The sequence below is a fragment of the Narcine bancroftii genome, chromosome 7 (genome assembly GCF_036971445.1).
Source record: "Narcine bancroftii isolate sNarBan1 chromosome 7, sNarBan1.hap1, whole genome shotgun sequence".
Classification (NCBI taxonomy): Eukaryota; Metazoa; Chordata; class Chondrichthyes; order Torpediniformes; family Narcinidae; genus Narcine; species Narcine bancroftii.
In genome coordinates, this window is record NC_091475.1 from 165,658,311 (window position 1) to 165,730,399 (window position 72,089).

General features: G+C 38.2%; 1 protein-coding gene across 1 annotated transcript; it reads right to left on the reverse strand.

Annotated features, from left to right (window-relative positions):
- Positions 1-6,425: 6,425 nt before the first annotated feature.
- st6gal2a (ST6 beta-galactosamide alpha-2,6-sialyltranferase 2a) lies at positions 6,426-41,454 on the reverse strand. Its single transcript, XM_069891133.1, has 5 exons — positions 40,487-41,454; positions 26,861-26,958; positions 23,437-23,538; positions 13,051-13,225; positions 6,426-6,756 (listed from the first exon to the last, which is right to left on the reverse strand). The coding sequence occupies exons 1-5, from the start codon at positions 41,412-41,414 to the stop codon at positions 6,503-6,505; spliced, it is 1,557 nt and encodes a 518-aa protein (XP_069747234.1). The 5' UTR covers positions 41,415-41,454; the 3' UTR covers positions 6,426-6,502.
- Between the last annotated feature and the right edge of the window lie 30,635 nt (positions 41,455-72,089).

Genomic DNA, 72,089 nt, shown 5'->3' on the forward strand with positions numbered 1-72,089 from the left:
CTCCTCTATCAGAATATGGATGGTCAGGTAAGCCAACAATATCTCTGACGACTTCATCTGTGAGAAGTGCATCCAAACTGTTAGGGAATGGAGCTGGAGTTGGATGAATCCCGAATCATTTGGGAGGCTCAGGTGGTGGATAAACAAGATTTACAGGGATGCAATCACTCCTAAAAGCAGGAGGAAGGTAGCTAGATGACAATCAGAAAACAGAGAGAAAGGGTACAGGCAGGTAGTGCAGGGTACTCCTGTGGATGTTCCCCTCAATTATATTCATAATTATTGGATACTGTTGAAAGAAATGACCTACCTGGGACAAGCTGTGGCAGTTAGATCTATGACACAGAGTCTGGCCCTGTGGCAAACAAAGGGAGGGAGAAGAGGCAAGATGCAGTGATAGAGAATTTGATAATATGGGGAACAGATAAGAAATTCTGTGGAAGAGATTGAGAATCCTAGATGGTATGTAGCCTCCCAGATGCCAAAGACCAGGATATCTCAGATCAGGTTCCAAGCTTCCCAAAAAGGAGGGTGAGCAGCCAGTGGTCCTGGTCCATGTGGGGACCAATGATGTGGGTAGGAAGGGTGATGAGGTCCTGCAAAGAGAGTTTAGGAAGTTAGGGGTGAAGTTCAAGGACAGGACCTCCAGGGTTATGATCTCAGGATTGCTACCCATGCCTCAAGCTACTGAGGTTAGAAATAGGAGGATAAAGCAGCATGTGGCTAAAGAGATCATTCAAGAGGGGAAAGCTTCAGATTTCTGGATCATTAGGCTCTCTTCCAGGGAAAGTGGGACTTGCACCTGAGGGACAGTTTGCATTTTAGGCTACAGGTGGATTAATATTCTTGCGAAAAGGTTTGGTAGTGCTGCTGGGGGGGGATTAAGATAGATTTGTAGGGAGATGGTAACCAGAGTACCAGAGAAGATGGTGGAGTGAGGGTGGAAAAAGATGACGTTAAAACTGCATATAAAGGCAGAAATCAAAGGGTTGGGCAAGGTGGAAATAATGTTCTCGGGTGTATCAATTTCCATGTATTGTAGGGAAGGCAGATGAGCTTAGAACGTGGATTGGCACATGGAATTATACAGTGTGCCATGAGTGAAACGATTTCAGGATGGGTAGGACTGGCATCTTAATGTTCCAGATGCGATAGACTTGGGTGGTGAGGAAATGAAAGGTGGAAGAGTGGCATTACTTTTCAGGGAAATATCACAGTTGGTCTCAGACAGGATAGTCCAGAGGGCTCTTCTACTGAGGCTATATGTGTGGAGCTGAGAAATAGGAAAGATGTGATCATATTAATTGGGTTGTACTATCGACTGCCCAATGGCGAGTATTAGAAGAACAAATATGCAGGGAGGAAGCAGACAGCTGGAGCAAAGTTGTTAGAGAAGGAGATTTTAAACTTTTATTGACTGGGTCCCCCATACTTAAAAGAACTGGATGGTTTAGAGTTTGTCAAATGTGTTCAGGAAAGTTTTGTAAATCAATTTATCAAGGTACCAACCAAAGAGAGTGCAATACTAGATCTCCTATTAGGGAAAGAGACAGATCAGGTGACAGAAATATGTGTAGGGGAACACTTTGGGTTCTGGGAGCATAATGTCATTAGTTTCAAGATAATTATGGATAAGAATAGGTCTGGTCCTCGGGTTGAGATTCTAAAATGGAGAAAAGTCCATTTTGAAGAAATTAGAAAGGATTGAGAATGCATAAATTGGGCTAGGTTGTTTTTTTGGCAAGGATGTGCTCAGTAAGTGGAAGGTCTTCAATGGTGGAATTTTGAGAGTTCAGAGTTTGTACAAACCAAGCTAGAAAATACACAGTAAATGGTGGGGCACTAAGGAGAAGAGGGATCTGGAATACATATACATAATTTCCTGTAAGTGGCATCACAGGTCAATAGAGTCATAAAGAAAGCTTTTGACACATTGGCCTTCATAAATCAAAGTATTGAGTATACCAAAACTGTAAAGCCATATTTGGAGTATTATGTACAGTTTTGGTCACTTAACTACAGGAAAGATGTCAATACAATTGAAAAAGTGGAGAGAAAATTTACTTGGATGTTGCTGATGTTTATGTAAGGTGTTACAGAGTAAGATTAAACAGGTTAGGACTATTCCTGGAGTATGGAGAAATGAAGGGATATTTGATAGAGATATGCAAAATAATGATAGGTATAGATGGAGTAAATGCAAGTAGGTTTTTTTTAAACTGAGGTTGGATGAAATAAATTAAGGTTAAGGGTGAAAGGAGAGGTTTGGGGGATTACTAGGGTGAATTTCTTCCCACAGAGAGTGATGGGAGTATGGAACGAGCTGCCAGCTGAGGTAATGAATGCAGGCTTAATTTTAACATTTAAGAAAAATTTTGACGGAACATGGATGGGAGAGATATTGATTAGAATCAGAATTTATTGTCATGGAATGTGTGCAGGTCAGTGGGACTAGGCAGAATGATAGTTTGGCACAGAAGGGTCGAAGGGGCTATTGTCTGTGGTTCTATCCTTCCAATTTGACAGGCTGGCACTTACACACAAGAGCTTTATCTTTGACGGTCAGGTAAATTAAGGAACCCAAGCTGATATTGGGCTTAAGTAGAAGTTATAGATATGATGACAAAATCCTGCCAAATAGGAATTGCCTTGTATTAATGGCTATTGGCACTGTTAGGGGGGGAAAATGCTTTATCCTCAGTGGTTCACTTCGAAGAAATGTTACTCCATTCAAAATAAAGGATACTGCAGAGGGATTTTGCATGTATTTGTGTAGACTTGGTCCACTGATAATCCAGATACATTCTTATTCTTTCAATACAAAATAATTTTTTTTAAAAAGTGAATATTCTGCAAGACAAATCATAAATAAATAAATATGAATCTTGAATGGCTTTTACAAATATTGGCAGGAGTACCACATTTTGGAAGCATATGGCAGGGAAAGAAAAGGATGGATGCATGGTTAAATTTAAGTAGATTGATTGTGGTCAGAAAGCCAGCTCCAATCTGCTGATTGGCAATGATAGATATTTTTGAAAAAAAAAATTAGAGGCTGGAAGTCTCTTATTATATCTACTTCTTGAGGCATGCAAAACCTGAAGATGGCCAGGTTTTGCATGCCTGAAGAAACCCTACAGCTGCAGCAATGCAAGAATATCTTCAAGAAAACTGTAAACTCCTTGGAGGGGAAGAGTGGCTGGTGTGCTGTCTGCGACCTCCCATTGACCCCTTCCCCCACTCCGCTGCTTCCCTCTTAAATTCCTTAGCTGGTGTAGTCACCCCTTTGTGATTTAATAATGAGATCATTTCTAACATCCTTATGGGTTTGAGATCCTGTCCCTTCTCCTTTCCACTACACCCCTTCTCAACAGAGATCAGAACCACCAGTTTTGGCATGCTCCCCATCTCAGAGAAGCCAAGTATGTCAAATAGGCTGACTTTTGGGTACAGGATCTGTGGGTCCAAATGCCACTCTATTCCAAGAGAATAATGGTATTCTGATAAACCTGGTGTTCTGAGCATTCTTTCTCAATCAGTTGCTGCTCAGTCCACTTCTCTGCCTACATAATCATTAAATCACCCTGAAGAGAAAGATGGACATCCTATGGGCTATACAGGAAAAATACTGTATTTCTTATGTTAGCAACATTTGATATTATTAATAACAAACTTTTCATTATTTGGTTGAATGCAAGCACAATTTTTAAAATATAATTTGTAAGTTTTAAGTTTGTCTAAAACCTATTTTTTCACTTCATTAGGCACTGATTTCTTTCCTTCTATTTTCTTCTACATAATAGTGATTAACAATTTGACTGTACAATTTGACTGTAAATTGGGCTGTACTGGATCATTTTATTGGAATTTCTGTAAAAAGAAAGTAATTTACAATAATACTATTTAAGATAATACCATATTGCCTTTGGCACTCTAAGCTTTCCCCATGTTTACCTCCAAATGTGACCTAATGTATTGTCTAGCTTCTTTTTGCACCCTTGCTGTGATGAAATCAAGACTCATTGGATTATAATTCAACGTTTGAAGGCCATACAACTCCCTTTTAAATTGAGACTCCCTTCTCTGTCTGAGAAAAGGTTAGGGAAAAAAGACGTTAACTTTCCATTTATCTTCAAACTTTTCAACTTTGACAAGTTCTTCAGGATTTCTCAAAAATATTAATTATGCTACTTTTTTCATGCTGCACTGAATCGAAGGACCAGGATACAATTTGTACAACTTTTCTTCACATTAATGTTGCATATTAATATCTTATTAAACAGCTTTTGATTCCAATACAAGAGGTGTCTTGCATGTTCATTTATAATTGCACCAAATGTGGAATTGATCTTGAGTGTGTGAAATCTGCTATGAAATTGGACCAAATGTAATGTTGATTGTATATCACAATTTTGAAATTGAATTATTTTAATAAATTGTGAGGATGAGATGTAACTTTACTTAAATAATAAGTATTTAAAATGGCTTATTATAATAAGCCTAGAAACATTCATTCATGTGTGCCTCTATTCCCACCATTTGGCCAACTTGTATTTTCTGTTATTTTTGTGGAAGCAACTAATGACTTGCATAGATTGGGTTCACTAGTTAGAGACCAGTCCTCAAATGTTAAGCAATGAGGTCCAAGGGCAGGGCCCAGTGTGGCTGGGGAAGTTGCCATTTGGACCCTCTACGATTCAAGACCCCATTTATTTCACTGTTGATCATTGCACAAAGCACTAGGAGATGGAAAATTTGCTTGTTAAAAATTGCATCACATTCTCTTTTTCATTTTTTAAAAAATCTTTGAAAATCAAGCTGTCAAAAATCTTTCAAATGTTCAAAAAAATCTTTCATCTGTTGAAATAGAGAATGTCACTAGGTGACAATAATACAATTTTCTCGGACACTCTGGCTATTCCTGGCTCATTAAAAAAATTACATAATTATTTTTAACCTTTTTGATTGAAATGATTGTTAAAATAGAGAAAGCGACTAGGTGACAATAATACAATTTTCTTGGGCACTCTAGCTATTCCTGGATTTTACTGTAAACCTTTTTGATTGAAATGATGGCTTAACTGATTGGAGAATGGATTGCATGTGGTCTTTCCAGCTGCCCTTCAAACTTGTGGTTAGGCATTTGCACATCATAAGATTCTGTTCTGCTCACAATCTAAAAAAGGTGATGCATCAACTACCCAGTGGAAAGTCTTTTGAGGCAAGGCATTGCCCAGTAGGATGGATGTTAACTTGGACGTGTTGTTAAAAACAAATGATAATCTCTCCCGTTTTGCCCTATGGTTTATGAACATGTCAAGAATACATTATTGGATCGGTCCCCAGTGAATTAAATTAGTATTATTAAAACTTACTGAAATAGATGGTTTGAATTAAGAATCTCGATATTTACTGTTGGATTTTAACAGGAAACATTAAGCTAAGTACTACTAATAAATGTAAAGTAAATTACTGTAATTTCTAATCATGGAAAAATACATTTGAAATGTTTATGTCTTTATTTCAGTAACATGATGTGATTGTCTAATTGTGTAATATTACAAATTTTACCAACTGTGGGAGCCCTGATTATTTCTGATCTATCAGTAAATGTCGGTATCAGAACTGTGATCTTTATAGCAATTTTCTAGTGATAAATCATAGTTCATGTTTCACATTATCCATTTAATGTCATGCAATATACAAAATTAAATATCAGCAATATCTGATCAATCTGAAGGTTAGATTTTTTTCCACCTTTTGCCATTACATGGAAAATTAGGCAAAGTTCGAGAGAGATAGCTGGATAATCAGATCCCACCTATTTCACCATCCAATTGAAAGGCCATCCTTAACATTTGGAAAATACATTGAATTTTCATGAACTTGACTTCAGAACAACTTTTTAAGAGGTTGAAATACATTCAACTAGTTGTGCAAATCAGCATTCCAATTTACACTGCTTATTTTCTTTTATATTTCACTGAGGAAATTGCTACAAAAATATTACTTTCTGTAACAACATCATTCTTTCATCCAGGAATTGTTAGCGCCTAGAAATCAGCTCATTTTCAAATTTTCCTTATGTAATATTGAATGATAAGAAGTTATGTTTGAAAAATTGTTGAAATTTACCTCCATGTATTTCACTATGGCAAACTTAACTTCTGGAAATGATTATCATAAAAGTTAAATGGTTCAATAAGAGTTCCATCTGTTACATCACTATGCCTGTGTTTTGAGAATAAAATTAACAATGTTTTGTACAAATGAGCTCTTGCCAAAATTATGGTGGTACAAAAGAAAGGGAATTAATTTTCAATCTATGCATTAAATCTTTATCGAAGTTTGACTTTATTTTAGATGGTCATTTTGTGAAAGACCATCTCACAAAAAATTGCCAAAATTATTCCTAATTCCTCATTTCAAGTATTTTATTTAAGCTAATTTAAGAAGTATCTACGTCATGTACAAAAGCAATGATCTTTCTGCAGGCCAAGATTCAATATTCACTAGAACACTTCATAGTACTAAAACCAGGTAGAATAACCTTGCCTTTTGTATATAAATCTGCTTCCATCCCTTTGTTCATCCGTTGGACCAACAATTTCTCATAGAGCAAGGGGTGGTAGGCACCGAAGGTACAGGCTGCATCATAATATCGCTCATGGTAATGACAGAGATCAGTCTGTCTGATGGAAGGAATATATTCATAGATATTGACATTATCACACAAAGTCATCATTATGAGAATTCCTGGGAAAAAAATAAAAATACACGATTATCTTCAGTATTTGCATCAAAAAAATGCTTTTAAAAACAGAATCTATCCACATTATCAAAATATTTCATGGAAATAGGACAAAAGTTGCATATCAGCCCCAAGAGAAATGTTAGTATAAATTGTTTTGGGACATGTTGACACTTGCAGATCATTTTTACACAGTGCAGAGAGAGGTGCAGGTTTTGAAGCTTGCTGATCAGTTCTGTAGGGATGATGGTGTTGGAAGTTGAGCTGTAATTGATGAAAAGCAGCCTGATGTAAGTGTTGCTGTTGTCTAGATGATCTAGGTCTGAGGGGAGAACCAGTAAGATTGCACCTGCTGCAAAGTGATTGTGGCAGAAAGCAAATTGCACTGTTTCCAGATCTTTGCTTGAGTACAAGTTAATTCTAGCCAATCTTTTAAAGCATTTCATCACAGTAGATACAAGTGTCGCTGGGCGATAGGTCCCTTGGAGGATGAGAAGTGGGAAATGGTTTCGGGTAATGAAAAAATGGCTGAGGCTTTGAATTAATATTTTGTGTCAGTATTCATGGTGAAGGACACGTCTACCACGTCAAAGATAGATGTTATGGATATGATGGGAGGTGAGGACCTGGATACAATAGCCATCACTAAAGAGGTAGTGCTGAGTAAACTTGTGGGCCTAAAGATGGAGAAGTCCCCTGATCCCGATGGAATGCATCCCAGGATACTGAAAGAAATGGCAGAAGTTATAGTAGAGGCATTGGTGATAATTTACTAAAATTCTCTGGCCTCTGGGCAAGTCCCAACAGATTGGATGATAGCAACTGTCACACCACTGTTCAAAAAAAGCAGGTAGGCAAAATGCAAGTAATAGTCCAGGTGGTTTAACATCTGTAGTTGGGAAAATGCTTGAACCTATCATTAAAGAAGAAATCGCGAGGCATCTGGAGCAAATTGGATCCATCAGGCAGATGCAGCATTGATTCACCAAAGGAAGGCCTATTTGACAAACTTCCTGGAGCTTTTTTTTGAGGATAACCAACCGACATTAAGTAGTACGGGCTCATGGCCCGGAAGGGCCTGTTATCATGCTGTGCATCAAATTTAAAAATATAATGAGTGCATAGATAAGGGGATCAGATGGACATGGTTTACTTGAATTTCCAGGCATTCAAGAAGGTGCCATATAAGACTTATCAATAAGATAAGGATGCATCGAGTTGGGGTGATGTATTAGCATGGATAGAGATTACTTAACCATTAGAAAGCAGAGGGTAGGGATACATGGATATTTATCTTGTTAGCAATCAGTGGTCAGCAGTCCGCAGGAGTTGATACTGGGTCAGTAACTGTTAATAATGTACATTAACCACCTGGAAAGGGGACAGAGTGTAATGTGTCCAAGTTTGCTGATGACACTAAATTAAGTGGAAAAGCAAATTGTGCAGAGGATAATGGAGAGTCAGCAGAAAAATAAAGGTAGGTTAAGTGAGTGAGCAAGAGTCTGGCAGATGGTGTACGATGTTTATAAATGTGAGGTTATCCACTTTGGAAGGAAAAAAATGAAGATCAGATTATCATTTAAATGGGAAGTGGTTGCAGCATACTGCCATGCAGAAGGACTTGGGAGTGCTTGTGCATGAATCATAATATGTTGGTTTGCCGATATCAAGAAGGCAAATGGATTGAGTTGTGTGGAGAAAGTATAAAAAGCACAATTAATGTGAGGTATAGGTTGGTACAATATAATTTTATTCATCAGATATACTTGACACCACAAAAGCTAAATAAATTAAACCAGACCTTTTCCAATTTATGCTTTAGATGTGGACAGGAAATTGGGTATGAGCCTATCATCAGATCAGCCAATATCTTATTGAATGGCAGAGCAGAGTCAAAGGGCCAGATGGCCTACACCTGCTCCTATTTCTTATGTTCTATGGTTCACCTTCTTGAAAGATGGTCTGACATTAGCCTCAGAGACAGATATCATAGGTTTGCCAGCTTCTGCACGGTTTCTCTTTGGTACCATTGAATTTACCTTTTCAAATCAAGCAAAAAAGCTGTTCAGCTCATCGGATAGTGTAGCATCACAGCCATTTATTATGTTAGCCTTTGTCTTGTAGGATATAATGGCCTGCAAGTCTTGCCATAGCAGGCAAGAATATGACATGGTTTCTCGCTACCTCAGAGTTATCTCTTTATTAGTAAGATAGCCTTCTGTAAGTCGTACCTAGAAATCTGGGTCATCAGAATTGAACGCCATCGGCCTAGCCATCAGCAGGTTGAAAATCCTTTAATTCATCCATAGCTTTTGGTTTGGGTACTCACAGTATGTACATGTGGGCACACACTCATCCACAGGTTCTAATGAAGTCAGTGACAGCTGTGGCATATTCATTCAAGTTTGAGGACAAGTTCTCAAATATGATCCAGTCAACTGATTCAAAGCAGTCCTGCAGGTGTTCCTCCACCTCCCTTGACCAAACTTGCACAGTCTTCACCACTGGTACTGTTGTCCTCCATCCCTGCTTGTATGCTGGGAGTAGAAGAATAGCCAGGTGATCTGACGCTAAAGTGCAGGCGTGGGATGGCTCAGTAGGCATTCTTGATGGTGGTGTAGTAGTGGTCCAGTAATGTTGGCTCCTCTGGTTGAGGAGGTAAGAGGTTGGTGATAGTTTATCAGAGATTTCTTCAGGTCCTCTACAATGATTGGAAAGGCATCAGTCTCGTGGCTGCTGATTACAGTACTTAGCCCCTCCAGTTTCAGCCTAATGTTAGCCTGGGGTGAAATGTACACAGCAACCAAGATGATGGTAGAAAACTCCCTGGGCAGATAGAATGGATAACACTTGATTACCAGGTGTTCCAGACTGGTGGAGCAGGACTGACATTGCATCACAATGAATTGATGATGGTGATGCAAACACCTCTGACTCTGCCTTTACTTGAAGCTGGTGTCTAGTCCTCGCAGTGGAAGGGGAAACACTTGGGCTGTAATGCTGTAACTGGAATGCCCCAAGTTCAGCCATGTTGAAAGACATCACACAGCAATTCCTGATATCCCTCTGCTGCTGTGGTCTGTCTTTGAGTTCATCCAGTTTATTTTCTAAAGATTGTACATTGGCCAGGAAGATGGAAGGGAGCAGAGGCCTCAAGGCCTGGTGTCATAGTTTAAACTGTAGCCAACTCCCTCTGCATCTGCGTGGTCAGGTCTTCCTTAAAGGGCCCAAACGCTGGCTTCTTGAATCGCCCACAGTCTGTCGGAGTTTATGTCACTCCTGACCATCGCTTAGTTTTCCAAAATATTTAATTCAACGTTACAAGTATGTCAGTTTCTGTGGCTGTGTGTTTGAGCTGTAATAGTTCTAAATTAGAATATCTGATGATTCCGGTCGGAGCTGCACGCAATGAGTCCCTGCTGTAAGGTTCCATCTTTTTTTTCTATCACTACAGATTTTGCATTGAAATTAATAAAAATAATTTATCATTTCAAAGCAAAAATATAAAATTTAAAGTACAAATTTTGTGCAGGAAAAGAAATTACAATGAGCTTCATAACAGTGACTACATTTCAAAACATAATTTGGATGCGGGTGTTCAAAAACTGTTAAAGGTGCAGTATAAACTTTAAGGTTCTTGTTCTCCCTCACAACAGGATCTTTCTATTAAACATACTGAGGAAAGGAGCTGGCTCAATGAAGCAGTAACTAATTGTAACTAATCTGTTTTAAATTAACACTTCAACACAGAATGTTAACAGTCCTCTTCAGACAACCCTGGGACCTTCGAAATTTGATATTACTTTTAAATAGACCTCCTTAAAAATGTGTTAAGTTTGATGAATTGCAACAGAACTATATCATACATGGATATCTTCAAAAATTAATATCTAACAAAATAAAAGTCTTGCAGAATATTTAACATCCTGTCCATTCTCTGCTCTTTCTGGTTGTTGGTGTTCACTTTCAAATTATCCATCCCTCACTCCTCCCCTTAGAAATTAGTTATTTCCCTTACTCGGAGGGCACTGCTCATTCTTAGAAATTAGTTATTTCCCTTACTCGGAGGGCACTCCTCCCCTTAGAAATTAGTTATTTCCCTTACTCAGAGGGCACTGCTCATTCTTGATGCTTAATTTTTTTTATTTTTCACACTATGAACCATATCAACCAAAAATACACACAAACATTTCCTTCTTAAATATACACAGCGTCATTTTCTCCCCTTTTATCCCCTCCCTTCCCTCTCTTCTTCCCACCCCCTCCCCACCCGCTAAACATTCAATATACAATACAATAAACCCATTAAACAATGTCATCACGCAATGAAAATACACAAGAAAATTGTGTCATCTACTTTTACATACTGGGTCAGTTCTGTCATCTTAGGGGGTGTAGGTCCAAGGCAAGACCTTTCTATTGTGTTCCGTGTACGGTTCCCAAATTTGTTCGAATACTGTGACTTTATTTTTTAAATTATATGTTATTTTTTTCCAATGGAATACATTTATTCATTTCCATGTACCATTGCTGTACTCTCAGGCTCTCTTCTGATTTCCAGGTTGACATTATACATTTTTTTGCTACAGCTAAGGCTATCATAATAAATATTTTTTGTGCTTCATCCAGTTTAAGGCCTAATTCTTTACTTCTTATATTACTTAGAAGAAAGATCTCTGGATTTTTTGGTATGTTGCTTTTTGTGATTTTATTTAATACCTGATTTAGATCTTCCCAAAACTTTTCCACTTTCTCACATGCCCAAATTGCATGTACTGTTGTTCCAGTTTCCTTCTTACAGTGAAAACATCTATCTGATACTGTTGGGTCCCATTTATTTAACTTTTGGGGCATGATGTATAGCTTGTGTAACCAATTATATTGTATCATGCATAACCTCGTGTTTATTGTATTTCTCATAGTTCCGGAGCATAGCTTTTCCCATTTTTCATTTTTTATCTTTATGTTTAGATCTTGTTCCCACTTTTGTTTGGGATTACAGCTTATTTCATCTTTCTCTTTCTCTTGCAGCTTGATGTACATGTTTGTTATAAATCTTTTAATTATCATCGTGTCTGTAATCACATATTCAAAGCTGCTTCCCAATTTGTCCTTTAAGTAGGTTTTCAGTTGGTGGTAATGCAAACATTGTACTGTGAGTTATACCATATTTGTACTTCATTTGTTCAAAAGATAATAAATTATTTCCCAAAAAACAATTTTCTATTCTTTTGATCCCTTTTCTCTCCCATTCTCTAAAGGAAAGGTTATCTATTGTGAAAGGGATTAGTTGATTTTGCGTCAATAATAATTTTGGTAGTTGGTAATTTGTTTTTTTCCTTTCTACGTGAATTTTCTTCCAAATGTTGTTCTAATTCTTGATGCTTAAATGCAAGCAAGTCAAGCAAGCTAATGCACTTCTCTGTTCTAACCAGGAGTTATGCATTAAGGCTTGTTGACAATTCCATAAATATTTTTAAACTGGCAAAAGTTAACTGTCATGTATTCCTGATGGAATATTTCATTATTTCTTGCATGTGTTTATCATTTGAGCTAAGACCTTTACAAGTAATTTAACTTTAATTTAATAAAATCTCTAATTGTTCTCAAAATTGCATGCAAAATGCCTTTTCTTTTGTTGGACTCTAAAATAGTAATTGTTTATTGCTAATTTTTAACAATACATAGGCATATGGGGTTTATGTAGCACATTTCATATCATAGAAGACTACAGCGATGAAATAGGCACTTTGGCCCATCTAGTCTATGCTGAACTATTATCTGCCTAGACCCATTGACCAGCACGCAGACTATAGCCCTCCATACCCCTCCCATCCATGTACCTATCCAAATTTTTCTTAAATGTCTCACATTCACCATTTCAGCTGGCAGTTCATTCCAAACTCCCATCACTCTCTGCGCAAAAAAATTCCCCCTGAAATTCCCTTTAAATATTTCTTCTTTTACCCTTAACCCACATCCATTTTTCACTTCCAATATCATTTAAAAAAATTTAAATATCTATAGGTTCAGTTTTCCAGTATATCATTTGAAAGTTAAAAATTGTAGCATGACAAATCAGAAAGTCTGAAGATAAGACTGAAAATGCTGGAGATACTCAGCAGGGTGGTCAACAACTTTTAACATTTTGGGTTGATTACCTTTCAGTGGACATCCAGTTCTGAAATAACATCACCAACAAAAAAAAACTGTTGCACATTTCCAGCATTTTGTGTTGAATTTCAGAATTCCAGCCCCTGCAGTATTTGACTTTGGGAAAGGAAGTAAGCAGAACTTACCAATGAAGCCAGATGAGGGGGGATTTGGCTGTATCTTTTCCTGAGTATTTTCCTGGATTATATCCCAAATCTGCCAGACAAAATTTGGATGAAGAATGTAGAAGGGCTGGTCAGGGTTCTTTCTTCTGTATCGCAAATAGGGCGTGAATAGGTTGTAATCTGGCTTCTTGTACCACTGTTGAGCATAGGGTGCGAGTTAAAAGGGATCAAAACTCTCTCTTTCAATGATGCAGCTCAAAGCAGAAAGAAAATATATTATTTCCTTCTACTCTCATTGTTTACAGAACTGTGAAACAAAACTAGTATTTTTGTATAAATGTAACATTCAGATAAAACCAGCAACTGTTAGCCTTATGACCCTGATGACCATAACCAATTTGATCAAATATTGTAAGTTAAGTTAGTCATGAACTGTAAAGAGTACAACTACAATTCTGTGAATAAACTGATACATGTACAGGTCCTGTGCCAATTTGTACAATTTACCCTCTATTGTAGAATCTTAGACAAAGATGGGAGTCCATCACTTCTGTCAAGAGACACAGTTTTGATAGGATGAACTGGAGGTCCACTGAAAGGTAATAAACCCAAAATGTTAAAAGCACCCAGGGGAAATCTATGCAGACATAGGGAGAATGTACAAACTCATTGTGGACAGCACTGGATTTGAACCCAAGTTGCTGGCACCTTAATAGCATTGCACTAATGGCTACACTAACAGTGCTGCCCCTACACTATCATTGCCGCTACTTGTAGTATATCTACATGGTCAACATGGAGAGACAAAGACCCTTTTTCTAAGTCCCTTGATTCCATAACCAAATGCATCCGTCATTTGAAGAGTCAAAAGCCTGGAATTCTCGGCAGAAAATATTTTCCCTTATGTCCTTACAGCAAACTAGTCTAGGTGGCCCAAGCAACAAATATTTTTCAGAACTAAGGAATTTTCAGAAAACCTTCCTCAATTTTAAAATCCACAGAAAAAAATGGGCACAAGATTTGTTTAGAGAAAATATGACACATTCATTAGAATTTGGCAATCTTACTTGCAGTACATTGGTACTCAGATAGGTTGATTTTTCCCCCTTTTAAATAGGGATAAGGTTAAATTATCCCAGTATGGCCAGAGGTGTGATTATGGAAATAGGACTTGGCCCAGATGATGTACCAGCCCTTTTCTTTTTCAGTTTCTTCATTTTCTTTTTCTTTTTTTTTAAACTTTATTTATTCACTCAAGATATAGGTAATAAGTAACATATCATTAATATTACATTTTATATTCTATATAAAAGAAAAAAGAGAGAAAAAAGAGAACCCCCCCCCCTTCAGCCAACTCTCCTAAGGAGAGCCATGAAAAAAAGAGAAAAAAAAAGAAAAATGAAGCATACATATTAAAATCTAATCAATGTAAATCAAAATGTAAATATTCTGAATATAACAACCACTTATGAAGAAAAAAATTATAATGCTTTTTTTTCTAATTTTTTCTTTTTTTTAATTTGTTATTTATTTATTTTATTTTTTTCTTCTTTTTTTAATTATTTTGGAGGGCCTATATACGTTGATTTGATTCTTTTTCTTGAGTGTCTTTCTTTGAATGGCATTGCCTTGGTTTTTTTTCATTACAGGTCTTGATAGAGGTCGTGAAGCCCCATGATAAGTGGGATCGAGATAAGTTTCTGGAATGTATTCACTATGGCGGGTGCAGTGGGGGGTTAGACAAATAGAGACTTTGGGCATGCATATGTACATGAAATGGCTTTGTTTATTGGATTTTGTACGTCTGTGAAAACTAAAATAAAATATTAAAAAATAAAAAGGATTTGTTTAGAGAAATTAACTTATAAAGTTCAAAATGTGGTTGTAATGTATTGTAGGTTTAGAAGTGCACTGTAAATAGATATATGATGCTTCATTCATTGTTTAATACAAATCTAAAATAGTTCCCAGCAGCACACAGTATATATGAGTGATGACGTCATTACACCTGCAGGCATATATACACAGCAGTGGTTAAATATTTGGTTGAGAAAGCCTGATTAATACATTATCCATTTACCCCAAATTACTGTTTACCATTAGAGTAACATAACTTTAAACAGAAGCTTGGTACCATAATTATCTTTGCTTTTTGGGACACATCTTTAAGGAGGGAACATTTTAATCTGCCTCAATTTCAACCTGAACCCAACCTTTTGGAACTGCTGTAAAATGGCAAATAGAATTTAATGCAAACAAGTGTGAAGTGTTGCATTTTGGAAGGACAAACCTCGGTAGAACATACACTGTAAATGTTAGGGCACTGAAGAGCATGGAGGAAAAGAAGGATCTGGAAATTCAAATACAAAATTCCTGATAGTGGTGTCGTAAAGAGAGCTTTTGGCATATTGGCCTACATAAATCAAAGCAATGAGTGTAGGAATTGGAACGTTTTGGTGAGGTTGTATAACAGATTGGTGAGGCCATATTTGGAATGTTGTGTGCAGTTTTGGTCACCAGACTACAGGAAGGATATTAATAGAATTGAAAGAATGCAGATGAGATTAATAAGGATGTTGCCAGATCTTGAAGAACGGAAAAGGTTACAGATCAGGACAGAAAAATGGGAGATTTGCTAGAGATATACAAAATTATGATGGGTATAGATAGGGAGAATACACGCAGATTTTTTTTTCCACTGAAGTTAGGGGAGATAAAATCTAGAGAACATGGGTTAAAGGTGAAAGATGAAAAGTTTAAAGGGAATATCTTCATGCAGAGAATGGTGCAACTATGGAACAAGCTGCCAAATGAATTGGTAATGCAGGCTTTATTTGGAAATTTAAGATAATGTACAAGGATGGGAGGGATATGGTACAGTTGCAGGTCAGTGGGACTAGGCAGGAAAATAATTTGGCAGACTGGTAGCACCAAAGGGCCCATTTCTGTTGTTACGAGCCTAGAGGACCCCAAAACCCAGCAATAGAAATTCACCAAGACAAATGTTACTTAAAACAAAAGTTACTTTTAATTTTCTTTAAACATAAAAACAGGATCAAACTTTAACTTATTACTGTTAACAACCTAACCTAACTTAGCCCCCTTCTAATTCTAAGTGCACATGTAAGTAATATGTACAAGTTCAGAAAAGTTCTTTGATTCACAGTCCAATCTCACTTCTCACTCCTCCAAGTTCACCGGTATCAGGCAATTCTTATACTGTGCACAGAATTTAATATTTATGAATTTCACCAGGCTTTGGTGCTTGAAAGGTAAATGGTTACCACTCAGGAAGGTTCTTGTCAATTTTCAAAGAGAGATTTGTTTTTCGCTGGACACCCACAACTGATTCCTTGTAACCAGCCACTTCAGTGTCTTGCTGAAGAAACTTGTCCCATCAGGGTTTTCTAGATGATTATCTCTTTCTTTCAGGTCACCACAGAGTTCCTTTTCTGTTTCCCTTATTTCAGGTGAAACACTCTAGCCAGTCATTTCCTCTCATATGGACCACAAGGGTTTTCAACAGGCTGAACCTCATGATCCTCTTAGAACAGCAAACTGGAACCAGACAGATTGCAGCACTGGACCCAATCTTCCAAGCCTGTTTAACTATTGCTTTCAAAACAATAATCCATTTACACCTGCTTTTGAAGTTCTTTAGCAAAGCAGTCTCATTGTTTTATTGTCTTTGCAAAGGCTCTCGGCACCCACATTACTGACTTTCAGCAAAGCTCTTGCATTTTAAATGAGATCTGTTTTGTAAAGTGTTTGTTTGTTTGTGACCTACACTCTAAAACCCTGCAATCTATCTCCTTTAAAACATATCTATATACAATATAAAAGATAATATATCCATCACACTGCACTGCACTATGGTTCTAAGGTCAGAAGGGAATGCAAGTCATCTAAGATTAGCATTAAAAATACAGTTCCACAGCAACCTGTGCAGAAACCAAGTTAGACAATAAATTGAAATAGGAAAGAGTCTTAAGAAATAAAAAAACATTCTAAACTGCACAAACTTTAAGGACAATTAAATAAAACATTTCATGGGTGGTAAAGAGGCTGCCTTTGGAAGTGGCAACTTTACGTCAATATCTGTGAGATGCTAATGCACCAGATCTTATTGCCACACACAGGCTGACAGTAAAAAAGATGTTTATTTACTTTGATTCAATAGGTAAAGGTGCGATTGACAAATTAGCTAAGAAGCTCCATTTTGATTGGAAAAGCTGGTGTCAGGCAGATGGAGGGGAGGAGGCAGCAACAGAGACTGGGAGGTAATTGGAGCAACAAAATGTTGCTGATATTAAGGAATCTGTAAAGAATGGAAGGTGATGAGTGGAACCAGAATAGGGAGGGATGGTGGGCAGATGAGAACAGTGGGGACTGGGGACCCAGTGGGTTGGTGTGCGGGTGAAAAGAAACTGTGTAATGGAGAGTTTTAAAAGAATAGTGGGTAAGAGGGTGTGGGTAGATCAGAAGAAGAGAAAGGTAGAGGGGTAAACCAGAAATTCTCCCGATGGCAGTGATGCAGTACGCAAGAGTGCTGGAGAAACTCAGCAGGTCACAAGAAGTAAAGGGCAGTTGACATGTCAGGCCTGAGCCCTTCTACAGGTATGCCGAAAATCAGTCAGCTGCAATTTTGACAGACGCAAGGGGGTTACTCAAAATGGGAGAACTTCAACTTTTGCTCGGCATTGAGCATCGGATTTTCTTGTCTCTCCAAGATTTAATGTGTTTGTTATTCTGTCAAGTAAAACTTTATGAAATCTAGGCTTCAGCACTCAGCTTGGCAGCTGAATATTTAAAAGTGTGACAACAAACAAAAAGATCATCTCTTGCTGGAAATCAGCCTCTGCATACTCTAAAGCAGCAGTGTTTGATAATGATGGAAATGCCTTAAATTGATTTATTGTCATGTGCATTGATGTACAGTGAAAATCTTTGTATTGCATGCTATCCAGGCAAATCAATCTCTACATTCTGCAGCAGGTTATCCAAGAATAAAGGCAGTGTTACAATAAAACAACACTGTAGGCTTTCCTACATACAAGGGGAGGATCTGCTAGAAGTAGTTCACAGAAAGTCGCCATGTTCTAGCACCATTTTGTGTAGTCCTGGTTGCAGAGGTAAAGGTTTACTCCTTAGTTTTGGATGGTGTGGCAGTACAAACCAGCGGCAACAGATCAAGAGTTAAAGTCAATTCAAACAATGATATGATTAGCATGTAGGAAGAACAGATCCAAAGTGGTAAGCATTCTTTAAAATTCCCATAAACCATGAAAAGAGGAAGAAAATGAATAAAAGAATAAGGGTCAGAGCAGAGAAGTGAAAGTGCCCACCAGCAGTGCTGTTTGGTACATTGGATTATTTATCTGTGACAATTGTGACTTTCTGTTTGTAAATGAGGTGTTACTGATTGCACTTCTACCTGTTAAACCCAAAATATATTTGAAGGGATTCCAGGCTGCATTTAAAATCTACGGAACATTGCACACATAATCCTGTGACGGGAATTTTCAACACAACAATCTGCTAATATTGATAAGCCAAGACATTTTATCTCTCATTAAATCTCAAAATGCAGAAATCTACACATCTCTGTTTTCTCTCTAAATGTCAAAGCTTTGTCCAATTTGAATGATAAAAATCTGCTTACTTTTTGAAAGATCATAACCTTTTTAAAATCATATTTTATCAAATGTAATAAATCAGGATATCAGATCCATTTTAAAAGTTGGGGTTATCTCAATCATTGAAAATCAGCTCCTATTATTGAACAATAAGATCTTTTCCTCCCCCCAAACACAGCTAATATTTTACTAATTCTTGTATGCTAGTAGCTCCTTCAATTTGCTCAACTCAAATTCCCTGCCTCCTTTTCCCTCTCCATTCTCTTCTCGTACTTGCTGTCCTGATCCATTTGCTACCCATTTGTACTGAAGATAATACCACAGAAAGAAAACAAAAATGTAAAATTATACAGTATCCTTAAAGAACTCAAAACATTACAAAATAATTTTTCATCAAAAAATTACTTTTGAATTGAAGAATGATACGGGTGGGAGCAGTGGTAGCTTGGGAATGGAGTCATTGGAGGTGGAGCAAAATCCAAGGCTCTCTCACTTCTTGCCATTTTAATATAGAGATGTTTGGCTTGTGTACGAGGTTCATGCCTCAGGGAGACATTGATTCAAACACTGGTATCTGATGACATTTTTCAGAACTTTACAATGTTAATTTGTAATAGCTCTTTCAGAACCAGATGTTGGTACCATTCGTGGATATCATATTACAGCAGATGTAGAGGAAGAGTGGGGTGTGGGAAGCATTTTTCTTAAGATTTTCGTATGAGTGAAGGAGGTCAGAGAGTTTCTTAACTCTTCTCATGCCCCAGCTGCAAACACCCTCCTCATATCCACCAATATGACTGTCCAGAACTTGATTATTGAGCTGAAGAACATTTCAAAAACAGCCACATTACCTGCAGTAATAATACAAGGCAAACAATGTAAGCACAGCAGATCAACACAGATATTTTTTTTCCCATAACCTGATGAATTGTTACCATAATCTATGGATATTTGTAGATTTAATCAACTGAAATTCAATTCCCCAGCTCCAGTTGTGGAACAAGGTCAAAAGCCCAATTTTATGGATGAACTACCATGTTACTACAAAAACACAAAAAGCTGGAGAAGCTCAGCTGGTCAAACAGTGTCGTTTATGGAGCAAAGGTAAAGATACAATCACTGATGTTTTGCGCTTGAGCCCTTCATCAAGGTATAGAAGAATGTTGGCAGGCGTCTGAACGAAAGGACATGAGGGGGTGAGAAGGTGGGGGCAAAGGCAGGAGATAATAGGTGGAGCAGGGAGGGAAGGGACAACAGTGATCAGAGGAAGAAGGGATGGCTGGGTGGGGAAGGGAGGGGAGAAAACTGGAAAGGAGGAGTGGAAAAAAGGCAACCAGATTAGCAGAAAGCAGAGAAGTCATTGCTAATGCCATCTGGCCGGAGAGTGTCCAGGCAGAAAATAAAATGGCTACTGGGAGGTCTCTATTGTTGCAGATGGAGAGGAGATGTTCAGCGAAGCGATCTCCCAATCTGCGAACGGTCTCTCCGATGTAGAGAACCCCACAAAGGGATGCAGTAAATAAGTCCTGTGGATATACAAGAGAAGCATTGTTTCACTTGAAAGACCTCTTTGGGGCCCCAGACCAAGGTGAGGGAAGTTTGGGCACAAGTATTGCACCTCCTGCAGCCACAAGGGAAGGTGCTGGGGGTTGGGGCGATAGTTGGAGAGGGATGAGTGCACAAGGGAATCACAGAGGTAGTAGTCCCTGCAGAAAATTGAGAGGGGAGAAGAAGGAAAAATGTGTCTGGTGTTGGGATCCTATAGAAAGTGCCAGAAATTCGGGTGGAATATGTATTCGATGCGGAGACTAGTGGGGTGGTAGGTGAGGATGAGGGGATTCTATGTTTGTTGCACCTGGGGGCAGACAGGGCCAGGGCAGGCGAGCGGGAAATGGAGGAGATGCAGATGAGAGCTGAGTTGATGGTGGTGGAAGAAGGCAGACATTTCACTACTATGTTAGTGCATCCTTGAGGCTAAAAGCCCAGCTTTTCATACACCAGAAAATTCTTGAAAGAGTATCTTGTTCTTCAAATTCCTTCTGTTCCTTCTTCTCATTGAACGCAATACAAGCTGACTTTAACATATTAGCATACATAATGCTATTGAATTGATTAATCATTAAGCAGTGAACCTTTTTCACAAAATTAAATTCAATGTCAGATTCAGATATGGAATTTTAATTTCCTCTTCCCCTCTCACAATGGACAGGAGAGAGTCAGGGGTTGAAAATAAAAAAATAATGCACATTGTGGACCACTTTTCACATATATGCCAACACGCCACATGGCCTCAGTCCAGGAGAGTTTGGACACTTTCTTTAATATTTAAGTTAGGCTCCACATTTGCAATTGGAAGACTGATGCACGTGCAACAAATCAGCTAAAAAGAATGAGATCAAGTAGGCTGTATTATTCAAGCACTGTGTGTGGGCCGAGGGAATGGCAAGGTAACTGAGTGGGGTAATCAGTAGGGAAAATAATTAATTAGCATGAAGTAATCTCAGTGGCAAAAATGAAAATTTGGAACATAAATCTTCTGTATTTCAATTACTTCTTATTCTGGACAGTGACCAGTTCCATTATCTAAGACATATCCGAATTTGGTATAAAGCAAGCATTATATACCATTCATAAATATTTATCAGTATTTCATTTAGTAGTTTGACATCACATACATTTATTTTAATGTAACTTTATAAGGGCTATTTGATAGATTAACTAATGGTTTGCATATTTTCCATCCCTCTAAAGCACATAACAGAAAAGATCTATTAATAACAAGTGACCTCTGTAGAATACAGGCTACCTGTGAGACATGCAAGGGGAACAGGTTGGAATGACGAATAGGATCGCAGTAATAGGTACAAGTCCTAAAGGAGAAATGTTGCTGTGGATAAATGCAGTTCTGCTTTGCAGGGTCAAAAGGTTGGTAAACAAGAAAATCTGCAGATTCTGGAGTTTGCAGATTAAGAGTCAACATCTTATTTTTTGGCACAGAACAACCATAAATATAGAAATTTTGAGCAAAGGATGAGAAGTTGGAGGGAATCAGCATATCAGGAAGCATCCATAAATGGTCAGGAGCCTTCAGGTTTCGGGTCGCATGCCTTTATTGAGACAAGGATAGTAAGAGGAGATATCAAGGGATGTGTAAAGTGGGAAGGCTGGAGAGGGGCAAGAGGTAATTGAATACTGATCAAAAGTTGGGTAGGTGAAGAAACTGATGAAAGAGACCACACGGGGTGGTGGGGGAAGGATTTAAGAGAACAGTAAGTACAGGAGCAGGTAAAGTTCAGAGGGAAAGTTCATCTTGCTTTGTTTATTACAGTTTATTTTGACCTTTATCTTTTCCCCTTCTTGCACTATTTTGATCACTCTATTCTGCATTGTTTCTTAGGTTTGGAAAATAACAGCTACATTTTAAGTTCCTTTGCTAAAATCATTTGGTTATTTGAACAAGCCTTCCTGCTTGTGTAGGAGGTGATTATGGTAGCATGACATTATTGGATTACTGTACTTCAGTATCATAATGATTGAAAAAATGCAAATAAGCTCATGGATAGTCTCCATCTCAGAATGATTCAACTTATGGTTTGGTTACTCAGAGAATTAATGATCTTAGATGTAGACATTCTCATTGTCCTAAATGCAGTTCTCAATGGAAAGTGAAGGCTCTGTTTTTCTGCAGGATGCTTGGTCAGATTGTTTTTCCCAAAGAAGACAACAAGATAAACAGAAAGGGGGTTTGGTTTCAGATCAGATCAGATGCTTTTTATGTCATGTAATAAAATTAAAATGTAATATAACACAAATTTGCCTTTAGTCTGTCATGATGCAGACAAAGATCTGCCATGAGGAAAAAAGTAAAAGAGAGTCCCGTCAGATTTGCCTCCAGAGCTCCCACAGCTTTCACAAATGCACAAGACTCCAGTTCAAACCATTGGCAATCTGATCCCAGATTTGAACCTTGACATGATGAGGAAGCCTTCAGTGCCCAGGGTCCTTCGGGAGTCCTCCTTTCCCTCAGCTTCCTCTCGAATCCCAGTTCTGATATCTAGTTCTCATGAGCCAGTCTCTAGCAACCCACAGCCTGGTGTGAGAGTAACCCACAACCTATGTGGATTCCTCGCCCTCACGTCCCCAACAGCTCGCCATCAAAGCCCCTCACTGGTCCATTACCATGGTCACAGTCCTTGAGGTCATGTCCTCTGCTTCTTCTTAACCAAGGGAAGGGGCATGTTCTCCCCATTACTGGTGCCCTGCGCCAGTCCGTTGCTCCCCCAGAATCTGCAAACACTCGAGGCTGCTGCCAAATACGGGCACAGTCAACTTGCGCTCAGACTTAGTGGTTGCAGGATTTTAAAATGAATCAACATTGGCTCCTTTAACAGGCTGTCTAAAGCCTCCAAGGAGCCATCGGCAGTCAGACTGGGTGGTAGGACCTGGCAGAGGAGCACTGTATCCAAGATCCCTGTTCTCCTCGGGTCCACACCAGCAGCAGTGCTGTCATTATTGCAGCTCCACCTTTTATTTTTTAATATTTCATCTGAATACAGCTGCAGAAATGTGGCCCCACCAAAGTGTTGTAGTCCAGGTCTCGAATCCATCTGACAGAGATGGAGGTGCTATGACTGAACTAAGATGGCACCATCATCCTTGATCTATAGTGATAAAGACATTACATCTTAACATCTGCAGATTTTAATTCTATTAACATAAACCATCACATTGATTAAAACCCAACATAAATAGTTCTGTCTGTCCCTCTTACCTTAAGCAAGTTTATGGAGTAAGGTGCAGGATCCCAGGCCACCAGAACCACGTTCTTGAATAGAGTGCTATTGTTAAACTTATGCTCTGGGTTAACAAGTATCTGAAAATCAGAACAGAAAGAAACAAGTTTAGGCATTTGAATGAAATATTTGGCTTAATCAGAGCAGTTGCAGCAATGTGTAAAATTAAATCCCTCGATACTACATGAAATAGTGAAAAGAAATCAAACAGTATTGTTTACTAATTTAAAAGATAATTGTTATGCGTGTTGAAGCCAAAAGAAAAAAAAATGCTGATATTAAATCTATGGGAAAATGGGTATAACAGTAAAATCAATGTCTTCATTGATGGAGCAGGACTAGGTTTACAAGGTTCCTGAGAGACAACATGAAGCAGACCACCTCTCATCTCTAAAGGAAACCTCCCAGATTCACTGACAACTGGAAAGCATAAAATTGTTTGGTGTGACCTTTGAAGTAGTGAGTGAACTTACAACTCACTACTCCATTCAAAAGCAATGCCAAAATTAAAGTTTAGATTAAATGCAATGCTATTCCAATAGTGTTCATGCAAAAGAATCCAATTTGGTACTTTGTGCTTAATTCTACACTCTGTGATGAAACATTATTTTGCAACAATTCGATTTGATCTCCCTGAAATCCATTGGCCAAATCTCATTCCATCTCCCAAATGCCACAATCAGCATTTCACATGAGATTTGTTTCTGTAACAAGGAGACATGATGATGGGTAGTACATTAACAAATGATAGTCATTGCATTCATATCTTCAAATGTAATTTCTATTTTATCTGTGGAATAGTTGTTATTGGCTCGAACCACATTGCTGATCATTCCTTGGTGAGTTGCCGGCAGTCACAACCTCCTGCTTCACCTCCAGTGATGTTTGCATGGACATCCTTTCACCACATGGATTTCCTCCCAGTTGCTCTTGTTTCTACACCACCCCCCCCTTCCCTCTTGGGCACTCAAGCACCTCCCCTTCACTCATGGGCACTTGAAGCCCCCACTTCCCCAGCCCGGTTGTTTTCATTTCCCCCTCGTTTCCCTCCCGGTTGCTCGTCCCCTCCCCCTTCCATCGTGGTGCCTTGAGCACCACCCCCTCTTCCATCCTGGGGATCCAAGTGCCACCTTCCCTTCCCTCCCAGGCACATGAGCACCCTCTTTTTCCTCTCATGTGCTCAAGTGTCTTCCCTTCACTTGTCATTTGGTGCTGTCTTTGTGCATCATTCTGTGCAACTCTAACTGGGAAGAAATGAAATTACAAACAACCAGACCCCAGTCCTCCCTCCCTCGACTGATACTGGGAGGCAACAGAGGTAGGAGCAGAATTTCTAAAGGAGTGGTAGAAGGGGCCAAACACTGATATTTATACTACTCTTCCTGCATAATCTTCACCTGTTTCCAGGTGGAATTAAAACAGATCTGGAGAAACTGCATGAAACTTCAAGAAAGCAATTTCTGCCACTGTGATTACTGTGATAGAACGTATCTTAGTTTGAGGTTTTGACCAGAAAAGAAAGGGATAATGATAAATCTCAGGGTAATAATAATTAGGCTGAATGCTGGAAAAGCATTGCATTAATGGACTTAATGGCCCTGCTGCTATTTACATGATCTTAACAGCAGTTGTGAAGAGTGAACCAATTTCTTCATTTTTTAAATTTGTATTTTCACAATTATTCTGGTAAATAGCATAAATAAATCAAGTTAGCATATACTGACAACATGTATCAATTCACATCCATCAGCAGGCATTGCAACAAAATGCCCACATCTTCTATCTGCAGCCACAATAGAATAATGGAGTTCATACAACCTCACAAGTTCAAAATTTCATTTTATAGACATTGTATACAACCCACACAACAGACCCTTTATCTCACCATATCTGTGCCAACCATGATCCCAATTTATCTAATCCCATCTGCCTGCATGCAGTCTGTATCCTTCTATTCTGTGTCTGTTCACATGTCTATCTACATCCCTCTTAAATGTGGTTTTATCTGCTTCCCCCTCCTCCTCACACAGTGCATTCCAGGCACCCATGTCTCTTGGTGTAAAAAAAATCTCGCTTGAACTTTCCTGCTCTTACCTTAAAACTTTTTTCCCAGTATTTGACATTTCCATCCTGGGATAAAGACTCTATCCATCTTTATCTATGCCTTTCATAATATACACTTCTACCAGCTCACCCCTCTGCCTCTGATGGTTCAGAGAAAATAACCCATGTTTGTCTAACCTTACCCTACAGCTAGTTCTCTCTGAACCAGGCATCATCCTGGTGAACCTCTCCTTCATCCTCTGCAGATCTTTCCCATGTTGTTGTGACCAGAACGGCACAGAATACTCCAAATGGTGGTCTTGTACAGCAGCAGCACCATTTCCTGACACTTATACTCAGTGCCTTGACTGATGAAGACAAGCATTGCCATACACATTCTTTACCACCACTTGTCCAGTCACATTCAGGGAACTATGGACTAGTTCACCAAGACACAAGTGATAAGTTTACTTTGTTAGTAGCTAAAAGACAACGTAGAGCAGGAACAACATCAAACGTATCAACTTTCTGCTGATGACTGGTTCAGGTAACGCTTGTCTCACCAAGACACCGTGCCAGAGGAAGATCCAATGGTCCAACATGTCAAAAGCTGAAGGAGTTGCTTCATCAACGACTATTCTTCTATCATGAGGACATCACATACTTTACTGTATCGCTAGAATACATCTTTTGAGTAAAATCATAAAAGTTGAGCTTTTATAAAACATTTAACATTTTATCAATTATTTACAAAACATTAGAAAACTTCTAAAAATAAAACACTGACAATATTATGAAGTAATAAACATTAACAAGACTATCTGACATTCAAGTTTTAATTGTGACTAAAAAAAGACCAGCTTTATTCCATCTCAAACTTCAACACCTTATGGTCATTTAAAGACAAGTACATTAATGATTTAATTTTTTTTAATTTTAGAGACACAGCACGGTAACAGGCTCCTCTGACCCATAAGCCTGTGCTGCCAAAATATCCCAATTAACCGACAATCCCTGTACATTTTGAAGGAAACATAAGCACCCGGAGGAAACTCAAGCAGAGATGGGGAGAATGTACAAACTACAGACAGCCTGGATTCGAACCAAGGTCACTGGCACTGCAATAACATTGTGCAAACTGCTACACTAACCTTAGTTGACAGGTTAACTTAAAAACCCCGTACGTTTTGAAGGAAATGTAAGCACCTGGAGGAAATTCATGTAGACACGAGGAGACAGCGCCGGATTCGAACCCATGTCACTGGCGCTGTAATAGTATCGCGTTAACCATTATGCTAACCATGCCATCCTTAGTTGAGGTGTTGAAGCAAAGATCCATAAAACCATGTGAGCACTCACCTGTGAGTTAATTACACGGATAGTGGTTTTGCTTCCAACATCCTTCTCGTAACCTTGTGTAGGGGCTGCATTGAATCTTAGGACGGCATCATGGGAATCTGAAAAACAAATAACAATTTTCACATTTATTCAGGAATTCAAGAGAATAGATTTGCATGACACTATTTATTCAACCCTGCCTTCAGAAAATGAAAGCTAACAATATATATTTGTTTAACCTGGAATGACATTACACAAGTCTTTGTACAGTTAGTACTAAAGTTGTTGTCAGAGAGCAATGGAGTTTTAATTGCAAATGTCCTGATAATAACATGATCCAATTTATTAGACTAATCACCAATCAGCACAAAGCAGCTATATTAAAATTTAGTGTATCATCTGCAGATTCTATTACCCTCTCTATTGCTAAAAATGAATGGACCATTGATTTTGCATTTGTTTTGGTTTATGAACAGTACTTTCACTAACAATTTATAGAAAATTGAAAAATCCAGGGTTGATTTTAATCATTAAAAAAGGAAACTGAGGCAAGTTAATGCTGAAATCTATTCGAAAGTTGCACATTTCTTATCTGACCAAAGATGTGAATTTGCATAGTTTAGCAGTTATTGCTACATATTATAAAAATGCAGAATGGAACAGTTATATGGTTATATGGAATATGGCAAAATTCATAATGCAGGATATCAACTCATGTCAATTGACAACTGTAAACAGCCTCCATTTCTCAGCTCACATATATAATCTGAAATACACTCTGTAAACAATTGAACCTAAATTTTAGATTGAGACAAAGCAACTGTGAAATAAGTACTTAGAAATCTTTATATCCACAAGATGGCAGAATAGATCTTTACTGCAATGTTTTTAATTGTCACTTCCAGTGGTAGGTATGACCTTCTCCACAGCACATGAACAATTCTGGTATGTTCCTATACATATTATAATGAGACCACGAGATAAAACCTAATGAGTTCATATAGAACATCGAAGACTACTGCACAGTACAGGCCTTTCAGCCCTCAAAGTTGTGCTGACCCATATATTCCCTACCAAACAAGATACTAAACTCTTCCTATTCCATAGTCCTCTATTTTTCTTTCATCCATGTCTATCTAAGAGTCTCTTATATGCCCCCAATGTTTCAGCTTCCACTACCTTCCCCAGAAAGGCATTCCAGGCTCCCACAACACTGTGTAAAAAAAAACTCTTACCATATAACCATTTACGGAGCAGAAACAAGCCATGTCGACCTTTCGAGTCCACACCGGTTCACTAGAACAACTCCACTAGCTCAACCAAACTGCTTCCCTGCAGTTCTTCGGGAAGGTTAATCGGGTTCCGCATTCTGCCTGGTCTATTTATGATGCTCGCCTCACTTCAACATAGCAAATGCCCTCTGGCCTAGATAACCAGAGAGGTGTGTACCCCTGATGTCTCCCCTAAACTTCCCTCCCTTGATTTTGTCCTCTGGTGTTTGCTGATCCTGCCATGGGAAACAGGTGCTGGTTGTCCACCCTATCTATGCCTCTCATAATCTTGTAGACCTCTATCAAGTCTCCTCTTATCCTTCTATGCACCAAAGAGAAAAGTACCAGCTCTACAAACCTTGCCTTATAAGGTTTGTTTCCCATTCAGACAATATCCTGGTAAATCTCCTCTAAAAGTAGACAGAAAACACAAAGGAGCAAAGCAAAAAAAAAGTGAAAAAACTCAGCAGGTCAAGCAGCTTCTCAGGAGGCAGAGGGATAGTCAAGACCCTGGATCTGGACCAAAAATGTAAAGGGAATATAAGCAGTTTATAGAAACATGAGGGAGTGCGTCACAGAGGCTGTTAGATTGTAGGTGAAACCAGATTTTGGGGAGGGGGGGTGGTTGTGAACGATGAGAAGATGGTGGCTGATAGTGGGGGAGGAGGGATGAGTATTGAAACAGAGGCTGCGAATTGAAGGGTTGAAACAAAAAAGAAATATACCAGACAGGAGAGAGGAGGGGCAAAGTGATGGGGAGGACCAGATAAGGGAGGGACGATGCACAAAGTGGAAGAATGATAGGGAAGGTGAACAAAGGTTGATGGGCAAAGGTCTGTAGGTGATGGGCAGATGGAATCTGGTGGAGGAGAGAAGGGGGGGGCGTGGGAGGTTGGGGGGGTGGAGCTGCAAAAGTTAATATTCCTGATTACAGGGATGATGAGAGTAATTGTGTGGGAAATGAATAAAATGATGGCAAGGATTCAGTGAACACTGCAGAAATGAACCCATGCTTTCTGAAGAAAGAGAACAGTTTAGTGCAACAACATCAATGGGCTACCAGGGCAGTCTTGTATGTGAATCCTGGGGAAGAGGTAGGTATGGACAGTGCAGCATTGGGGTGAAGCTGTGGAGTGGAGATCCCCTGATGCAATGAGATCTGTAATGATCTGAGAGATAGTGGCCTAGTACTTGGTAGTATCATCCTGGTCCAGAGAAGGCATGAGGAGGTGTCTTAGAGCTGCCATCTCTGTTTCCACTCATCATATACCAGCCCTTATATCAAAACTTGTCCCTCCACTTCTTCAACCTTGGTCCATTTGCCCATTATCCTCCACTCATCTAATTCCACCTCTCACCTACTCCCTCTGTCTCACTTGTCCCTCTCACTTCTCTACACTATCTTCCCTTTACACTCTCAGTCCTGATGTACAGTCCAGAAGCGATGACCATCCTTTGTCAACACAGATGTAACTCAATCTGTTGAGCTTTTCCAACAGTTTCTTTTACTCCAAATTCTAACAATGGAGCAAAGACAGTTGTAGCTATCAAAAAAAATCTTACAATAGAGGTTTCCAAAATTTTCTGCAATGTGATAAAGGCCTTCTATCAATTTTGGGTTAGGTCAAACATGCAGAAACTGCTTCACTCCATTTCTACTGAAATCCAAGTAACATTTTCTAATTCCCTATTAATGTGGTAATGTGATGGGTGGCTTTCGTTCAGACTCCATGGACCAGCCCCAATAATAAAGGGAAGGCCCTGGAGGATAAATGTTGATTTTTGCTTTCTGCCTTCAGCATGGCTTCTTGTGATACAACACTAATAGGCAAGTATATTATACATCAGCTGAAAACATGTGGTCTCAGATCAGTTGAAATCAGGAAAGAGTAAGTTTAAAATCAGTTTCTAAAGAAGGTATCTGACAATCAAAGATGACATGGTATTTGGAGGGGTGATCTTGTTTCTGGAGTGGAGATGATGAATGAATCTCTTGTTCATTTCTCCAGCCTCAGTCACCAAATTATACAGATGAAGCAGAAGCTGAGCTTCAAGTCATCACTGACTCCCTTAGTGAGGTGCAAGAGATAATAGAGCTTGCACCCTGCATCATGAAGACAGAGATCTTCTGCCCCAGCTGCACAACACTGTCAGCCCAACAAACAAGATTGAAGGGAAGATAATGGAAAATATGGGTCATTTTCCATATGCTATAAGTTACAACTCAGCAGAGGGAGACACTGTTGACAAAAGTCATTGCTAAACCTAGTCCTTAAATCTTGCACCAAACTCATGATCCAACAGTTTGCAGAGACATGGACCACTTACTCTAGATTCCTCCAAACAATGTACCAACACAATTTCCACAAAATCCTTCAAATTCTATGGTGATATTGGTGAAGCAGGGTGTAATGCCCGTCAAAAGAACAAAAGACTTGTTGATCCAAACCAAGGCTTTTATTAACTAAAAGATTGGAGCATATCACAAGTAGGTCGACCAGTCCAGAATGACCTGGTCTAGGGGGCATGGCAAGATGGCGTAAGGAACAGTCGTGCCTTCCAGTCCTCTCCTGACTCTGACTTATTGTTTTGTCTTTAAGTGCCCGTTAAAACTTTTTTTAAAGTTTATAAATAGTATGAGGTGTTGAACTAACACCTAATGGTACATTTGCTAAAAAAAAGTAAAAGGAAACATCAACAGATTGTTAAAAAATTACATTTTCCGAAATTATCTGAGCCTACCTGTTTACAAAAAGCTAGGACTCAGCGTGGAATGGATCCAGGAGAAGAAGCGCAGGATTCGGCACTGGAGCTCCATTCTGTACCGGTAGGGCTCTCTGAAGATGGCACTCGGCAGCCTTTAGAACAAAGGGCTGGCTAGGTGCATGTAGTTCACACAACGCCCACTGTGAGTGCTGTTACTGAGACTTTGACAGCTGAATCAGCTGGGGCGCCACCAGCTGGAGAGTTAAAGAGCTGTCATTCGACTGCTATAGCGGTGGCACTGCAAAGTGCACCACCAGTTACAACGTCTCTTCCAGATACTGATGTAACAAAGTTTTTTAATGAGATTTGGCTTAAAGGTAACCCTGACCATCAGCCTCCTGACATTTCTGGGGGTCTGTGGCAGGGGTTTTTACACAGAGCCAAACTGCAAGAAAAGCTACTAAATTAAAGGAAGGGATAGAAGGTCCTTTGATTCCACAAGAACAGCAGGATCCCACTATGTCTGAATCCACTTATGCTGATATACTTTTCAAGAGTCTTGAACATAAGATATATTCTTCAATGATGCAATCTATGAACAATCTTACTTCTAAGATTAATGCATTGGTGGATGTTAATACTCAACAGATGGCTGATTATGGAGCTTTTAAATTTGAAACTATTGAAAGACTTGAGATGTGTGATCAAGGATTATCTGATGTACAAGATCAATTGCAAGATGTGAATAAAACAATTGAAACGTTACAGATTCAGAATAAAAATCTAGCAAAAAAGGTTGATTATTTGGAGAATCAATCCAGACGGAATAATGTGAAGATTGTTGGTTTGACAGAAGGTATAGAAGGGCCAGATCCAAGAAAATTTTTCACTGAATGGATTCCACAAATGTTGGGACAAGATAAGTTTCCTGAAGGTTTAATATTGGAACGGGCTCATAGAGCTTTGAGAAGAAGACCTTTTTCAGGACAGAATCCAAGACCTGTTCTGGTTCGCTGTTTAAATTACTGTGATAGAGAGACTATTTTATGTATGGTTATCAGAAATACACAGCAAAATAGATCTCCTTTGATGGTTCAGAGTAATCGTGTTTTCTTCTATCCGGATTTGAGTCAGGAAATTATGTTTCAACGACATGAATTTAATTCTGTGAAAGAATTGCTGTGGAAAAAAGGATATAAGGCAACATTTAGGTACCCTGCGGTACTGAAGATTTTTCAGGATGGATATCAACCAAAGTTCTTTGACAATCCTAAAGAAGCTATGGATTTTGCTCAGTCTTTGCCAATTACGTAATTCCAGGAATGACGTAGTCCTCCACGGTCTCCAAAGAGGGCAGAGCTGCGAGATGGGAATCAGATTTCTAGAAGAAATGGAAGAAACGGTGGTCGCAATGGCAAAGTTGATTAAAAAATTTTTTTAAATTTATTTTTTATTTTTTTGTTGAGAAGATTTCAAATAAGTGATGGGTGTTGGGAGAGGGAACTGGGTGGGCACTAATTCCCAGAAGTCACCAGCTGCATGTGAGTTATCTCACACCCAATATTTTGGGGGAGTTACCGCATTAGGCGGTTTAAACAGGAGGAGGTAATTGTGACCTCCAACCTGTTTTTTTTTCTTTCTAATTTTTGGGTTAGGGAGTGAAGCCTTTTTTTTATTATCTTTTTTAAAATAATTAATTTTTTTTAATATATAATTTTTTTTGTGTCTCTGGTTGTAATTTCAAAGGGGAATTAAGGGTTTTTTTTCTTCTTTTCTTTTTTTTCCTTTTTTTGGGGGGGTTCTTTTTTTCTTCCTTTTTTTCTCTCTTTTTTTCCTTTCTTTGTTTTTTGTTGTTGTGTTTTTTGAGTGTAAGAAATGTCTAAATTGAAGTTTGCTTCTCTTAATGTTCAGGGTTTAAATAAACCTATTAAGCATAAGAAGATACTTACTTATTTAAAAAAATTAAAAGTTGATGTTGCTTTTTTACAGGAAACTCATTTAACAGATAAGGAACATTTGAAACACAAACGTGAATGGGTTGGGCAAGTTTTTTATTCTTCGTTTAATTCTAAGACAAAAGGTGTGGTAATTTTGGTACATAAGAATCTACCATTCCAGTTACAGAACGAAGAGAAAAATGGTGGAAGATTATTAAAATTAAATTGTACAATCTTTAATGAGGCATGGACTTTGCTTGATGTTTATGCTCCTAATGTTGAAGATACAGTTTTTGTTGTGGATATGTCTTTATTACTTGGACATTCGATCTCTAATGTAATGATTGGGGGAGATTTGAATGTGGTATTGGAGCCTTTATTGGATAAGTACCCAAGAGTAATTAAGAAGTCTAAGATGGCAATTCAAGTGACTAATATGATGGCAGATTTGAATTTAATTGATATTTGGTGAAGAGTTAATCCTACAGAGAAAGATTTTTCTTTTTATTCCTCGCGATATAATTCTTTTTCTAGAATTGATTATTTTTTAATATCAGCACATTTGCAGGATAGGGTTACATCTGTGGAGTATAAGGCTAGATTGGTTTCAGATCATTCATTACTATTATTAGAATATTTGAGTTCACAAGATGTTCAGAAAGCTTCAAGATGGAGATTTAATACTATGCTATTGCAAAAAAGCGTATACAGAGCCGTTGTCATACCCACACTCCTGTTCGGCTCCGAATCATGGGTCCTCTACCGGCACCACCTACGGCTCCTAGAACGCTTCCACCAGCGTTGTCTCCGCTCTATCCTCAACATCCATTGGAGCGCTTACATCCCTAACGTCGAAGTACTCGAGATGGCAGAGGTCGACAGCATCGAGTCCACGCTGCTGAAGATCCAGCTGCGCTGGATGGGCCACGTCTCCAGAATGGAGGACCATCGCCTTCCCAAGATCGTGTTATATGGCGAGCTCTCCACTGGCCACCGTGACAGAGGTGCACCAAAGAAAAGGTACAAGGACTGCCTAAAGAAATCTCTTGGTGCCTGCCACATTGACCACCGCCAGTGGGCTGATAACGCCTCAAACCGTGCATCTTGGCGCCTCACAGTTTGGCGGCAGCAACCTCCTTTGAAGAAGACCGCAGAGCCCACCTCACTGACAAAAGGCAAAGGAGGAAAAACCCAACACCCAACCCCAACCAACCAATTTTCCCCTGCAACCGCTGCAATCGTGTCTGCCTGTCTCGCATCGGACTTGTCAGCCACAAACGAGCCTGCAGCTGACGTGGACTTTTTACCCCCTCCATAAATCTTCGTCCGCGAAGCCAAGCCAAAGAGAGATTGCAAAAACCAGAATTTATTAGTTTTTTAAAACAGCAAATTGAAATTTTTATTGGTATTAACTGTAATTCTGTTTCTAGTCATTTTGTTTTATGGGATGCAATGAAAGCCTTTTTGCGAGGCCAAATTATCAGTTATGCCTCTAAAGTAAAGAAGGAGAGAATTAAAGAGATTGAAGACTTAGAGAAAAAGATAACTGCTACTGAAAAAGAATTTCAAAAACATGCTACCGAAATGCAAAAGAATCAGTTAACTAATTTAAAATTTAAATATAATGAATTACAAACATATCGGTTTGAATGTTTAATGAATCGAACTAAGCATAAGTTTTATGAATGGGGTGAGAAAGCTCATAAAGTTTTGTCATGGCAATTAAAAAAGGAACAATTATCTAGGATTGTACCAGCGATTAGAAAGAAATCAGGTATTACTTTTAATCAAAAGGATATCAATGAGGAATTAATTTCTATAAACAATTGTATACTTCAGAATGTAAAGATGTAACTGGAGATGCAATAGATTCTTTCTTGAAAAATATTAACTTGCCACAATTGAATCAAGAAGATAGACAAGAGTTAGATAAACCTTTTACAGACGATGAAATAGAAATAAGAGATATGCCGAATGGAAAGGCACCTGGTGAAGATGGGTTTTCTATAGAGTTTTATAAAGTTTTTTATGCTGATGTATCTTCTATTTATAATGATGTATTACAACAAACTTATAATACTTTTCAATTACCTGAGTCCTGTTCTAACGCAATAATTATGGTTATACCAAAAAAAGATAAAGACTCTTTACAGGTTTCTTCTTATAGACCAATATCGTTGTTAAATGTAGATTATAAAATTGTAGCTAAAATTATGGCTAATAGATTAGCTCACTATCTGCCTAAAATTATACATGGTGATCAAACGGGATTTATAAAAAATAGGTATGCGTCAGATAATATTTTACGGTTAATAACCTTGATAGATAAATCTAAATTTCAGTTGAATTGTCCAATAGTGGTTTCATTGGATGCAGAAAAGGCTTTTGATAGAGTGGAATGTAAGTTTCTGTTCAAAGTACTTGAGAAATTTAGTTTTGGTTCTTCATTTATTGGATTGATAAAGGCTTTATATAATAGCCCGAAGGCTAGAATTGCTGTTAATGGCCAAATTTCAGAATCTTTTAGTTTGACAAGATCTACTAGACAAGGATGTCCATTGTCATCTGCTTTATTTGCTATAGTTATTGAACCTTTAGCACAATTAATACGTCAAAATGAAAATGTTAAAGGTATGAGAGTTCTGAATGAGGAATACAAGATTAATTTATTTGCTGATGATGTTTTATTATATTTGGTGGATCCGGATACTTCTTTACCTGCAATTCAAGAATGTTTAGAAATTTATGGCCAATATCTGGTTATAAAGTAAATTGGGCTAAAAGTGAAATTTTGCCAATTTGTAAAGATGATTATTCAGTGTATAAAAATATTACAAATTTGAAGTGGACTACACAAATTAAATATTTAGGAATTAATGTTAATACGAAATTTCAAGAATTATACTCAATTAATTATCTTCCTTTAATAAAAAGGATTAAATTAGATTTGATTAGATGGAGGGATCTACCTTTGGGTTTACTAGGGAGGATTAATACCATAAAAATGAATATTTTTCCTGGAATACAATATCTGTTTCAATCAATTCCTTATTTTTAAAAAAAAAGTTTTTTTAAGGACTTATATAAAACGATTAGAGAATTATTATAGAAGGGAACATTTCCGAGAGTAGCAATGAGAAAATTGATGTGGGTTTTTCAATTTGGAGGTTTAAGATTACCGAATTTTCAGCATTATTTATGAAGCAGCTCAATTTAAATTTCTTTGTGCATTAATGAATATGGACACCCCACCTAGTTAGGTAAAGATAGAAATGGCGGTTATTTTAGAAAAACTTCCTCATGAGTTTTTGTTTCGATGGAATAAAAATTTACTACGAACTTACAATGTGCCAATATTGAAACATTTATTGAATTTATGGACAAGTAAACTTAAAAAATTGGGACTTAAAAATATATATTCTGGAAGATTGCCATTATATAATAATCAACTTGTTCCTTTTATGGTCTCCAATGCCACTTTGAAACAATGGGAAAAGAAGGGAATAAAAAATTTATCTGATTGTTTTTCTGAGGGTTGTTTTTGTTCCTTTGACGAATTACAAAGGAAATATGGTATTAGTGGAAATTCTATATTTGTATATTATCAATTAAGATCTTTTGTAAAACAGTTATGTGGTCGACATATGATTTTATTACCTGAATCAAGTTTTGAAGAATATGTACCTTCAATACCAAAAAAGGGATATATATCTGATTTGTATTGTATTTTACAAGAAATTGATAGTAAAAAAGACTGGGATAAAGATAAGTGGAAATGGGAAAAAGATTTAGGACATAAAATAGCTGAAGAAGCTTGGATGGAAATTTGTCAGAATAGTATTCGGAAATTAATTAACGCTAGACTAGCGATGATTAATTATAATTTTATTCATTAGCTATATTTAACACCTGAGAAATTTAAAAAATTTGGTCTTAGTAAGTTGGATTCTTGTTTTCGATGTGATCAGACGGCCAATACTTTTTTGCATACTGTTTGGCTTTGTGATCGATTGCAACAGTTTTGGAAAGGTATTCAATCTATTTTTAACAGATTATATAATATCCATCTTGTATTAGATCCCGATATATTTTTATTAGGGAACATGCAATCATTAATTGATTTAGGTTTAGAGGATTATCAGATTTCCTTTATCTATTTAGCTTTAGTCGTGGCTAAGAAATGTATAGCACTTACTTGGAAAGATAAAAATATATTAACTTTAGATAAGTGGTATTTGGAGATGAAATTTTGTTTGACTATGGAAAGGATATCTTTTTCAATTCAGGATAGGATGTCTTTTTATAAGTTAAAGTGGACTCCGTTTGCTAATTATATGCATTTAAGTTTGATTTAAATATATGTTTAAGCGTGATATTTTAGTATTGATAACAAAAATTTTTTTGTTGTTAGAATTTTTTTTAGGTTAAGTTTTATTTCTTTTTTTGTAAGTGGGTATTTTTTTTCCATATATAATATTGTTAATTTTATTAACTCTTCACTCTTTATTTTGGGGGGGGGAGGGCTGGACTAATTTTAAGTTAGATTACTAATATTGTGTTACAATTAACGGGGGGGGTTATTTTGTGTAGTTTTCTGATGTAATATTGTAATCATACCATTTTAATTTTTTTAATTTTTCTTTAAATGTAATTCTCTATTGTATTCATGTTATAAAATTTTAAATAAAGTCTTCAGAATGACCTGGTCTGGCTAGGAGCAATCCTTTAAGACCTGCCAGTAGGTGTGGCTACACTCTCAGCCAACCACAGTCATCCTACACTACCATATGAAGAAGGCATACCAATACCTGAAGGAGTCTGATAGAATCTGTACTATCACACAGTGTCATTCCCATTCCCAGGATTATATGCACAGCATCAAGCTCTGATCATCCCAGAAAAGCAGCTGTATTGCGCCAAATTGTCAACAGAACTCCTGAAACAAGTATTCTGCTCTGCTCTTCACCATGACACAAGATTTCCAGGGGGTGTAGAAAACACTTCAAGAACATTCTCATGGTGTCCGTGAAAAAAAAAATCACATTATCAACTAATGCTGGGGCTTCCTAGATTACAATAACAGAAAACAAGGAAGGGGCACCCAGGAAGGTGCTGAGCTCAGGAAGGCCATTGCAAGTAGTGGAAGGATGGCAGAACCATCATCTGCTAAGTGATGTCTACACCAGCTTGACAGAGTCTGTGGATCCTAGGTTGGAAGCTTTCACCACCTCATTAAAATGGTGGGGCGGGGGGGGGGGGGGGGGAAAAATCATCTTCCTTAGCCCTAAAGTGTCAACAAGAAATGTGAGTAAAGCATTTTTCCTCATGTTTTATGGCATAGATCCTACGTTGCTGCATCACTCACATTACTTTCATTAAGTCTCAAAGAAGAAGACAAAGCTGTGGATTCTGCCAAGCCTCTCAAGGCATTTAGGGGTAAGGCTTCAGTTCTGCAGCTTCTGAAACCACGTGGTCTTTCTCAAATGTCTGGATGGCCAGTCGGGTTGGCACGTCGTATCTGCCCCAAGTGATCACAGACAGCTAGGCTTCTGGCCCAGTGTAGGAAGATCCAAATCATTGTAATCGCATTACAAACACATAGCTCTGACTTGTGCAACCAATCTTTCGGGGAGAGAGTGCGAGGGGAGGAATTAGTAGGAGACAAGTTTAAAAGAAAGACCATTTCAAACATGGTGAAGTATTCCAGTTTCATTACTGGTCCTGTCAATTATTTAACAAATAGTTCAGAGATATATTTTATATCCGCTGAGGAACAATTCTAAGGCAGAATATTGGTATATTTTATTTTTTCTGAGTTAGTGGCTCAATTCACATCAAATTTACTCAAGATCAATACTTAAATGAAGTTAGAATTCCATGGAGCATAGCTTTTGACTTCAAAAGACCTTTCCTTGAGCCAGCACATCGAGGCCACCATGAAGAAGGCATACCAATACCTGAAGGAGTCTGAGTAAATTTGGCATGTCATCGGAAACACTATCAATCTTCTAAAAGGCAGGCTGTGTATGGGCTAGTTGCACCACAGACCGGTTTGATAATTCAAGTTGCCAGGAATGCAGAAGGTAGCCAGGTCCATACAGATTCTGACCTCCTATCCATTGCAGATATGTGTGCGAGGCATTGCCTCAAGAAGGCAGCTAACATCATAAGAGCCCCCGTCGCCCTGGTCATAACCCCTTCTTACTACTATCTTTGGCAGAAGCCAGAAGACCAACACCTCTAGGTTCGAGAACAGTTTATTTCCAATAGCTGTCGGACTCCTGACACTCAACTTAGCAAGCTAATCATATTCTGTTCTAACAGCACAAAAGAACTGCCCTAATGCAAGTCACTTTTTTTCCACAAGAATTACTGTGAATATTTATGATCTAATGTATGTATTTATTGTCCCTTTTAACAATTCATTTGGTTTACTATTATAATTTTTCTTTATAAGTATCTGTTTGGTACAATGTGAATGAACAATAAATAACCCATCATTATCATCATCAAATGTGGTTTGTACCCAGTCATCGCTATATGAAGGGACGTGTACATGGTCTGCCTTTTCTTTGGCTTGGCTTCACGGACGAAGATTTATGGAGGGGGTAAAAAGTCCACGTCAGCTGCAGGCTCGTTTGTGGCTGACAAGTCCGATGCGGGACAGGCAGACACGATTGCATGGTCTGCCTTTTACTCCATATATTAAAGCATAGACGTTAATTTCCAATGTGTGTTTGAGGATGGAGCTACCCAGCCCAAGTTTTGTTTGTAAGAACCACTTTAATCTAACTATTATAGCAATCTATTATCCATAAGATGCAGAAGCAAAATTAGGCCGTTTGGCCCATCAAGTCACTGCCATTTTCCTTTCAACCCCCATTGCCCTGCTTTCTCGTCATAATCTTTGACACCATTAATAATCAACAACAACCTATCAATCTCTGATTTGATATATCCAATAACCTCTGGCAAAGAATTTCATGGATTTACCACCCTTGGCTGAACAAATGTCCCCACACCTCTGTTCTAAAGGGACATCTAAAGAACTTCACTCTCTTACTGACGACTGGATCAGTTAAATTAAAATGTCTAATGAACAAACTTCCTCGTGTTTTTTTTTCAGCTTCAAAAGACTAGACCAAGAGCTCACAATCAAAATTCTCTGATGTGCAAACACCCATATACTACTGCTCTGCTATCCCTACTTAATATTGTTTTACATACAAGATTGATTACAAAGTTTTATGTAAACTAATCCACCTGATTTACTTGAAAAATAATTCTTCCAACTTAAAAGAAAATCCCTTTCCCTTCAAACTTGTACAAAATCCTCTTGCTTCCCATTCCCTACAAAATTATTCTTGATACTTCTCTGCTGAATTTGGTGCCAACTGCCTTTGCAGTTGTCAAGATTCCCAGTTAAATTATAAATATAAAAACTGCATTCCAGTTTTGCCTTTTTACCATCTCTGAAGAAAATTCTCACCAATATTTCCAATCCCTGCTTCCAAGCAGTGACTGTATGTGCTGGACAAACTAATCTTCCACTCTGCACCATATGTCACTTCATAGCCCAATGAAAACATGCTTGTTTTCACCACCTTTGTTCACCCACCCACCCACTTGATATTGGCTTCTTGTTCTTCAACATGTAAACCACTGCTGCCAAACAAAAAGTCCCAGTCGGGAACAAAAAGTATACCTTAAATGACAACATTTTCTGTTCTTACCTATTTCTTCTCCAAGGGATGAGTTTAATATTGCACCAGCAGATGCAACAACAGCACAATTCCTGAACCCTCGTGGATTAATCCTGATCTTAGCCAGAGGAATTTTAGGAATGTGCTTTTTCCATCCAGATGTAGAAAATGGAGCCTCTTTCCCATCAATGGTTCTCAGTTTGACTTTGTTTTTTAGTTCGCAGAGGAGATCTTCTCCAATCATCTTCTCAGCCTCACTTTTCCGTTGATAGTGGACACCATGTCTGTTTTCATTCACATAATCTCTCATTGCTTTTTGTAACCGAGAATTCAGCATCGCTGATGAAATATTTCCTCTCCACAGTTTAAAAAGCATTGAACTGGATCTTGAAAATTCCAAGCCTTCTGGGTCAAAGGAATCTAAATTTTCAAGCAATGGGTCAAGTGGGTAAATTGATCGTTCCTTATTATGAATTACTGTTTCGTGAGGCAAAGACTTTGCATCTTGAATAATTGATTCCTCAAAGCCATTGCCACCTTGACTGAGAACTTTAACTCTCATATCCACCATGCTGTTTTGAGTTTGCAGCTGTCCACTGATCTTTTTCTTCAAACTTTTCATGAATTGCTCCACACTATCATCTTGGGTCCATTTTAGATTGGGATCATTCAAGTAATCTATATGCAATGAACGAACAGAATCTTCATCATCCTTAAGCAAAAGACTATTTTCTCGATGACTTTCTGAGGCCTTTGGATCTGGGAAGGCTCCCATAATGGCTCTCAGTTTACCCTGTATGGGGAAGAGCCGCCTGGTCTCAGTGTTTGTGAAAGAGCTGGCTGGAGGCTCATCTGCTTTGAAGTCTGTGAAATATGAAAACAGCAGCAAGACGACGAGTGCCCATGTCAGTATTCCAATCAGCACTAGGTGCTTCCATTGCCTGGCCTTGGCTTTCATTATCCAAACTGCACCAAACTCCTCTTGGATTCAGCACAGCTGGAGGGTGAAAAAGCCAGCTAAAAAAAGTAAAATAAAGCACAGGTTTGATTAAAACAGAAGCATCACGGCTAGAAAAATAAATTGTAAGCAAGTCACATTTATTTTATTCTATTTTAAAGAATAAATTTTTCACAGAGTTGATCTTTTAAAGGGGTTTTACAATAATTTCCCATGAAGAAAAGCCTTCAGTGAAAATGCCATTACACACACAAAAGGTGGTAACGATATCATCATAACGCAATGATGTATGGATTCCATTATCAGATTCTGGTGTTTGCCAACAGTTTAACATGAATTATCTCTTTTACAAAAGGCACCAGTAATAGATTTTACGTGAATATCTTTGTGGGATGAAGGATGTAGTGTCCTTTCTTCAGGCAGTAAATATACAGCTAGATATTTATCAATGATCTATTGAACATGATATGTATGGAATTTAATAATTCATCCAAAACATTTCTGCAACAGTGCAGAATCTCTCAATACTGAACTGAAGTGTTAACGTGGAATTTACACTTAAGATATGAACCCCAAGTCACATGAGTCAGAGCGAGAAATGCTATCACTCAATCATGCTGAAGGCTATTGAGTAATGCAAAACAAAAGTTCAATGGCCTCTTAGAATATTGGCTGATACAAGATATTTTCTAACGGCCAGAAAGATATAATTTTTTAAATTTACACATTTAGTATGTACAGTAACAGAGCATTCCTGTCTATGAGTTCGTGCTGCCCAAATACCCCAATTAACCTACAATCCCCGTACATTTCGAAAAGTGGGAGGAAACTGAAACTCCTGGAGAAATCCCACACAGTCACGGGGAGAATGTACGAACTCCTTACAGACAGCACTGGTTTTGAACCCAGGTCGCTGACACTGTAATGGCGCTGTGCTAACCATGCCAACCAGATCAAAGGTCTTCTTATACCCAAATAATTTAATGAGCAAACCCTACTTACTAAATAATTATCAAAATCTCCTTGAGCAACATTTTCAAGATTAAGAACAAGTAAAATAAACATCAAAAAAGATGACAGGCAATGGTGTTTTTATATAATGCACAGCACAGATGTACGTTTTTCGCCCCAACTTTTTGTGCAAATCCATTCAAAACTCCTCTTACCCCTCCTTACGTCAAACTCTCCATTGACTGTTTCCACATGTACTCGGCTAACCTGATCTTAAGTCTTCTTCTGAAGTCCCTACATAACTTCCAAGTGATTATTTTGAGAGCTTTCAATGTTGTTCTTCCATACAAGGCAAAACATACTCTCTCTGTACATGCTATCAAAATCTTCCAAAAGATTTAAAAACCTCCATTGAATAATCATTCATCTTTTTCTTTCCTGGATGGCAGTAACCTTTTCCTTCTTCTATTAATCTGCCAAATATTTATTGTGCCATGTTCAATTCCCCCCTATCCTTTCTATTATAATGGTGCTAGAATTGTAAACAGTCTTCATGTGTGATCAAATTAAGGCCTGAAACATATTTAGCAGTGCTGTTCTACTTTTCAGGTCTGTTCCTTTATGTATAAAGAAGAGCACTGGGCTGGATTCTCTTTGTAGTTTTATTATCTTGGGTCATTACTTGTCATTATTTGTGCATTTGTATTTCCCAGTATTTGACCGTGGACTTATAATACAAAATGAACGTAATCGATTATCTTCACTAGGGGCGCTAGAGTGGGAACCATGTGCTGTGGTGGAAATCCATTTATTAACCAATTCATTTGTGGAGTTCAATATGGTCTTGTCATTGAAATTTAACATTTCTTACAGAAGTATAACAATTCATTCTAGGTAACTATACTTTTCTCCATAATAATAGATTCTGCACTTTTATTTTTAGTTATGCTTCACCTTCTGGACTTAAGTATAGATTGACTTGCCTGGGTAGCACACAAGATTTTCATTATTTCTAGTACATATGGCAATTCAAGTCAAATCAATATTTGCTTTGAAATAGAATAAAAATGTCCATTCTTCGTTTACTTCAAATGCCTATCCAAATTTGGCTTCATTTTCAAATTTCAAAATTGTATTTTTGATTCCAAAGTCTAAATCAGTAATAACAGATTGTGAGCAAGCCATGTCCTCACACTGACCCTTTGCCATGGTTTTGTCAAACTAAATGTTTGAGCTCAATTATTATCCTAAGATGTACTTATTATAGTCATAATTGTCCATATGATTCTCTACTTTTATTTCTCTTTTTCTGTTCCATTTCATTCCTAATTGAAAAGGTTGTATCGTCCACATGCAAAATCTGCTGTTAGTCCCTAACCTAAATCTGAGCATTTCAAGTTATTTGAATTTCACCACTTGTTTTATTCATTTCATTATTAATTGTTTATTTCTTTCTCTGTGACTCTCGAGACATACAAGATGAACAATAAACCTCTCCCTAAGATTCTGAGCCAACGGTGAGGCATGGTAAGATCTCAGCAGGTCATGCAGCATGCAAGGACAGAAATAGTCATTCGACATTTCAGTTGTGACCCAAAGTGTTGACTGAACTGAATGAAACATGAATGTCTGCAGACGGTGTAATTGCAGTAAAAATACAGTAAAATGCTGGAAGAACATAGCTGGTCTTTTAAATGCCCCACTGAATTGGTCTCCACTTGTCTTGACTCTGTTTTGTCCCCCCCAGTCCAGGCCCTTCCCACCTACATCTGGAATACTTCACACTCCCTCAATCACTTCAACAACTTCCAGTTCCATAAATTCGATTGCTTCATGTTTACCATGGATATCCAATCCATTTATACCTCCATCCCCCACAATGTAGGCCTCAAAGCCCTTAGTTTCTTTTGGGACAATAGAACTAACCAGTCCCCCTTCATCACCACCCTTCTCCAGCTGACAGAACTTGTCCTCACCTTCAATAATTTTTCCTTTGACTCATCCCACTTTCTCCAGGCTATGGATACCTGCATGGGCCCCAGTTATAACTAAATCACGAAAATCTGCAGACACCGCGATTGAAGTAAAAACACAAAATACTGGAGAAGCTCAGCAAGTCAAACAGTGTCCTTTATATAGCAAAGGTAAAAATACGAAATGGACATTTCAGGCCTAATCCCTTCATCAAGGTAAGAGAGAATGCTGGGAGGCATCTGGACAAAAAAGGTAGGGGAGAGGGAGGGTGGCAAAGACAGGAGATGATAGGTGGAGAGAGAGGAGGGAGAGGACAGCAGCAATGAGGGGGAGGAGGAATGGCTGGGTTGGTAAAGGTGAAGGGAGGGGAGAACTGGAAAGATGGGAGAGGAGGAGGGGAATAAAAGGCAAGAAGGTTTAGCAGAAAACAGAGAAGTCAATGTTAAGACCATCTGGCTGGAGAGTGCCGAGATATAAAATAAGATGTTGTTCCTCCAATCTGCAAGTGGTCAGAGTGGAATAGTACATAAGGCCATGAACAAACATGTGAGTCTGGGAGTGTGACTCAGAATTTTAATAGTTGCTACTAGGAGGTCGCTGTTGTTGCAGATGCTCAGCGAAGCGATCTCCCAAACTGCAACCGGTCTGTCCAATGTAGAGAAGGCCACAAAGGGAGCACTAAAATGCAGTAAATAAGTCCTGTGGATATACAAATGAAGTGTTGCTTCCCTTGAAAGGCCTGTTTGGGGCCCCAGACCATAATGAGGGAGGAGTTGTGGATGCAAGTGTTGTACCTCCTGTAGCCTCAGTGAAAGGTGCCGGGGAGGCGGGGAGGGGGGCAATAGGTAAGGAGAGATGAGTGCATGAGGGAATCACAGAGGAAGCAGGCCGAGAGGGGAGGAGAAGAAAAAATGTGTCTGGTGATGGGGTCCTGTAGTAAGTGCTAGAAATTCTGGTGAATAATATGTTGGATGCAGTGGGTGGTGAGGTGGCAAGTGAGGATGAGGAGGAATCTATGTTTGTTGCATCTGGGGGCAGAGGGACCTGGGCAGATGAGTGGGAAATGGAGGAGATGTGGGGGAGAACTGAGTTGATAGTGGTGGAGGGGAAGCCAAGTTTGTGGAAGAAGGCAGATTGGACTGGACTGGACTGGAAGATCTCATCTTGGGAACAGATGCAGAGGAGATGGAGAAATGGAGAGAAGAGGATGGAATCCTTGCAGGGACAGGGTGTGAGGAAATGTAGTCAAGGTTTGTGGGAGTTAGAGGGTTTATAGTATATGTTGGTGGAAAGTTGGTCTCCTGAGATGGACGGAGAGATCCAGGAAGCGGAGAGTGTTAGCAGAGATGGACCAGGGTGTCTCATGCACCCGTGATGAGTTTGTCAACCTCATACATTTTGTGGCCAACTTCCACCCTGATCTCAAACTCACCTGGTCCATTGAGTTAATGGCAGTTTCAATTTCAGTATTGTTCCTTCTACATTACCTAATAAAAGTACATCATGAATCTGTGGGTATGTAATACAGTAATTTGTTCTAATAGTTCCCCTACTTTTACCCAAAAAATGTCTCACCTTTGGACACAACCATGTAGAATGCAAGAAAGTGCCTTCATCCTCACCACATCTAAAGCACATATTTGGTAAATCCAATTTTATTTTATGCAGTTTACACAGCGTAATGTATAGTTGATGCATGAAGTTATATTGTACTAGTCTGTATTGTACATTAATCGTATTGGTCATACAATCTCTACACAAATCTGTCCATGTTTGTTCATCTATTGTAATGTTTTAACCTTGTTCCCATTTTTGTTTAGATTTATGAAGTCCAGGTTTAGAAGTAGTCTTTTGTAACAAAAGATACATTGTGGAAGTAAATTTTCATACAGTCCCTCATACAGAAATCATATAAATTCTTTAAATTATCATCCATCCTGATCTCTAAGTAGGCATTCTCTCATACCTTGATGAAGGGCTCAAGCCCGAAACATCGGTTATGTATTTTTACTTTTGCTATACAAAGGACACTGTTTGACCTGCTGAACCTCTCCAGCATTTTGTGTTTTGACTGCACCCAGCTATGCCTGTCTTTTTGTTGGCTACTTGGAGAAAACCATGTTATAAGCCTAAACAGGCAAGGCCCCTCAACTCTTCCCCTGCTACATCGACAACTACTTTGGTGTTGCCTCATGCACCTATGATGAGCTCGTTGACTTCATCTACTTTGCTACCAACTGACACCCCGACCTCAAATTCACTTGGTCCATCTCTAGCAACCCTCTCCCTTTCCTCGATCTGACTAAATCTCAGCAGACAAACCCTCGATAGACATCGTCTATAAACTCACCAATTCCTATAGCTACCTAACTACACCTCTTCCCACTCTGTCCCCTGTAAGGATTCCATTCCAATCACTCAATTCCTGTCACGTGGCATCTGCACTCAGGATGAAGACTTCAAGCCAGATCATTGGAGATTACCTCCTTCTTCAAACAACATGGCTTTCCCTCTACCACCGTCAATTTGACACTTTCCACATATCCTCCATTACCCGCACATCTGGCCGAATCCCATGCACTTCCTCGCACAACAAGGATAGGATTTGTCTTGCTCCCACCTACCACCTCACTAACCTCCACATCCAACACGTCCTCCTCCACCATTTCTGCCACGTACTACATAATTCCACCACTAGACACATATTCCCTTCTCCTCCCCTCTTCGTCCTCTGCAGTGACTGCTTCCTCTATGACTCCCTTGTCCACTCCTCCCAACTAATTGTCCCCTTGAGACCTACCCGTGTGAGCACAGGAGATGCTCCACTTGTACCCACACCTCCTCCCTAACGACTTTGGGGCCTGAACAGTGAATCTGCAGGAATCATCTACTGCATCCAGTCCTCCTGTTGTGGTCTCCTCTACATCGGAGGCTAGATGCAGATTGTGAGATCGTTTTGTTGAGCACCTCAGCTCTGTCCGCCGCAATAGTGTTGATCTCCCAGTGGCCACCCATTTCAATTCTCCATCCTATTTCCTTGCTGACATGTGTCTCCATGGTCTCGTGCACTGTCAGAATGATACCACAAGTAAATTGAAGAAACCACATCTCATCTTCTGACTAGACACTCCCCAGTTGGATGGCATTAATATTGACTTTTTTGGCTTTCATTAAAACCTCCCCTTTCCATTTCCCTATCTCTGTCTCTCCATTCCATCTCTTTTTGCACAACCATGATAAATTCTTGCTTCATCCCTTATCATATTCGATTAACACCTTTTGTTGGTCCTGGATTCCTTCCCCATTCAGCATTGTCTGAATTCTGAGATTTCCTGCCTCTAGCTTATTCTGCTTATTCCTTGAAGAAAGGCTTAGGCCTGAAATGTCAGCAATAAATCTTTGCCTCCTATAGATACTGAAAAGGCCGATTGAGTTCCTTCAGCATTTCCATGTGTTTTTCCAAAATGCTAACGGATCACTTTTACCTTTGGATGCTACACAACCTGCTGATTTCCTCCAGCAACTCACTATTTTATTATAAGCTCACATTTTATTCAGTTACCACACTTAAAGGGTTAACACAAGCTGAAAACCTTTCATAACAAAACCTTTGCACAGCAAAGCCATCCTCTGCTTGTGGTCAGATAGAAGGCACCAGCAAGTAGGAGCCACAAACAAATTTAATGTTTTGGAAGAACAAAAGAATAATGGTTGTTTTTTTCAGGAAGAAAGACCAGATGGGACACTTACAAGTCATAAGATTATGAGTCATGTTTTTGGGAAATTGAAAAAAAACAATTTCAGTATTGATCAAGCAAGTCATGTGATTGAGATACTTGAAGAAGCAAGATTCATTAATAAATAATCTCGATCTACAAGAGAGAATTATGTAACTTTGTGTGAGATGGATACTGATGGTTTTTTTTTAACCTTGTCAGGGAGAAAACAGTGATCTGTTGTTACCATTGTATTGGTCATTTTGATTTACCCATCTCTGGGTAAAGGAAATGGAATCATTGCTGTATTTGGATCATGATCATTTTATATAACACTTGCCTTGGTTTGTGTAAGCCTTGTGGAAGTCACAAGTTTCTTTTCCCCTATGCAAGGAAAAACATATGACCATCGTTCGTATGAGAAAACATTTCTCTGGAAACAATTCAACAAGGATTCGTGAGATTTAAGAAGTCTGATGACTCTGTGTCTCACTTACTTCATGATTACGTCTGAACATTAGTTTAAAAGTTTTGAGTTCCAACTAGGGTGGCCATTCCAACAAAGAACATGGTATATGTAAATATTTATTAAATACAGGATTTCTAAGATTGAACTTTGAATTGATTTTTCAGAACTGGGGTGTTATGGTTTGGGGAACACAAACACACACTTGGGGGTTAAGTTTAGATTTAAATTATATTATTAATAAATATATTGTTTTAAAAATAACACTGTCTTGCTGAATTTCTATTGTTTTTTGGTCTATGATGTAACAGTTTGCTGAAGGTTCTAGCATCTGCAGTTGTTGGGTTTCTATGATTTGTCTTCTATCAATACAGCTTCTATTTCCATCTAACTAGAATCTGTCACTGCTCTGGGTTGTTGTTATTATCTCTAATATGTTCATCTCCCCAACTTCCTTCTTCTCACTCTTTCTAAATACAGTAAAACCCCGGTTATCTGGAATTCAAGAAACCAGCAAAAAAAATGATGAAAATAAATGAATTTTTAAAATTAAAATAAATAAACATTTAAATAAAAGTTTAAAATTGTAAAAGTAAATGTTCTCTGAAGTAACGCATAAACCTTTGGTGACGATGGAAGTATTCAGTCAACAGAGTGCTTTGATTGTGCATTTCTCATTGCAGCTTGTGTTTGAATAAAATGGCATCTCCTGGGATGAAGAACTGGTTGATGCTGCTTGCCAATTGGTGACTCTCTTGAAGCATCTCCTTATGCTTGCTTCGTAAGAGTCTATCTTTTTTTACTATATTAGTAAGGCTTTATCTGTAAATTTGGGGGAAGGGGGGGTTAATTATAATGTTATTGTTCGTCTTTCATGCGGCTCCATGGAGGGGGAGGAACCTGCAGATGCAGCGATGGTTAAATGTTTTCAGAGAATGTGACTGAAAATAAAGGAAAATGCTTTAAGGTTTATATCATGCAAGTGCAGTTTGTCCAGTGTAAGTACAATATAGTATGTTTGTCTTTAAAACTATTTATCCTTAATTCAGGTGATCAGTTAGGCATTGTAAGACTGAGTCTCAAGCAACCAGAAAATTTGCTTATCCAGCATCTACTAGTGGTTTTACTGTATGTCATTTTATTTTTGTTTAGAGGCAATACATAATTGCCTCTGGTTCACATTTTATTAAAGAAACAGTGGGCATTACATAGAACTGGTTTAATTCATCCATAATAAAAGTTGCTCTCACTTTATTTTTAAATCATCGTTTGAGACCAACCCAATTTCTTCCTTAGCATGAAATGTCTTTTATTTAAGTCTGCCCTAGGATCTAATTTCTTGTTTCATTTACATTTAAACAATTAATTTCTTGTCAATTCCTCTTCCTGACTATTAGTTTATAGCCTTTGGCCCTTTTTTATTTACCTTTTCTGCTAGAGCTTCATTCCACAGGTGGAACCCAATCAGCTTCATTCTAGTAAAATCTACCTTTTAGTTCAAAGAAAGCATGAAAGCATTTCTTTACTTATTTCTTCATGGATCATTCACCTACATCTTAATCCATTGAAGACTCTTCAAGAGACGAAGTCACTTTAGTTAATGAGGACAAGTTGAGAAAGCGACTCCGCAGGCCGTGGTGGTGGAGGGTGCAAATTCCAAATAGTTATCATCTCCTACATTTCAGGAACAATGAAGAGTCCAGAAGAAGCGTGAGGGAACAATCTCCTCCCAGTCAGGCCACATCGCAGCACTGCCTCTGAGAAAGCAGCAAAGCATTGCTGGGGAAAGTTGGAGTAAAGGGAAAGCTGCAACAAAAAAAAGCAACAGCTGCATTAATCACAACAACTAGCATCGAGACACAGATTCCCCATCCCAACTGCAACTCAGAAATAGTGATTATTCCCCAGGCTGAGTGTACAGGAAATTCTCATTTCATTTTGAGAAGCTCAGTAATCTCTCTTCACTGACATTAAAGTTTAAACTCCAACCATGTACCCAAGAAATTGAGAGATGGAAGTTCATTGATTCAATCTCTTGACTTCCACTGGACCCTTGTACCTCTGGTCTATTCTGAAAGAGTTGAGCACTGGTGTTATTTCCATTATTCAATGCTCACTGTTCTTTCTCAATTCTATTAAATGAGACCGTACTTTCCCTCATAAGTGAAAAAGGTTTTCTTAAAACATTAGTTTATATACGTTGATGTTGGCTCTGCTTCCTCGAAAGGTCATGCTTGAATATTCTCACAAAAATTTGGGTGGTGGGTGTGAGGAACAGCATCAGTGAATTCAAGAAGGCATCAAGGCCTATGGAGTTAAATACCAATGACTGAATACAAACACTAGAAGATAGGATGAAGCACAAATCAGCACAAGGGAAAATAAAGAGACGACAGGATAACAACAAACAAGCAGTTAAACAAAATATACTGTCTAAAGGACTGTTGAATGAGGAAAAAATAAAAATGTTAAACAAAAACAACAGATGGATTTTAATGTTGGTAAGGGGTAGGTGTAGTTATGTTAGTTTTACTACACTAACAAAAGCAAAAAGATCAATTTGGATATTTACATTTAATCATGTATCCATCCCCCTACTGCTTATACAGAAATAACAGTGACTACTGCTCCCTTGTCCATTACTTTGACACAAAAAAATGGCCCATTGTCATCACTTATCTGGTTTAAAACAATGGCGCTAATAGTTTATAGTCAAGATAACGTGAACTATTTCGTAACCGCATAAGAATACACCCTTCTCACTGTAGTAACTGTAGTGCACCACTGTGGGGCGTATGCAGATGTGAGTATGTGCGAACAGTTTCCAGAGATGCTGGAAGACATTGGTCAATAAACTCTCTTCTGTTATTTGAATCTTGCATCTCTAAGTTATTTAAGAAGCCTCCCAAGTAGCACAGAGACATAACATAGTGGCAGCGGTATAAGAGAACAAGAATAAAACCATACAAGAAGAAAAGAAATTACTGAAAAAATGGCTGGAGCAACAGCAGTTCACCCAGTGATGGACAGGGAGGCTGAAGACATTGTTGAATCATTTTAAAAGTTTCAGCAGAAGTGCAATTTAGCATTCAAAAGCTATTTTAAAAATGCAACAGGAGATGAGAAGGTCAGTTATATACTTCTCTGGACAGGGGAGCAAGTCCTTGACTTATTTATAGCTGGGAGCTTACAGAGGTGGAGAAAAATGATCCAGAGCAGATATTTGCAAAGTTTGGTTCTCACCTTGAACCCAGGTCTAATCATAGAATTAAACGCTATGAATTTCAAGGCTTAATACAAGAGATTGATGAAACTGTCACTAAACTTCCTCACTAAACTAAAAATTGTTGCTGCAAAATGCAGATTTAAGGATATAGAGGAAAGATTAGTTGATCAATTAATATGGGGGAGTGCCCATCCCGGTGCAAAAGTCTCTTACAGGGAAGGATAGCTTGAAGCTGGCCAAAGCTGTAGACACAGCCAGAGCCTTTGAAGCCACGAAGATGCAAATTAAATCCCTATCTATGCAGACCCACCCACAGCAAAGAGAAGGAAGGGTTGATGCTATCAAGACCAAAATCAGAAAAGTGCAAACCCCCCAAGACCTGCAGGAAATGCGGCAAACAACACCCTTTCGATGACCAAAACAAATGCCCTGCATACGGTTCTGAATGTAGAGCCTGTAGTAAAGCAAATGATTGGGCAAAGATGTGCAAGTCTGGTATGAAGAAAACAGTAATACCAGTGAAGAAAGAAGTCATGAAGAACATCCACCACATAAAAGGAAACAATAATGAGGACTCTGATACCCAGATACTGGACATAGAATCCATACACCTTCACAAGATGTTGGGTGAGATGAAAGAAGGAAGCAAGTTGTACACAAGGATCCAAATACAAAGGACAATCCAGAACAAGCCTAAGATATTTAACCTAATGGTGATACTGGATCACAAAGCAACATCCTTCCACTCAGACTCTACCATCAGAGAACATAATAAAAGGGTATCCAAAAGATGGTGCTTTGGAAACAGCAAATGTCACATTAACGGCCTATGGTGGACCCATGATCAAGCAACTAGGGAGAGCTAAGATCAATGGCTGCCATAAGGAAAAGAACATTCGTTGTAAATTCTGTGTGGTAGATGCAGACAGACCAGCAATTCTAGGACTGGATGGTTTCCGGGAGTTATGAGATCAATTATGATATCCATACGAAGAAAATATCCAAAAGGATCAACAGAAACACACAACAAAAAACTAAATGATTTCCACAGAAGTACCTGCCAGGCTACAGCACACAGTGAGCAGATTTGTTCACCGAGAATCTAGAGCGACATTTAACAGTAGCCTTCATCAAAAGGGTAAAAGACCTGAGAGTATCAACTATCACTTCAGATATGAGAGCGCTCCTTGCCAAAACAATCTATGGGAATGTGTACCCTGTATATCACATCACATATTCATTCCGCAGTACAACAACACTGAGAATATTAGATTGGGAAATCTAAATCCAGAGCACAAATATTTAAGCCAAGAGAGGAAATATTTAAAAGAGCCCGAGGGGCACTTTTCTCACCCAGCAGGCACACCTGCCAAAGGAAGTGATAGAGAAGAATTTTTTTGAACTTATTAACTTCGAGACTTCCTCAGGACTTGGAGTTTAATGTTATAGGGAAAATATATAATTTTCAAACAGACCATAAATGGCTGTTGTCTGTCCTGTATGAACGACTTTTACTATCTAAGGATAATTCCCTAGATGGAATTAAAAGAACTAAGGAAAAAAGATTTCCAACAAATATTTTCTGAGACTTCATGGGATTTTATTTTGAGACGTATTCATTCATCTTTGTGCTCGACACTCACTATTGCAATTTAAAGTAGTACATCATGCCCACTATTCCAAAACCCGATTGGTTAAATTCTATCCTATCTTATCTTCTAAATCCAATAAATGTAAAACTGAAGAATGTTCATCATATCATATGTTTTAGTTATGCCCTTCTCAATTTTTGGCAAGGCGTATTTTGTTCACAATCTTTAGTTCTCAATATTAATTTGGCTCCATCTCCTTTTATTGCCTTGTTTGGAATATGTAGGCCCAATGATCCGATATTGAATTCTCTCCAATCTCATGCTCTAGCTTTTGCTTCCCTGATTGCCAGAAGGGCCATACTAATGACATGTAAAAATGCTGTCCCTCCCACTCACATTCAATGGCCGTCTTCTACAATGGCTTGTTTGTGTTTTGAAAAAGTTAAATGTTCCTCTTTTGTAATGAATGTAAACTTTATTTCTTTATGGGGTTCTTTCCTTAATTATTTCCCAAATTTGTAAGCTTAACTAACTTTTGATTCTTGACCTCATTTTTTTTTCATTATTAGATAGTGAATCATGTATTTTGCCAAAAGCCTCTGTAGGTAGGGGGTCAAATTTGTAAATTAGTCAGTAAATTTTTGTATGTACTTTTTAAAAAAAAAGTAACGTGGGTTTTGTCATTACTGATATTATTAACATATAAATTTGATTATTATTCTATTCATATTTATTTATCTATGTAATATTTGCTATGTGAAATTAATAAAAATACTGAAAAAGAGAGGAAAGGTGTCAGGGGTGTCAAACTCAAATTCACAGAGGGCCAAAATTAAAAACTTGGACTAAGTCATGGGCCAAACTAAATATTTATTGAAAATTTTCAACAACATCTGCATGTTTTCTCTTCTTTCAACATATGTAATGTTAAACTTTTTCTTATTAAAATAAATGTTTAATAATAGTTTTGGTTAAACTCTTTCCAGAAGAAGCATTAACAAATGAGAAATAAAATATTCAATAAATAATATTTCTCTGTAGCCTTTAAGCTCCTTTTAAATGTTTTTTTTTTTCACAAGCCAACAAGTCAAAAAAATAACAACTTGCTTCAAACAGGTTTGTCTTTTAAAATGATGAGCATATAGTCTGCCTCCCTCCCACCTGTCTTGAAAGGTCCTGTTTTCTGTCTTTCGTTTGGCCATTTTTCGTAAGGGGTTTATTACATGTGAGTTGGGCGACTGGTCTCAGATGCTAATGAAAGTAAAGAGAGGAGGTGGGGGCGATTAGCGGGCTGACGCCAACGCATTTGCAAAGCATTCTGGGATTTGTAGTATTAGCTGTGCATGCGCTATACTGGCGCGGCGGCCAGCGGGCCAACTCTAATACATATTTGATATGATCTTGCGGGCCAAATATAATCATATCACAGGCCAAATTTGGCCTGCGGGCCTGAGTTTGACATGTGTGGTTTAGAGGGACATGGGCCGATTGCAGGCAAATGGGTCCAGTTTGGCCAGCAATGGCAAGTTGAGCCAAAAGACCCATGTGCAGGCTGTTGAACTTCATATGAGTGTAACAGACAGTTAAAGTTGTACAGAAAGAAAATTCATAATTAGTAAAGATACTTCAATACTTGCATTAACAAAATACCCAAAAGCCCAACAATAATTTATTTGTACTTCAGTAAAATTTAGATTATAAATTGAAAAGAGATGAGATTGGTCCCCCTTTTTTTTTTAAGAAAAACCCATGTCCATACTTTCTAGTAGATGGGTTTACTTTATTTCCTGTTTGTGTTCTTTAATGCAAGATGTCATTAGTATTATTTTCTATTTCAAAGAGGCTTGAGGAATACAAATTTGATTTGCAAACCAACTCATATTTTCTTAGAAACATTATGATAAGCAATTTTTATTCATCAAATTCATAAATGTAATTACTAATAATATTAATTTCAATGAATATTCTTACAAACTATAAATAAAAATATATTTGACAAATCAGATCTGGGTGTAGGTGGTGATATACAGACAAGATGTCTAGCCCCTTTCACACTGCCAACCCTCCTAGGAAGTGGGTAAATTTACTGGACATGCTGCACTCAGGAGCCTTTCCATTGCACCATGATTTACCTGGTTAATCGGCAACCCAGCATTTTAAGGGGTGGGGGTCTCACTTCCAGGGATGACAATGCAAGAGCAGGTTGTGGTTTTACACTGCCAGACGGTGATTAGTGCGTCAACCCAGCCAGGCTCTGACACTTGCCCCCACCAACTGTAGAGCCCAGTTGAATTTAACTTGCCTGCCAGGTTGGGACATTTCACACCACACGATTACCGGGAACAGACTCGATAAATTAGCCAGTTAACCCACACAGAATCAGCGGCGTGAAAGGGGCTAGTGTTTTCCCCTTTGTAAGTAGAATGGAAATATCTCAGGTTCAACATTCAGTCATGTGAATTTTACAGATCCAAATCCAAAGAGTGGACAATATAAAATTCACCAAAAATTATGATCCTTGGTGAATTATGATTATAGAAAGATTTGAGTATATTATTAGGACAACTTATGAAGATAAAAGTACAAAAGGATCCAAGAATATTTTTACTTCGTAATATATATGAAGAAGATGTGAAATTGAAGTTGGGTAATTATCAAGAAAAGTTTCTTAATATAGCAATAGTGGTAGCAAAGAAATGTGTAGCAGTGACGTGGAAAACAGAAAATTTTATAATGATGGACAGATGAAACACTGGTATACCATTAGAAAAAATTACTTATAGTTTTTGGAATCAGATTGGGAATTTTTATAAGATTTGGGAACCATATATGGAATTTGTTAATTAAAAACCCATCTGCATCACCTACTCCTCTCAATCAATAATCAGGAGATACAATAGTTATATCAAGAGAATATGATTAATGATTAATATATAGTCGAGGTGTCTTCTTTTTTCTTTTCTTCTTTGGGAGGGGGGGTGTAATGCATGTCAAAAGAATAAAAGACTTGTTGATCCAAACCAAGGCTTTTATTAACTAAAAGACTGGAGCATATCATAAGTAGGTCGACCAGTCCAGAATGACCTAGTCTGGCTTGGAGCAATCCTTTAAGACCTGCCAGTAGGTGTGGCTACACTCTCAGCCAATCACAGTCATCCTACACTACCATTGGTACATATGTACATATACACATTGGTGATAGAATATGTACTATCACAGGGGGTTTGAGGGGGAAAAATATAATTTTTTTTGTATCATCTTATATTGAATAATTATTTGGTATTGATACAAGTATTAAGTAAAATTTTCAAAAACAAAAAAGAATTAAGATCCAGAGTCAACTGAGTGGCAGAAATGAAAAGTGTGGTCAGGCTCAACTTAAAGTAAAAATCAGAATTAGAATTTATTGTCACGAACATGTCACGAAATTCATTGCTTTGCATCAGCTTTACAGTGCAAACATTTATATAAACCACCTTCACAAGAAAAGGAAAAAGTCAAAGTAAAATAGTGTCTATGGTTCATTGTTCACTCAGGAATCTGATGGCAGAGGGGAAGAAGTTGTTCTGGTATGCTGAATGATCATCTTCAGGCTCCTGTATCTGTTTCCTGATGATAGCTGAATGAAGAGAGCATGGCCTGGGTGCTGAGGGTCCTTAAGTTTAGAGGCTGCTTTCTTAAGACACTGTCTCTTGTGGATGTCCTTGATAGAGTGAAGACTGGTGCCCATGATGTTGCAGACCTAGTTAACAACCCCCTGGAGTTTTTTCTTGTCCTGAGCATTGGCACTTCCATAGCAGACAGTGATGCAACCAGCTAGAATGCTCTCCACAATACACCTGTGGAGGCTTCCAAGAGTCTTAATGCAAGACTCTCCAGTCCATAATTCCCAGGATTCTCCCCTATTACCTTTTTTAAACAAGGGGACAACATTTGCCATTCTCCAATCCTCCAGCACCTCCCCTGCACCCAAAGAGGACAAAAGATCATAGTGACTGCTCCAGCTATCTCTTCCATTACTTCCCACAGCAACCTGGGGTATATCACGTCCATCCCCAAGGACTTATCAACCTTGATGTTTTTAAAGAAGATTCAACACTTCCTCTTCCTTAATCTCCACACTGTCCAGCACACAAGCCTGTTCTATTCTGACCTTACCCTGATCAAAGTCCTTTTTTTGATGATGAATCCCAAGTTACAAGATCTGAATATGGAATTCTACTTCACAATGTGTTATTGTAAGATTTAAGCTCATAAAATTTGTAACACAAAAGTTGCATTGCGGAGGAGTGTCTGGATGATAATGATGCGGATTTTACACTGCTTTGGGCAGATTGCATTTGCAATTATTTCTTCAAGTAGGTAAGTAAAACAACCACTTTCAAGTAATGTTTCTGTATTTAATAACTTTGTTTAAATTCTGCATTTAACAACATATTTACTGCACATGCGCAAGATCTGAACCTATTGTCATCGCAGGGTTTCTCACACCTCCCATTTGTACCTGCGACCAGCACCACCTGCACATGCTTCTTCTACATACAGTATGATGAGAAAAACCATGTGATGACAAAGAAACCCTCATCTGCCCTTGAAGAACTTGGCCACACTGAGATGAAGAGAATGCTATCCAGGGTGAACCTATGCAAAGCAATAGGACCCGACAACATACCTGACCGGGAGCTGAAGGTTTGTGCGGCTCAGCTGAAGTAGGTCTGAATGAACATCCTCAAAATCTCACTGCAGCAGTCCACTGTTCCCACAGCATTCAAGGTAGCCACCATCATCCCAGATAGTAACTGGACTTAACTATGGCACTGACATCTACAATCATGCAAGGCTTTAAGTGACTGGTAATGGAATGCATTTAAGTGCATTTTTCAACAACACTGGAGCCACTCTAGTTTGTCTACCATCCAAACCGGTCCACAGATGATGTAATAGTTTCGACCCTCAACTCCATCCTGACCCATTTAGAGAACAACGCCTCACACACCAGACTGTTGTACATTGATTTCAGATTGGCATTCAACATGACCATACCTTGGAGGCCTTGCAGGGTCTCAACAACCCTCTCCACCACTGGATTCTGGACTTCTTGACCAAAAGACCATGGTCTTTCCAGATTAGTAGAAAAAGTTTGTCCCATCAAGCTGAGCACTAGTGCACCTCAGGGCTGTGTGCTCAGCCACCACCGTCCATGCTACTGACTCACGTCTGCACCAGATTCAGTTCCAACAGAGTCATCAAATTCATGGATAATGCAACTATAGTTGGCCACATTGGCAACAATGATGAATCAGCTTTCAGTGAAGAGTTTGGAAGGCTCGTATAATGGTGCAAGCCTTCCAAAATCAGGAATAACAACTTGTGTCTCAATGTGGACAAGACAAAGTAGACTTTTGTGTACTTCAGGAAGATAAAGAATGACAGTGCTCTATTACACATTAATGGTTCTGTAGTGGAGAGATTGGGGTGCACAAAGTTCCTTTGTGTGCAAATAAAGGACAACCTATTCTGGACCCACAACACCTCCTCATTATTTATCTGCAGCAGCTCCTACACTTCCTATGGAGGTTGAAGAGAGAAAGGTTACTGCCCCCATCTTGAGAACATTTTAACAGGAGCACAACTGAGAGAATGTCTACCAACATTATTGTGTTGTGTGGTAGCTGAAAGCATCGGATTGGAAGTCAATACAGAGGATCATCAAAATGGCTGAAGAGTTCACTGGAGTTTCCCTTTCATCTACTGATGGCATTTACTGGTGGCATGGTACCAGGCCCTTTCGTGAGTGCATGCCACCCAATGAATCTACATGTTGAACATGTGACAAAATTGTCTCAAGCTAGACAAGAAGATATAGATTACCAAAACAGATTTAGATTTGTTTATTCATGATGGAAACCTTTTGCCCTGCCAGCTGACCTCCTCCCACTTTTATTTTTAATGCTGAACTTTTCCCCTCTTCTTGTTTCCTTCTCTCCTCACTTCCATTCTCCCTCCATTCTCCTCTCCTATATTGCCTCCCATTCCTCCTACTCCTCATATAGATACTCTTTCTCTCATTCCCTGACCATTGACTACTCTTTACTTTTCCAATTCTTGCCTAGCTTGAGACAATTTTGTCACATGTTCAACATGCATCAAACACAGTGCCACTAGAAACCGTTTGCCTCTACTCCTTCATTCCATCCACCAAATAGCCTCTTCCGGCACCCTCCTTCCAATTCTCCTCAGAGGTTTTCACTCTACATCTCCCTTCTGCCTCAGCTTCTTGCTATAATCACTTCCCCGACTCTCTTCAACCTACTCCATGTTCTCAGCTCTCCTCAGTCTAACTCTGGTGAAGCCTCTCTCTTGGAGACTTACCAATCTATGACATCATTCTCGTTTTATTTAACCTTCCCTCCTCAACCTCATTCATCACTATCTTCCCACCCTTTAATCTGAGTTGACCTATTAGTTGCTTTTGACTTGACTTCATAAGCAACAATGGAAACTCACTACTGTCGTTATATGACAAAGTTTTCAGCCTGTGTGTCCTTCCCCTCACCTTTTTTTTAAATAAATTCAATGTCCATGTTTTTAAATGGTAAGTGCCAGTGCAAACTTGTCATTTTGAAATTACATCCACCTCCGGAAAAGCTGCAGTATCACTTACAGCAGAAGGGCATAATTAAAGCATGACAATGTTCAGATTGGGAATTTCTATCATAAATATTCATAACTCAAATTTAGAACTAAGAACAGATTCCATGACTTATAAAACGGGGACTTGGGGACTGAATTGCTTCTATGCATATGGCTCCAATTATCCTCTGACCTCCCACTCACTTCACCTGGTCTTCACTCCATCTGAAACACCCAAGAAGGATCAACATGGACAATCTCAAAAACCCTGCATTAGTTAATAACAGAGTCCATTTTATGGTTATATGGACCCTGGACAATTTTATTTTAGGACCAGAGACAGGACTGAGCCTAGAAGGGAAAGAAAGGATCGTGCACTGCTATGAAGTGCTGAAGTAGCGCTGTGAAAAACTGACAGCTGTCAACGGCATGAGAGCCGGTGGGCTCTTGGAGAGCATGCCCGCTGATGTCAGCCTCTCTCCAATGATAGGCAGAGCTGAAGGCATGCACTGAGGCAGTTGAAGAGCCCAGCGTGCTGAGTTTTTGAACAGGTTGTCAGTGGGTTGGAGGGCAGTCAGTCAGACTGTCTGTGTGCTCACCCAGTAGTTTCAGTGGGAGAAAGAAGACTGAGCTACTTTGTCTACAGGTGCCAGCACTGTTGCCCTGACAACAATTTGCTCCACTCTGAGACCCAAAGTGTGCGTGTGACTGACCTGGGCTTCCCTAGTCCCCTTCCAAAAGGAGGACTTCGTGTGACAGGAGTCACTTGATGACCCAGGGAAGAGTGTTTAGAGGAGAAGACTTGTGTGACAGAAGGTATCTTGTTAACCCTATAGTGGACCTCAAACCTCATGAAGTGACGAGGAGTTGCAAGGTGAAAATTCCCATGTGAAGAAATCAAAGATAGTTGTTGTCGCATTCGAAAATCAGGTAAATCGCAAGTCTACAATGATCCTGGCCCTCTATCTCTACGTCCAACAAGAAGGCCAGGGTGCAATCAAACAAAGAAACTTAAGCCAGGAGACCAGACTCTGTGAGCTGTTCATTTTTGACTGACGGATTTGACGTGACTGAATTGAGGTTTTTATTAGGGAGTTTTCTCTTGAAGCATTTTGAGCTTGGATTGTAATGGTCAGGGTTTCTTCCCCCACCACCCCCCCCCCTCCCCAATGTACACCTTGAAAATATCTGTTGTTAATATAGACTTTCCATAAGGGCTTATGTTTAGAGGTCAAGTCCATTGAGAAAATTCTATTATTTTGTTAATTTGTTAATAAATTTTGTGTTAAATGTAACTCATCTGTTTATGCATCTCTCAATTGCTGCTGGTGAGGCATAACAGGTCCAATATAACTTATCAAGAATATTCCCAAGATTAAGCTGCTCAGTCAGCAAATCACAATTGGGAAAGGATTAGGTATCATAACTGCCTCTACATCCTGGAGCTGGAGGTGAGGGCATGTGTGCATGACAGAAATTCCAATAAGTTCTTTAAGGCGGAAGGAAAAGCAAGAATCTATGGAAGCTTTTTTTTTTTAAAATGGTGAGACTCTCCGAAGCCTTGGCTACTATCTCAGGCAGGTGTTAATTTATGCAATATCAATCCTCAATCAGTCTTTACCAAAAATATTTTAAATATCAAAAGGTCAAAATAGTGCCAGACTGCAGCTAATGAGTTGAACACTTTACACTTAGGCTTGCTGTTTTCTTTCAACTGCCAGTCAGACAGAGCACTCACTTTGACACAACATGACATTTGCTGAATGAATTATGGGACTTACACAGACAAAGATCCTGTCTCTTGGGGTAAACTTCTGTACATAAACATGAAATATCAGGTGGTCTGTTAAAAAAATCCTTTGGGGCAATCCTTCCGGCTGTACATTTTTCAAAGTTGTGTCCAGCTCTGCAGACAAGATTTCTGTTTCTATAAATAATTAGTTGCTTGCATTGTATTGCAAGCAGAGAATGGATTGCCAGGAGATGATAGGATGTAACTAGCAAACTGCTACTTGGATCAGCAACAAGCACCAGCATCTACATTTATACCAATGGTTTTCAAACTTTTTCTTTCCACTCACATACCTCCTTAAGTAATCCTTATACCATAGGTGCTCTGTGATTAGAAAGGGATTGCTTAAGGTGGTACATGAATGAGAAGGGAAGGTTGAGAATCACTGCTCTAGACCCAATTATTACTGAAATATTTTGCTTCAGAAAAATGGTCATTGGCCCATTTCCCTTTGTGTTATAAAACCGTGCATATAATGAGTCAATTAGGTACGATTAAAACCGTGGTTTTCAAACATTTTCTTTCCATTCTCATACCACCTTAAGCAATCCCTTACTAATCACAGAGCACCTATGGCAAAGGGATTACTTAAAGTGGTATGTGAGTGGAAAGAAAAAGTTTGAAAACCACTGATCTATATTAATAACTGATAAAGGGGACAGAGTATTATGGTGCAGATGTTTGCTGTGCAACAAACTAGACAGAAACTAAGCTGTGAGAAATATACAGAGTCCCTAAGGTGATGTAGAGAGGTGAAGCAAATCAAATATGTCATGAGGAAATGAGAGATTGTGTGTTTTGCAGTAATGTTTCACTGGGAACAAGAGCAGTGCTGATTTAGCATTCTCTATGCATTTGGACCAGTGGGTTTTCCTTTAGAATAGTATTTTTGTCAAGTTTAGCACACAAATACAAAATCTTTTTGAAAAGCATCTTAAATAATTAAACTTTTTCATATATGCAAGACGAGGTAATGGATAAAATGCTATATATAGGCAAATACTCCAATTCCAATAAATAACAGTCAGTTAGACATCAACTGCCATCCTTGGCTGTAACATCACAGAGGATTGACCGCTACCAATATTCAAATTGATGCACACCTTAAAATTTTTCAAATTACATCTTATGAAATGGCATTGGCAAAAATAGACATACACTGCCCTTGTCGAGTCATGATCATATAGATAATAACTTAATGAGAGAGAATTCTTTCACAGGAGTTTAATGCATACATTTGTATAATTAACTCATGCTGGAGAGTGAAGAAATGCTGGGCTAGAAAGATACTGAAAAATCTAACAGGAGCATGGAATGCAAGTACAATAGTTTCCCAGTTTTCCATTCACTGGTTTATTCAATTTCTTAAAGCAAACAATTGATCCAAACCAGATGGGATATCAATTCTAAATAAATGTGATTATGGTCACTGTCAATGTTAAATTCTGAAGTCAGAGCAGGTTCAGATTTCTATTCAAATATAAAATGTATCACGTTTCAAAAGCAGCAAAATTGTTGCACAATAAATTCTCCCGTTACCCAACAATGAATCTTTCATCTTCCTCCCAGTGACATATACAGCATTAACAACATGCTGGTGGAGATTAGCAAGGGAACTCAGACAGGATCTCTTACAAAGCAGAGGATATAAATGAAGTTTTCAAACAATTTTATGTTAATATATATGTCTCAAACAGTCGGGGATTTGGATAAAATTGAGAGTTTTCTGTCACAATTGGATAACCCAAATTTGAATTTAGAAGAAAGGGAGAGGTTAAACACTCCCTTTACTCCAATTGAGAAAGGGGAACCATTGCCCTACTAGCAAATTAACAAATCCCCAGGAGAGGATGGATTTCCACCAGAATTTTATAAAGAATTTAAATATTTATTAATACCTCAGTTTATGGAGAAATTATATCAGGCAGTGGTGACCCACATTCTCCCAGAGTCCTTTTTGACAGTGGTTATTCAGATCACATTTGAATATAACTATAAGATTATTGCCAAACCTTGACAAATAGATTGACAACTTATTTGCTTAAATTAATAAATGCTGATCAAACTGGCTTTGTGAAGGGGAGGCAATCGGTGGACAATTTATGTACATTGCTGAGATTTATAAATCTGGCACAAACAAGAGATGACTTGAGTTTTCTGTGGCTCTAGATGCAGAGAAAGCTTTTGACAGACAGGAGTGGGACTTTTTATTCAAAGTGCTGGAAAAATTTGAATGACAACAAACATTTATTAAGCTCTATACTCTGAGCCTAAAGCTAAAGTAATAACTAACAATCAAATTTCATCAGTATTCCCACTGTCCAGATCTAGCAGACAAGGTTGTCTATTATGTCCAGCTTTTTTCCTCCTGACTATTGAACCAATAGCAGAAACCATCCATCTAGATCCAGATATAAAGGGTTTCAGGATCAATCAGGAAGAACATACAATCAATTTATTTGCTGATGATGTTCAGATATATCTGACAGAACCAGTTAACTCATTACAAAAATTGCAGTCTAAATTGGAATATTTTGAGATTATAATCAGGTTATAAAGTCAATTGGGACAAGAGTAGTTATGCCACTTACAAGTGGGAATTATGAAAAAATTAAGAGAAATTTTCAATTTAAGTGACCGCTCAATCAGATTAAATATTTAGGTATCAAGATAAATAACAACCTGCAGAATTTATATAGTTGAATTATTTTCCATTGCTTCAGAAAACTGAGGATGATCTTAAGTGGATGACCCTCCCAATGACTTTGGTTGGTAGGGTAAACTGTATTAAAATGAATTACCTAAAGTGCAATGTTTTTTCCCCCCAAAGTTTTGCCTGTTCCTATACCTCAGAGATTCTTTCAGAAGCTTAATCAATACATCAGGAAGTTTCTGTGGAAAGGTAAGCCTTCCAACATCTCAATTGATAAATTAACTTAGAACTATAAATTGGGAGGATTAATACTCCCAGATTTCAAAAATAAATTTGGGGCAACCCAACTGAAGTTTTTCATCTCCCTCTTTGATGGAGGAGACAAGCCTTCTTGGGTAAAATTGGAATTGCATAAGGTTGGTGAAAGGATTGCAGAAAATCTTGTATATAAATGGAATTCTAAATTATTATCTGGCCCTAAAGAAGCCCCTCTATTAAAGCATATAATTACAATATGGAATAAAATTAATGGTCAAATTGGGGACCAGGAGGGTCTTTCAGCTAAAACACCCCTGGGTCAAAATATGTTAATTCCATTAACGATTCATAATAAAATCCTGGACACTTGGTTCCAGAGAGGGGTCAAGTGTATTGATGATTGTTATGAGCAGGGACAATTTATTAGGAATAAATATGGAATTTTTAAATACATATTTTTTCTGCTATATTTAAGGGACAAATTAGTTCCAGCGTTAATCTTACTGTAGTGTAGCGAAATAGAGACTCTGATTTGAAAGGGAAACATTAAAAAAATTATTTCAAAAATGTATTCCTTACTTCAGACAGGGACCCCTTAACAAAGGCTTGATAAATAAGACAATGGTGGGAATCAAATTTGGGTTTAGAAATTGATCCATTTTACTGGTCCAATTTATGTCGGGACAGGATGATTAACACAATTAATGTATTAGCTGGTGCAATACAACTTCTTGCATCAGCTGTACTTTACTCCACAAAAGTTACATAAATTCAAATGGGAAATATCAGGCCAATGTTTTTGATTTGTTCAAGAAATATGTACTTTCTTGCATTCAACCTGGTTATGCCCTAAAGATGAGGCTGTTGAAATATCATTTAAAATCTGCTAAACTCACTTTAGCAGTGGCCAGAAAATTTATAGCAATTACTTGGAAATCTGATTCCCAACTAGGTTTAGCCACTGGAAGATAGAAATATATAATTGTGTTCCCCTGGAGAAGATCGCCTATAACTTCAGAAACAGGTATGATGGATTTTCAAGAATATGGAATTCATACATTGGGGTAAATCTTTAACGATTCCCCCCCCCGCTAACTCTTCACCGCGGTGCTCAAAGCACCGAGGACCCTCGATAAGTCAGGTTATTTGTCCCTTGGTGGGTGTGGGGTTTATCCTAGGTGAAGCCAACGTTTTCTTTTTCAACATGGACATTGAATTTGCATTTTTGTAATTTTTTTAAATTTATAATTGAATCACATTGACTTTTTTGTTGCACTTTAATATTGACATGCAGATCTATATTTGTATTATTTTGTTAATATTGTTTTATTTTTTAATTATTCTTCATTTTGACTGCTTGTTGATTGAAAATTCTGAAAATAAAATATTTTTAGAAAAAGATTAGCAAGGGAATGGGTTGAAAATCATCTGAAATTGGATGCGAGAATGGGAGTTTTGAATGAGGTTGGTTTCCTGGCCTGGTGCTTTGGAAGGTAATAAATAGGATGTCAGAAATGTGAAGTTAAAGGTGACATACCCATTAATGTTTGCACTGGACAAGTTTGAGCAAAGTTCAGTAGCAAGGGACAAAGTAATGGTGCAATTTGTCCAGCTGCTGCCTCACAGCAGGAGTAATGAGAGTTTAATCCCAAGTATCGTAGGGCCAATAAAGTGGGTTCAGTTAAAAAAGAGGGACATTAATGGTGAGCAAAGGTCATTGGTGGGAAATACAACCTGTTGCTACTTTCCATGGAAATGCTGAATATAGGCACTCCTGGAGAGAACCAATTGTGTGGTTTGAAACTCAGCAACATAGATGAATATATATTAACATAAAGACAGCACAATATCCACATGAACGAGGCAGGATGGCTAGTATAGCAGTTGGTGGAACATTATTACAGCGCCAGTATTCCAGTTTCTAATCTGTTGCTGCCTTTAAGGAGTTTGTACATTTTCCCCATGTCCGTGTGGGTTTCGTCCCAGTATTCCAATTTCCTCTCATGTTCCAAAGACGTACAGATTAAGGTTATCTGTCATTTGGGTGGCACGGGCTCATGGGCCAGAAGGGCTTGTACCTGTGCTATATCTTTAAATTTAAAAAGAATTAAAATTAAACTGGTGTTATGACTGTTGAAAGTAAAAATGTCCACAGTGTTCACATGGTACACATCTAAAGAAACTGGCCCACAATGTTTCAATGCTCGCTTTATTGCTTGGTGGAGTTTCCATTTCCAACACTGACAGCTCAGCAGGAATATCCAGTCCACTGTTAGTGGATTATGCACTCTTCCAAAGACAATATTTGGATGGGTGCAGCACCACTCAATTATCAGACACCTACATCATCAGTGATGAGCTGGTGCTGTCACACCATGGTCAGAACATTCAAAAACCCACCCAACATTAACTGCTGATTGTGAACTTCAAGCTCACTAGAGCCTCAGCAGCCAATTCTGGGGAACTCAAACAAGACCCACATAAGATGTTTACTTCCAGATCCTGCACCTATCCACTCCATAATACTGTATTTCCTTTGCCAGGGTAACCCAATATCTCCTTGCTGCTCTCTTACATATCAGTTCTCCCCATCATTTAAGCCTTTCATCTGAACACAGGAGGGCACCTCCCACCCCATTCCCCTTTCCCAACCCAACTCATATCTGTGATTAGACTTAAAATCAGGCTTCTCCTTCTTCTAGACCTGACAAGAACCAACATTTTGATGTAGTTTGTCGAAAAGGGCCATGGTGACCCCAGTTTTCAACCCATTGTTTCAATTTTTTAAATTATTTGACTTGTAACACAAAAATACATTAAACTGAAGAGAGTATATCTATGAATTACAAAATAAAAATGCTAATGGAATAATGCCTCAAAGCAATTCACAGTTGTGACCCAGTTTTGTTCTATTTTGATAGCTTATTCTTTCACTGTGCCAGAAATCAAATCCAGGATCTGATCAATCCTGCTGACTACACAGATGTCTAGTGGTCAACAATATTAGTCTCACAGATGAGTTTACAATTTTATAACATTAATCTCTGGTCCACATTCATTTTTAATACATCTCTAGCTCCTTGCCACCAGTAAATGGGCTCAGCCTCATCTCACTGCTAACTTTAAAAAGAAAGCACTGAAAACTCACGTGAAGCACCTCAAGGATCAAGAACAGTTTGGATTGAATGGCTATCAGGTTCTTGAACCTCCTCTTTCTACCCTAACTATAAGCTACTTCATGAACACAAAAAGACCTGTCTGGACTTTAGAAACATCACTTTTTTTTTTAAATTGCACTAACTCTAACTGTTTCATAGAAACTTAGAACAACGATGAGTGAAGATTAAAGAGGTTTCTGTATATGAGCAAACTAAAATAGTGATACTATGCCATCATTAAAACAAATTTTTAACCATTTTCACAAGTTTCATCCTTCTATTAGTACAGAGATGAGAAATAAAATCCTTCCATTCCCCTTAGAAACTGACAAAAAAAATACTCAAGGGTTTCACTGCCTCAATGTGTTGTCGACAGCTTCAACTTGGACTACTTTCCCCAAAGAGACGATGCAGAGTGATGCTCTTCTGCTCAGCTGAAATTGCTGGGCAATAATTTACTATCCTGTTTTTTCCATCGATAACTGTCACAATGTTTCTTCAGGCCTACGGTTCAGGAATGTGCATGATCCTGAGGTCAGATTAATTGTAGTAAAATAATTAGAAAGTAAACAAAGCAGAATGCATGGCTACCATTGGCAATTCCTTCAATTCTGTTAGTGGTAGTGACTTTGCAGCATCAGATTTTAAACCAAAGCTGGGCTTTTCAGAAAGTGTGATTTATCTCATGATGAAATGAAGAAAAAAAACAATTAAATAGGTATGCTTATCCACCAAATCAAAAAAAAACAGCAAACTTTGTTTTCAAAACCACTCTGAGTTATTTTGGTTTCCTCCATCCTTTTATATATTCTCAAAGAGATTGATTATTAATATGTTGTTGGTACACTGATTGCTGTTACCCATTAAGGTCAGTACAGCCCAGCTCTTGTGTTCTGCTTTGCTATAATTTCACTTGGAGCCAATCAATCAATCAATTTATGGCAAAGGTATGAATGTATCAGAATGTCATTGTCAATCAGGAAATAAATGATGGAAAATAATAAGTGGATTCTGGAGAGTTTTGATTTAGAACATATTATTTCCACGTTTCAATGAAGGGTCCCAGCCCCAAACGCTGATAATCATTTTTCTCCCACTGATTCTGCTCAACCTCTTGAGTTCCTCCAGAAGATTATTTTGATCCAGATTCCTGCAACTACAATCCCTGTGCATTCCACAGATTTACATTTGTTTTTAATTTTAAAAAAAATGGGAGATGCTGTAAGAATCATATTTATTATCCATCATCAAGTTACCAATGAGATTAGTGGCAGGAATATTGCAGTGACTATTTTCCTTTATAGCGCTTGGAGGGTCAAAGAATGTGGTTGTTGACTATGACTTATTCAAACAAATTCATACTAAAGTTGAGTTTTCCAAAGTTTATTAAATGATATTAAATATTGTTAACATTATCAGTTGTTATACATTGTAACAAGCCATTAAAACTTTGTTTGATGGTCAACAGAAATTGTTGTAACCTGCTCCAAACCCTTAATTTCGCAGAAGAACTTAACTAACACACATAATCTCTCTAACGTGGCTGAGAATCCAGCTGCAACTTTGGTTCAAAGATGTTACTAGGAGACAGCTCAAAAATGTTAAGTAACATCCAGAAAGCCATATACAGAACTGCTTGCAAATTTGCAATCTATTTTAAACCTTACAATACTGGCCCCCAGTTATTATGTTTAAAAAATAGTTATCATTACAAAACCAAATATAGTACATAGTAGTATATCGGTAAAATTTCAAAAAAAAAAAAACAACACAATTATCAAAGCTTTCTGCCTCTTGTAAAAGACATATTTTTGGAAATTGGTCTATTCAGAACCAGTTTTAGTCTTGATCCATACTTGACATACAAGTCCTTCTTTGTCCTGGATGGTTTCAACAGTCTTCCCTGTCAACCAGGAATTTTGAAGCACTGAATTCTCCATGATGATCGCAACATCCCCAGCATGAAATTGCACCTGAACTTAGACCTTTTCTCTCATTCCTGCAACAGTGGAAGATATTCTTTCACCCATCTTTTCCAGTGCAAATCTGATATAAATTGTACCTACTGTGCATACATATCTGAGCATCTATGCTATTGCCCTTTTCAAATGATTCCAGGATGAGAAGTAATGGACAAAATGGGTAACCATATCCATTTGTTCAGACATTATCTAAACAGCATTTGTAGTCTTTGTCCTGATTGCAGGGTTTTCTGGTTAAATTTCTTTTAATTTATCAGGATTTTGAGGCCACTCCTTCTGAGGCTGTAGAAGAAATCAAGGCCCGGTCACCCACATTGCTTTCTTTAAAAAAGATTCAATTTTCAAATCTTGGGAAGTCATCTTGGCATGATTGTTAACTGCGTTAACATATCCTCACTGTATTGGACATCAGACTTTATCAATTTCAGGAATTCGGTCAGCCTCAAAATTCCAAAACCTTGTGGTTTTATTGTTGATGCATTTGAGCACAGAAGTGCTATCAGTCCAAAGTATGGAGTCTGTTAGTTCCTTCTGCAACTCTCTTTTCAATATAGTGTCCATTCTGCTCACCACCGTAGAGGCTGTCAACTCCATTTTCGGGATAGTGATTGATTTCAATGCAAATCCACAATATACTTGATCCTGGTTAGTATGTAGAATAGGAAACTAACAGTTCAATAACAGTCTTCACATGAATCAGAAAAATTATGTAATTGACCAAATGTCGCAGTTCCAAAATTGGTGGGTTTGAATCAACTGTCAATCTTGAAGTCTTCCAGCTTTTGAAGATCCTGTATCCAACATGTCCATTTTTGTACAATGGATGCTGGAATCTCATTATCCCAACCAATTTTTTTCCCTACACAAAGGTTGGCAGTCAGGACAACTGGTGCCAATATTCCTAGAGGATAGAGGATAGAATCCTCCTTCTGATGAGAGGTTGATCCCTCAAAATGATTTTGAACTGAAAAATGTCACACCCTTGTACACCTAACACCTTCTCCACAGGAAGGTTGTCATCTTCCAAGTCCAAATTCTTCATTTCCTTAAGCCATTCTTGTTCTGCTTCAAGAGCAGCCATTTCAGCCTGAAACTTTAAATGTGCAGATGCAGTACTTAAAACTCTGGAGCCTGCTCTTGAACTTCTCTTGTTTCTCCGCTTCCACTATTTGACACATTGTCACATATACAATACACTTCTGTTGTATTTCATCCTGTATGTCAGATGTTGCCTTAATATTTGACTTTGTCTCCAGTCTTTCTTGGCCATCCTCCACTTTAACATCTTGTGACACGTCTTCAACCATTTTCATGTGGCTGTTCTTAAATTCTATTGATTTTTTTGCTGTAATTCTGTGGCGTTTGTACTCCCAACAGCTGTTACCTTTTCTTTTTTTATTGGCTCTTTCAGTCTTGCTTGAAGAGTAGTTTTGGCTCCACTTGAATCTAATCCCCAAAGTTGTAATTCTTCTTTAAGTTCCTTGACCTTCATATCCTTGACGCATAGCTCCTCAGGTACTGCTCCAATGGCAACTGCCTTATTCATTCAGCCAATCATTGTACTCAGGCATTAAACTTGCACAACAAGAAGTCCAAAAAGGTCCTCAAAGGACAAGCGGCAGTTTCTCCAAACTGGATTCTAACTTGCAATAAACACACAGAAGGAACCCTTAAGTAAGGCTTACCACCTCTTCAATGGCCTTGATAATGCTATTGACAATCATGTCTCCTTCAATTCAAAATACTCTAAACAGAGCCCAATTGACCCAATTCAAATTTCAAGTCCAATTTCCAAATTCTTATGGACTTAATTCCATTTCTATCAACTTAAATGTAGCAACTACTTTCCTTTATAGTAGCTTGGAGGATCAAAGAATGTTGTTGTTGTCTATGACTCATTCACACAAGTAAATACTAAAGTTGAGTTGAGTTTTCCCAAAGTTTATTAAATGATATTAAACATTGTTAACGTTATCAGTTGCTAAAAATTGTTACAAGCCATTAAAATGCTATTAGATGGTCAATATAAATTGTCGGACAGTATAAAAATATATTAAATAACATCCAGAAAGCCACATACAAAACTGCTTGCAAATTTGCAATCGATTTTAACCCTTACAGATATAATGAAATGAAATTGTACCCAGGAAAGGATTAAGTTTGTTAGCATTGTTGTGATGGTACAGTATCTGGTCAACATATCTGTTGCCAGCATGGAGGTAGTTCTAGATTTATCCATGGTAACAGCAAAAAGACTCGATAATGACGTTGAAG

What these genes read in the sequence shown, in the direction of transcription:
- st6gal2a (XM_069891133.1), bottom strand. Translation starts at nt 41,414, where the DNA reads ATGAAAGCCAAGGCCAGGCAATGGAAGCACCTAGTGCTGATTGGAATA. An exon ending in TCCGTGTAATTAACTCACAG is followed by an intron (nt 23,539 to 26,860) that starts GTGAGTGCTCAC and finishes TCTGATTTTCAG; the next exon opens with ATACTTGTTAACCCAGAGCA. An exon ending in CCCCTCATCTGGCTTCATTG is followed by an intron (nt 6,757 to 13,050) that starts GTAAGTTCTGCT and finishes TTTTTTTCCCAG; the next exon opens with GAATTCTCATAATGATGACT.